Below are 70,943 nucleotides of genomic sequence, written 5' to 3'. Positions count from 1 at the left end.
AGGAAACTTCGGGGTGATTTTCCCCTCGCATCTATCGGGTGGGGGATTTCTCCTTTGTGCTAAGAGAGAGTAATAGAACCTGGAGCTAAAGCCAGGGTTAACAAAGCCAGGATCCAGGGCAAAACAGGGGCCAAAACAATTGCAGCAAGGCCCCAACATTGCTGCTCCTACACCTTTCCACTGGGACCAGTTACCCACCAGGACATCTCCATTTGGCAGGGCTGGAAATCTTTCAATCTCATCTCTTTTCCTGCCGACCCAGCACTAGCTGGAATCTTCTGTTAACAGCCAGCAGAGTAAACTGCTGAGCTTCAGATTTAGCATTTTACCACGATATATGAAAACCTCACACATCTGCAAAGTTCAAACCTTCTAGGAACAATTCCAATAAGATGCTTCATGTTTCCTGCTCCATGCAAAAACAGAAAAAAAAAAATAATCTCATCTATAATTGACCTTGACAGATATTGAGAGCATTTGGTACCTATTAAAACTCCTTTAAGATGAAACCCTCTAAACTATAATAGGAAACGTAAATCTGAACTTTACACCACATTTTGTTCACTGGAAACACTACCATGGTAGGTTCAGTCACTTATCTTCCATTGAAAAGCTATCTTGAAATATGTACAGAACTAACTTTTTAAACATTTATTGAGCAAATAGAACCCTTCTATTAGGGTCTGCTTTTTCATGCAGACTATTAAAATTAGCTTGGAGATCTGCATAACTTTGTTACTGTACTTCTGTCTGGTCCACATATACGCACAGGGAACAGTTGGAGAAATGCAAAAATCCACTGAATTGAATTTTCTACTGAGAATTATCCCTACTTGCAGCTTGGGAGACCATTAGAACCTCTATCTGACCACATCTAGGAAGCAGAGACAAAGCCAGGAACTATTAACAGTGAGCAGCTCTGTCTTGGTTGACACAAGGGCTGCTGTCATCAGAACCACAACCCACTGAAGTGTCAACAAACAAGTCCTTAATCAAAGGACAGGAGGAGAAAAAATTTTGGCAGTTTTAGAGTGTCCAGGGACACTACTCTCACTTGAGAAATAAGAAGGTCCAGCTTGGAAATAGGGCCAAGCCAGTCAAACCAAAGTGTTTGACTGTCCCCTGAGTTAATCCAAGGAAAAGTTGTCTCCCCCCCAACACTGTCCTCACTGCTGTGATCAGCTCCTGAGTGTGAGGGTCCCTCCCAGAACTCACTGTGCTGAGACACACTGTTTTCCATAAGCATCTGGGTCAGATGTGACACAATCCCTTTCTGGAGAAAATTTTGGGAAGCACTGGAAAATTGCTGCTTCCCAAGTCACAGAAGCAAAACTTTCTCTATGCATAGTAGGATGCAGGTGGAGGATTTAAAAAATTAAAAAATTAAAAAATTAAAATTAAAAAGATAAAATAGGAATCTCTTCTAATAATGCAGTATGGCACGCACTCTCCTTGTGACATCTTCACAGGAGAGCTCCACTGAACCAAACTGCCCCCACAGACCTCACAAATTCATGCCCTCCCAGCCCTGTTCCCATGGGGAGCTGGCAGGGATCTCTCCCACCCTCCAGCACAGCTTTAGCTCTTTGGCTGTACAAAAATCCCACTTTCCCTCCTCAAACACAAAAGCTCCAGCAGCATCTCCCAGGCGTCCGGCGTGAAGGGATGAGCCACTTCCGTGCTCCAGCACAAACCCTGCTCATCCCAAATGCACAAACACAAAGGGCTGCTCCTGCTCGCACCCAGGGCTTGCCCAGTGCCTTTTGCTGTCCCTTTTGCACCTCACCCAGTGCCAGGCTGTTCATGGAATGCTGCAAGGGCTGCCCACCCTCAAAAGCACAGAGGCTGCAGAGCGCCGGGGCAAGACCTGGAGGTGGTTCAGGGCCTCTCACTTGATGGAACTGTAAGAAAATTGGAACAGTCCGTGTGGTTTTGGCATGAAAAAAATCCTGCCTGGCACAAGGAATGATTGAGCGTGCTGGTGGCTCAAGAGAACCAGGAGGGGCAATGAGCTACAAAAAGAATATAGGACTGAACTACAACCTCCCCATCTCAAAAGCAACTACAGATCCCGTAATCTTAAAAGACTTAGAAGGAGCACAGTTTAAATTTAATCATTTACTATTGGCTATGCTAATAATATTACCTGAATAACCAACAAAAATATTAGAATTTCTCTGGAATAAATTCAACTACTTAGAAACTGATATTCTGAAAAGTATCTGTGATCCTAAGGCTTGTACTATGTCCTGGTGGATTTTCCACCATTTCCTGCATTTTCCATGTTTTCTGTGACACAGAAGAACTCAAGGAAATGCTCCCAAGAGTTCACTCATGTCCTGCTAGAGCAGCCACCACCAAGGATTTCACGAGCCCACATTACATTTTATTTGTGTAAAAATCCTCCACACCCCTCCACGGAAGTTTCAAGTGATCAGAAGCAAGTTGTTCACATTAAAATTGCAATCTCAGATGATTATTTTTAAATGACAGAAAATTAACCATTCTGAGGTGAAGCTTCACAAGTATCTCTGGAGGCAGAGAACTGAGCTTTTTGCTCTTGATACAAAGAAATATTCCAGTTGTTTCAAAATACATTTGCCATATTTTAACCCTTACATTTATAAGGTAGCATGGATGAAAATCCTGTTCTTTGAGAATAATACACCAGATAATATCCAGATTTTCCATCTCATTCTAAAGGCACAACGCTTACATGCAAGCACAACACCCTAGCAAACTCGTTACGACTGTACAAATACTTTTTTAAAAAAATTATTTCTGGAAGCCCAGCAAAAGCTGGGTTTGAAATCTCTCAGTGGAATTACATTTTCGTTCAAGCAACACCACACAGTTTGGAAGCCACGGAAAATATCTATTAAGGCAGCTGCTAATTTAGAGAAAAAATTACCCCATCTGGAACAGCGTCTGCAGCGCTGTTCATTGCACCACAAGAAAAATATTATTGTACTGCAGTGTGTGAAGCCTTGTAACAAAGATGACGCCAGGTCAAAAGAATCTAACTTAGAAAGAGAAGTTGAGGTTAAGGTCTTGCTTTTACTGTAAAAGATAAAGTCCAAAAGGAAGTTTAACACGAGGGAAGGGGTGGAAAAGGGATGAGCTGAACTGACAGCTAACAATTCTTTCCCCACCTTAATAAAGGTTTCCGGCTCCAAGAAGATGTCTTCCAAGAATGTAAATTAAGAAAAGTAACTTAGGAAGCATTTTTTTGAATGTAAAGAAATTTAAGCATAGCAAGAGTGTTATAGAGCAGATTGCTCAAGTAACACTTAAATAAATTAAGAGATCCCCTTTGGAATCTCTTGATTTATTGAAGTGTTACTTCAGCAATTATATCCCTGAGTCGGAAACTTTGGCGCCTTAAACAATGGTGAGGGTAAGTCAGGTATTTATTGACAACACCTAAAAGTCAGGGTGAGTAAGGGGGTACCAAAACTACCAAAATGTGTAACCCAGGGCTTTTTTTTACATGAGGTGCTTGCCCATGCAGCAGCACTGAGTCTGAGCAATCCCCTCCTCAACTGCAGCATCATTTGCCATAGAGATCTATCAAAAACTCATCTTCTCAAGAAACCCCAAATGAACCCTGCCCATGGAGCAGCAGTGGGCTGGTGCCACAGTGCCATCCTGGGTTGCCCAAGGAGATGCCTGCAGCTTCCCCAGCACTCCCTGGCCCTTGGCTAACTCCATCTGCTGGCACTGTCGTGAGCCATTTCCTTCATTCTCCAGCCCAATTTCACATTAGATCACTCCAGCAGTATTGCTAAGAAAGAGCTGATCTGTACAGGGTGAGATCAGTGGGAAATGAAGATAGTAAGCGTTCTAATACCATGCCAGGCTTGTTGTTGAGTAATCCAGACTTTGGACAAACAAAATAGCAAGCAGTTATATGGGACTACAAACATCTGTTTCCAAGAGGTGTTCAGATCATTAGCAGCTAATCTATCTCTCTGTTACATTCCCTGCCATATGCTGGGGGATAATCTCAGCAAGCAACAGGGATTTTCATCTCAAATCCTAACAAATCTGCTCTACAAGGCTTCATAGTTTTTCTTATGTCACTTACGAGATAATACCTCTAAGCTGCTCCTCTCTGCTCTTTCTATGCCTTGTGTATACTCCATCACAGCACCCAACAGCTCTTGCAACCTGCCCAGTAAAAAGTGACAATTTCTCTGTGCCATCCTGGAAGAAAATCCCCTCCCTTGTCAAGAGTGATTATAAAAGAGTTTATCTCTTTGATAAACTCACACTCGGGCTGCCCCCTCACCCTGAGTCCCATCCTCCAGAAGAATGATGGCAGTGGATTTGAAACAGTCTCAAATGAAGCGTGGCACACCAAGCTCAGGGGGTGAGGATTTGGTGGTCCTGCCTCCTGCCAGCCCCCACAGTGATGAGAAGTTCCTGCAAGCCCAGAGTTTCCACCAGAGCCACGAGCGGTGCTGCTGCTGGCGCGGAGGGACGTGCGGACGGGATATTTTTATCTCCCCTTCGTTCCCATCCCTGCCAATCCAAAACAAACTTGAACTAGTGGGAAAGATGGTTCATGATGAGAAAAGGATTCCCTGGCTCACTCTGCCTGTCACCACTGGATACATGGATCCCTGCCACTGCAGTGGCACAGCTGCATCAGCCCTGGCTTCCCAGCTCTCAGCAACCTTCCCAGACAAAACCAGCAAACCTACTGCTTGATTTTTAGCAGCTGAAAAGCAGCACTAAACCACATAAGTATTATGTAAAATGATCTTTTTCTAAGTATATGTTTATTGTGCACAGAAGAAGTGGATTTAATTACAAACAACTGGAAGTTTTTAAACAGGCTGGATTGCCCCCTACTCCCTTTCTAAAAACTAAGGTTTGGCAGCAACTTTTGGGTTTCATTGCAAGTCTTCTAAGTATTTCCTTGGAAAGACTTTACACTTGGTCCCAGGCAAGAAGTCAAAATCAACATTTAAAAAGCATGCCCTGCATAATTTCCAGGATTCAGCAGCATTAAGGTATACTTATGGAGGCCAGGAGGAGAACTGCTTTTTTATGCACAAAGTCAAAAAGCACAAAGCTGGTCTTCAGACAAGGAAGTTTATATTCCAAATAATATTTTTAACTACATGTGGTCAAGTACATAACTTATCAGGCCTTTCCTCAGCCCCCTCCCAAAATAATCCTGAAGACTAAATACATTTGCAGTATTTAGATTTTCCTTAGACCTCGACTAGAAGCAACAGATTCTCAAACCTCCTAATGCAGAATAATTCAACAGCAAACAAAGTGTCAAATAACATTTTCTTAAATTCCTTTGTACCATAAAACTCCCATTTGGGCTTGACAGTGATATTCAGCCTACATTGGCTGGTTCTGCACTCAAGTGGTTACACCCAGTTTCAAGGTGTGTCCCTGTGCCTTGCCCAGGGGATGGAGTGTCCAGGTGGGATGGCAGCACACAGTGACTCTGAGGGCACAGTGGACACTGCCCTGGCAGTGAATAATCCCACTGGAATCACAAGGATATAGACATGTTTGGGAACTATCCAGTCAAATTTCATGTTTATTTTTGTTTGGGGAAAACAGACGAGAAGGAGCATTTTCCTTGTGAATATCTGAAGTGCTGTTAAAAACAAATACATATTCTTCTGAAATATGAGCAAGTGAAGTCCTGCATCACTCACAACCTAAACCCACAAAATGCTGCAGATGAGGCTGAACTTCACAGAAGCTGGGAGAAAGGAGAGCACAGGTAGTGTTAAGGGATCAGGGGAGAAAATATCTTTCAGCTTTTACAGTCTAAAAGGAATTTGTTCCATGCTTTTCATCCGCAGAGAAAAATCAGTTGTATCAAATTGTGAATTTCCTGTGTGGAAGTAAGGCAGGGAAAGCATCAGGACAGTATTTCACAGAGTATTTTTCTTCCAAGCAGACAGTTTTAACGGGTATTTATAAAAAACCCAAAACATCTGAATGCAGATTTTCAGCTCACAATCATGCCCTTCTCCTCAGTGTCTACATTTCCTCCCTATGTTAAGTCCCAGTCACACAAATCCCCCCATGCTCCAGAAAACCTCCCAGCTAACCAATGATCCTGAGATTTCAGCATTAAAAACAACCAGGAAAAATGCAAACCCAAACAAATACAGCCCACAAACTAAAAATTGTGTTTGGTGGGGGGTGGGGTAGCAAAGAGGAAGAGGTGGTGTCCGTGCAATGAGGATGACACAGAGAAAGAGGAGGTCAAACTCTAAAAGGTGCCTTTTCCCCCTCATTTCTGCAGCAGCATCTCCCCATCAGAGCTGCCAAGCAGGCACAGCTGGACCAGAGCCCCCACACATCTGCTGGTTCCCACCCCAGGCTCTCTGCTCTCCAGGGCACGTGGCCCCAGATGTGTTTGGCACCTCCACCAAAAGCCAGCACAGCCCATCACCTGCAGCAAAGAGCCTGACAGGACTGCCCAGCTGCTGGTGCCCCACTGAAACTGCTGGGACCAAAACTGAAAAGCCAGAAAGGACCAAAGCCTGGAGAACCCCTTCCTCCAGCCTGCAGGGGCTGGCACACAACACACATTCACCAGCAGCAGGCCCATCATCCAAACTGTTCCAGGGCACCAGGAAATCTAAAGGGGCGTCAGTGAAATCAAAAATCTCTGCAATGTGACAGGAACAACTTACAGCCAAGGGAACAGCACACACCTCACAAGCTGCTCTGCAAGGCAGCCTCAGCAGGCAGAAACGGCATAAGGGCAAGATGTGACTGACTCCAAAGTCAAAGGAAAGCTCTCAAAATGCAAGCATTACATTATAAAAGCAACTTATTTGGGTTTAAGCCTCCTGTAACATAATGCAGAGGAAGCACAGCTGTGACAGCACCCGTTCCCTTTTCCAAAACACTGAGGCAGAAGTGGTTAACAGAGCAAGACTGTAGATTGTAAAACTGCATCTTACTCCATGCTAGGAACCAACCCATCCTCCTCAGCATCCCTTTCCTTCACTTGGCCAAATAAAAATATCAACTTTCTGACACCTGCTGCCATCCCTCTAGATCCCTCAATGCAGAGAATGCCCACCAACTTTTCTGCCCTTTAGTGACACACAGATCTTTTAAAATGCTGCCCAGACACAGACACTGTGGGTTTTCTTTGCAGAGGGAACACATTAGAGGAAGTAAAGAAAACTTTGGCTGAGCTATTTATAAAGCTTGCATGGCTTGGTTCTCAAACGCTTCACTGAGCAGGGGAACAATAAGAATAAGTCATGGAGTTCAACTTCTCTTCTCAAGACACATTCTTCAGGTCTGAATATTGAAACCATCATGGATTTATATGCCTGGTAACTGAGCTTTCTCATGAAAAGCATCTGAGTTGTCCTCACACTGGGGAATTGCCAAGCTTTTTTCCTGACATTTTAAAATTGTGGCAATTATAAGGAAATTCAATGAAATCATGCATATTTGTGAATAAGGACACTCCCAAATTTAAGGGAGCCAGGGAAGAACTACATGTAATTAACTGCATTCCTCGAGGCTTTTCCTCCAGGGAAGCCCTTGCACAGGAGACAGTTCAATTTAAGATGTCCCAGGGGAGAATACTGCCAACAGTTGCACAGAAGCAAGCAAGACATTTTGCCTGCTCTGGAAGCAGATGGTGCTGACCAAGCAACAGGATCAGAAGCTCAAAAAACTCAAAAAGAGAGCACTGTTGGGGTGGAGTTTGAGCTTTAAAAATAAAAATTCTCAGATAACTCTGAAACTGGATCCATGGCTACAGATGAATGCAGCCTCTCTAGAGTGATGGATGATGATCTTTATGCCACCAGGCATTTAATGAGTGAAAAAACCAGATTACCACTACACAGAGATGGCATCTCTGCTGGGGAAAGGGAGAAATTATGTACATTTATGCTGCTGTGGCTGGTCCTGGGGATCCTTCAGACTCCTCATCCCCTTCCCACAAAAATTCATGCTTACACATGCACAGAGCATCCCTTCAGCATTAGCTACAACTGTGAAAGTCATCAGTTTGCAGTTGAGATCCCTGTGGAGAACATTCACCTTGCCTCACACAGCATTGCCATCCATTAGCAGCCCTCCATCCTCACACACTCAGAGCAGTACAGCTCCAGCTTTTCAGACACCTTCCACTGCCAGACCCTGTTTGAAGCAGCTCAAGCTTTGCCAGACTTCAGATATGCTGGCTGGAGCTCTCCACACCATGTGTCTGCCTGAGGCTAATGAGCTTTTTGTTTATGAGGAGGAAAGTCACTATCAGGAGCTCTCAAAGAGAAAAAAAACAAATGAAAACAAAACCAACCAAAACAAAACAGAACAAAACAGGACATGAGAAGTAGCTTGCCTCTCCCCTTCCTATGAAATTTAAAATGGGAGCAGGAGAGAAATTACTTTACCAAGTGATCTAAAGCATAGAGGTGCCACTGCTGAGGACATTGCTGTTCTGAGATTCAGCAAACAGTCACAAATCACATCACAGCTGCAGCCAGCATTTCTTGCACACTGGGTAAACCTTTCTTAAAGTTTGCAAAGCTTCCCAGTTATTTTTGTTTGTGGTGAACATATTCCAAACCAGAAGGTCTCCATTTACTGACTGAAAAGGCATCACATTTTGGATACAGCAGTGGGAACTGATAGGACTCCTCGTGCAGAGGCTCCTCATTGCAAAGGAAGATCCATAATTAGCATTCCACCTCCTTGTTTTCCACAGCAGGATTGTCATGTCTGCACTGGGAAGTACTGGGCAGAGGGAAACCACAGATTCCCATGTCCAAGTGTTCTTGTAGTATCTGGTAATTATTTGGAGCCCTATTGGAAAATATTGTAATTCCTTCACCACTAAAGACAGTCCATTTGGGAAAGTGCACACTGCTGCCTCTCCAGCTGGTATCACAGTGTGCTGCAAGATACACACATCACAGGCATTCCCTAGGATTTTTTTGTCCCATTCCTGCTTTTCTTAAAGGGGAAGTTTGGTATAAGATGTTTAATGTGAAAAATCTTGTTCTTGAGAATTAGGAAGCACTAGGATAAAGATTCCCTCTACATTTTTAGCCTATTTTGTCCTGTACATCTTTTACATGATCTTCTGATAAGGATAACATGCTTTTCAGCTGGGTGTGTGCCCTCTCTTGCAGCTCATAATACATGGGGCACAAGAAACAAACTGGTTGCAAGCGAATGAAAATCTTGTAAAGATGGAATTTTCTCAAGTGCTCGAGCACATGTCTGTCTTTAAAATTGGGTGTCTTCCTCTCCCACACCATCCCAAGAGAAGCAATGCCAAGATAACCACCTCCCTGTGAGCTAGCTAGAGAGGGAATCACCACAAGGGAAGGGATATTTTGTGGGATTTGCCTTTACCTGCTGCCCTGGAGAACCAGGCCAGCTTCAGTCTGCTACAGAGCTTCCACCAGAGATAACCAGCTATGCTTCTCACTCCTGGGCTGCACTTAGAGCACCTAAAACTCCATTTGCAAAAGTGCTGAGTGCTCACAACAATGAGGTCCATGATCTAAATACAGAAAGTATTTACTTAAAAAAAAAAAAAACACAAAAAAAGTTGTGTAGTATGGATTAAAATGAGTGACATGGCTGATATAAAATCAGTGGTGCCTTTGGACAATTTCAGCTTTAGTCTTTGGTGGCATTTCCCTCTCCAGCATCCACAAAAGGAGGAGGATACCACCTCATTTCACAGCAGTGCCATGCACTGACATTTGTGGAGCATTCAGTCCCCACAGTGATCAGTGCTAGAGCATGAAGAGTTCAACAGTTCTTTATTCAGCACAGGGTATGGACTGAGATAGGGCACAGGGTGACACATTGTATGAGGAGGATAAGAATATTGAATAGCTGCTCATTCACTACACAACATCCATCTTGTGCCCTGAATGGACTACCAGCCCTGTGGAAGAAAATACAATGTAAACCATACAAAACAGTCCTTAATTATATGGCAGGCAGGGGCTCACCATGCAGCACACACACAGAGGGTGACTGTGGTCAGTCTTCACGCTGATATTTCCCAACTTTTTAAAGTGTGTTTTTCTTCTATATAATTTATTTTCCCATAAAAACTTCCCATTTGCATACCTTATATTCATATTTGCACCAGCATAAATATTTCTGTTAAAACCATTTTTACTTAAGCACTGATGTAGGGAAGATTCAGAATGGTTATTTTATAAACTGTAGTTTAGTATAAATTTTTAGGGTGACAAGTGTATACATCTCTATTCATATATTGGTATCTGCAGTTCCTTTTCAAGATGGGAATAATCTACAAGTACTTTTTACACAGGCAAGAGTTCAGCCTGAGTGAAAAAGCCAAGTACACAGAGATTGGCAAAGCGCTGAGAGGGGACCAGCTCAAGTTCACTTTCTTATAGCAAACCAGAGTCATACTTTCAAGACTTTAAAAGAAAAAAAAAATATATATATATAGAGGAAAACCCACATTACTGTCACAAGTAAGAAAGCACATGGGTAATAGAATTCTTTTATGACAAAGTTTAAAATCTTTTCCCCCATAACTACAGACTTTCACTTTTAGAGCCAGGATTGTTCTCCAACAAAAAAACAACCCCATGCAATGAAAAATCACCTCCTATTCCCAGTAGTACCCCTGAACTCACACTACGCTGCCAACAAAACAGTGATTGTAATCTTGAAGTTGTGACTTGTACAGTTCACTAAACAAAATCCAGTCAGATTACACCTGGTTGAACATTTCACAAAAACAAAGCAAAAAACCTCCCACTGCTCTGCTGCAAGTACAGAGTCAGATTATTGCCTCCAAAACAGTGCAGATGCAAGATCTTTGCTCTGCTGAAATTAAGAGAAGTTCCAGGGCTTGGGATTTTATCTTATACAGCAGCAGTGATGGAAAAGGACTGAAAAATTATTAAAGAAACCTAAATCAATTAATGGCATAAAGCTGTCCACTGAGTAACTACACTGCACACCCCTGAGCACCCTAATAAAATTATGAGCTTGTCCTTCCAAAAAAAAGGAACTACACCATGAGAACATAAGTATAAGGTGGGCTGAAGAGCACAACGTGAGTGATACTCTGAGTAACGGCTGTGTAAATTACACACACACTAGAACACCAAATCACAGTGCACAGTGACTTTGTGCACTCCTGCACAGCCTGGACATAGGAAGGAACACTCCACATTCCCAGCACAGCCCTTGGAAGTGCACAAGCTACTGCAGCCACATGATATAAATAATTTGACCCTGGGGACAGCACAGACCTGAAGGATCAGAGCAGTTTTCATCTAAGATCTGTTACTCTCAGAGAAAGAGCTGGCACCCCTGGTGCCCCTTGCTGTCCGTGTCAGCAATGCACTCCTACAGGAGCATGTCAGCCTAAAAATCTGGAACACAAGTGAGAAACTCCAAGTACCTACTGCAGCTTTTGCCATTGAGCTTCAGCCCAAGCGAGGAGACACTTCTGGCTCTGCACTTTTTCACCACCCTAACTCCATTCCTTAGAGGAAGATTCAGCTGCAGCTTTAAATCCCAGCTGGATGCTCCTGCCCCCATCATTCATCATCACCCTCTTGCTCAATTTGTGTGTGCACTCCCAGCACAGACACACTCAGCTGTGGCAGCAATACCTGCTGATGTACATGAAGGATCACCAAATGTACCCCAAACTTCGTATTCCAGTTTAGAAATAGAAAATCCTCAAAGCAACAGTGAGAGTGGGATGCAGGGGAGAAGCAGCAAGGGAAGGAAGCTAACTGGAAAACTGACAGTCCTCGTGCAAGGAGCAGGGAAATGGGTCTCTTAGGCATCCCAAGATTTACAAGAGGGCCAAAAAGTGACTTCCTGCTATTCAAGTCCAGGCTGAAATATAATAAACGACTGCCAGCATAACACTGACTCATATCCATCAGATTTATAAATCAGTATTTTGACAAAGAAAGCTCTGTTGGCTTCACCATAGTCAACTCTAAACCACTCAGATGTGTTGTTTAACCCACTCAGTGTTCAATGTCATTGCAGCAAAACCCAGCTCTTTATTAAAAACCAGGCAACTGAAATACTGCCGACAGAAGACTGTATCAGATAGCTTTTATGACTTAAAGGCTTGCAGATTAACATCAAAACTAGCCCTGCTGTTGGATATTTTTTCTGACTTATTTAATCTACAAAGAAAGAAAAGTTCTCACGGCTCCTCCTTCACGCACTTGTTCACTACAGAACAAACTGGAAATACATTAAAACACCAAATGGTAACACACCTACAGGTATGGGGTGCTTGAAAGGAATGCACGTTGGGTAGAGGTGTGATTCCTTACCAACACTCACAGCACATGATGCTTTACTCTTCCCACAAGTGTTGCTCAACCCCCTTCCCATGAGAAGGAGGGACACCTTTATGAACAGACTTGCATCAGTATAGCTGCAACCACATCAAAAGAAGCTCTGCTTCTGGAATAGAAACTTTTACCACCAAGATGCAGAAAACTAGGTCCAACATTGTTTTCTAAAGCTCCTTGAAATTCTGCTTCTCTATTACAAGCTGCAAACACCCGCCAGTAAGATGAAGGCCAAATTTTGCTGTTTATGCCCTGCGGAACCACACATGCTCCAAGCGTGAGAGGCGCTTAAGTTATCTGTGAACATTTGAAAATATTCTCTAGTATTCCAAGCTGCTCAGGGTGACCTGTATTCCACCTGCATTGCACTGAGGGGCGGAGGAGTGGACACATTTCCAGCCTCCTTCAACTTACCTGAAGGCCAATACATGACTTTCTAAGCCTGTTTGGGTTGGGGTCGTGCACTACACAAGCTCAGACATCACACAATTGCATAATTAAAGCGCCTTTCCATAGGGTACCCTCGGGAAGGCAATGCCGGTGCTGTCACCGTGTAGAGCATCCCTGCCCGTGCGCCCTGCGCAGTCCAGGGCAGGGACGAGCTGCCATGCAGGGAACAAGGGCTGGTGCACGGGGCAGCGCTGGATGGAACCGCACAGCCCGGGAGGCTGCATCTCCCCGCTGTGCATTCGGGGAGGCGGAGCGGACAACGGCAAATCACTCCCGCACACGGAAAACTCGGGCTTCCTCCTTACGGGAGAGCCGCCCCCGCTGCTGCTGCCGCGGTCCCGCTGCATGGCTCTGTGTGAGCAGCCAGCGTGGGGACAGCGTGGGGACAGGCAGCCGCGGCCCCCCGTCTGATGTTCTGGTGCCGAGCATCACCTGGGGTGCGGCTGCTCCTTCCCTCGGGCCGGCCATCGGCTCCTGCCGCACACGGCAGCGGGCGCGGCCGGGCACGGAACTCCCCAGCCCCGGTACCCCGGGCCGGGCACGGCAAATCGCGGCCCCGTTCCCCCCGCGCTGCCGCAGCCCCGCCGAGCCTCCGGAGCCCCCGCCCGGCGCCGCCGCCACGTGCGCGCCCGCCCCGCCCCGGTGCCCCCGCGGCCGCCGCCCCCTCCGCCCGCTCGGGCACCGGCAGCGGCCTCGGGCCCCGCACCTGCCGGGCCGGGCCGAACCGCGCCGCCCCGCTCACCCAGCAGCAGCAGCCGGTGCGTCTGCTTGTACTCGCGCTTCTCCGCCTTCAGCGTCTTGTCGATGCTCTTGCTCCGCTTCTTGTCCGCCCGCTCCTTGGCCACCAGGTCCTGCCGCAGCCGGTGCCGCACCTGCGGGTCCCCGTGCTCCGCCGCCGCGGGGGTGTCCGGCTCGCCGCGGCTGCCGTAGGGCGCGGAGGGGTGCGCGGCGGCCAGGCGGGAGCGCAGGCTGTAGCACAGCCCCATGGTGCCGGAGCCACCCGCCCTACGGCGCCGCGGGCATCGCTCTCCGCCGGGGCGGGCAGGGCGAGGCGGCGGCGCCCGGCGGCCTCTTAAAGCGGCCCCGCTCGGCCGGCGGAGCGCGGATCCCGTCCCGTCCCGCCCTCCCGGCCGGTCCCGCGCCGCGGCCGGCGGGAGCGGCCGCACGTGATGCGGACATGTTTACCGTATTCTCTGGAAAGCGGCCCCGCCGCAGCGCCGGCCCTGCGGGGGAGCGGCCCCCGCGCCCCCCGCCTGCCCCCCCCCAGCGGCGGGGGTCGCGTCCCGGGCCCGGCGCGGGCCTGCGGGCTCTCTGCGGGGAGAGCCGGGGGTCAGCGCTGCCCGCTCCCCGCGCCCCAAAGCAGCGGAGCCAGCGCTGGTTTGACGTTTCACCGTGGCTTTTGCCAGGTCGGGACCTGAGCCGACATCCCATCGTGAGGATGCTGCGGTGCCAGGGAGAGCCCTGGTCCGGTGAGAGCTCGCGTCTGGTTTGGACACTGCGCCTGAGCTCCTCCACACAACACCTGAGCCCACTGGAGAGAAGGACACTAAGACCTGTGCCATTTTCATGCCCCATTTTAAATTCACTTCCTGCCACACACATATTTGTCAGTGACTTCTTGTTATTTTCTACCAATGCCGTCATCCAGTGGAGAAGTAACTGATGAACTTCCTCTGGAGGCACCGCATCTGTCTTTTGACAGAAAACTTCACGTTCAGCTTCTCAGTTCTCTCAATTTACCTGGCCTGGGGTGGTGATGCTGATTGTGGCTGTACCCCCTTCCCTGGCGGCGCGGGCTGTGCACAGCACTGCCAGCTTTGTCATGCTGTATTTTGTACTCATCTCCGGCCAGCTCTGAGCATTTACTTATGAGATGACTAATGCTCTCTGGGGCCTGGCCACACATCCTGCGCTCTGGAATTGAAGCTTTCCAATCAGCTCTCTATGCTGTAGCCTGTCCTCTGCAAATAGCCCGTGTGGTTCTCACTGAAATCTCCATTTCCCCTCTCGGTGCTTGCTCACAAGTTAGGTGTCTTCTTGATGCAAATTTCTCTTTCAAAATCTCCTGCAAGTGGTACAGTAATTAGTATGTGTAAGAGTGAAATCACTACACAGCAGGGAAGTTCGCTTTGCACATCGCTGCTAGCCCAGGACTTGACAGCAGTTGCTGCCTGTTGCAGGAATAAATCCATCTCACATCAGGCTCAAGATGCCCACATGACTCATTCTGCCTCCACTGTTGTAATGCCTTTTCCTCTGGGACCCAGAGTTCGTTCTTCTGATGAACACACCCCTGAGAATGTAATATAACAAGAAAATGTAAAGGTCAGCCTAGAAGATTATTAATAGTTTTCTTTCTCTTCCTGTGCTTTTTGGAGAGACACTGAGACGAGACAAATCTTGTTCTTACAGACAGGACAGTTCTTTGAAGCAGGCTGGTTTGTGGGGATCTGTCCATGTGGCACCTGCCAAAAGGAAAGTCCTCTCTTGAGGACTGTGAAGAAAACAAACAAACCCAAAAACTAAAATGACAAACTAGTAGGAACATTCAGCCTATAAATTTGTTCTCCTGGCTCTGGGGGTAGGCAAGCAGAGTTTTCCTGCTGGTGCAATTCACAGCAAGACAAGTTTAAGGTCAGCCTGTCTTGGTTTGTTGCTATGAAAACTTTGCCAGTTCAGGTGACAAGTTCAGCAAAGCACACCAAGCCCACCTTGGCTGTAATGTCCATCCTCTGAAGTAGAAATCTGAAAATGAAGTAGGATTCCAAAGTGGAAAACAGACTTTCCCTCATTCTATTATTCCAAACCCCTAGAATAACTCATAAAACTTACAAATTGCTTGTTTCAGGAAATCAGAAATTTCACATCCTGCTGTAGCCCTAGCTGTGGCTCTGCCCATGGTTACAGCATGGATGTAGTTACTTGGATTCCAGCTGCTAACAGTGCCAGGCACAGTTCATCACTTCCCTGCTCACACCAGTATTAATTAGAGGCAAAAAGTGACAGCAAGGGTGAAGTCACATGTTTCACCTGGGTGAAGGCTGCATGACACAGACTGACAGCTTTTTGAAATCACACACAGTTTCAAAGACAGAAGAGGAAATTGCCTTCAAGATCTGCCTTTCCCTGACTCTCAGGAGGGAGGAAGGGAATAGAGAGTTGTCTTTTCCTGAGCACTGGGCTGCAGATCTCTGCATGTTTATTCTAATGTTTCTACCACCTGCAATGGTGGGAAAAAGATGGAGAGGTTAAAAAGCAGAATTGGCCATCTGATAATGCAAAATATATTAAGGAAGAAAAGAGTCAACAACTGTGAGACTGCAGTGTTAAAAGAAGAGGCATGGACACACAAGCAAAAAAACTTGGATCAACACTAGGAAACACGACAGCGAGAGAAATGTAGATGAGTAAAATTTGCATTTATTTGTACCTTGGGAGGGAAAATAACTGATTGAACTGAGACTCCCAGTGCTGTTAGAATGAGTGGTCCATATGTACAAGCCTCCTTTCTTGGTGCAAAGCAGCGTGTGTCAGCCCTGCTGCTGGCACTGCCCTGCCACAGGCAGCTGCTCCCTGGGGCCCAGGCTGCACTCAGCTTTTCCAGTGTAGGTGGCTGTAGCCTGGCACGGGGGTTAAAGACATCTGAGTAAAGGTTTAGCTCTTGGAATGGGCCCTGAGACTGCTGTGCACCATCTGGCTGGAGCAATAAAGGGGGCTGAGCACCCCTGAAAATAAATCCTGCCACCTAGTTTCATAACAAGGCTTTTAGGGCATAAGGAGAGGACTCTACATTTGTGGGATTTGCCCAGTGTTTATGTGACTGAACACCCACTACAGACTGTGAGAGTTTTCCATTAATTTTAGCTGAAGAATTAATTTTCCATTAATTTTATCTGGTCTTTGCTTTTAGTTCTTTCCTTCACTTAACTCTTCTTTTGCTGTCATTTCTCTGTTTCCTGCATTGTAGTTTAGGTCAAAAATGGTGACTAAGTGCCTAATTTCAATCATGGATTCCTAAATTCTTGTTAAAATATCAATCTAAAATGTTGATTTTTTGTCTTCTTTCTGAAGAAGTCTGAAAATCAAGATCTCCTGATACCTATAACCACAAAGCCACCATCACTGCCCTCACCACATCTCTTAACCTAAAAGGTGGCTCATCTGTAAAGTAAACATCATGATGCACAGATAAGGCATTTGAGGTAGAATTAGCTCCATTTGAAATGTATTTCAGATATAAAATGACAAGAGCTATTGGTGCTTCTGGCCATGGCAAAGTGACTGAAGACATGGTCAGCAAACGGTGTTGCTGTTACTGCTCAGCAGCTTTCAGCTTCCACCTGTGCTCATGGGGCGTGGGCTGGGCAAAGCCACCTCCATCTGGGACACTGAAGACTGTTCCAAGTACAAAAAAGGCAAAGTCTTTGTTTGGAGAGACTGGACTGTGTAGATACAGCTGGGGAGGGGACAATGTCCTGGTCTAAATGCCAGCTCTGACTGACACCCTTCAGTCCATCTTGGTTCCCATCAGCCACAGGGAGAAGTCCAGGGCTCCTGGAGCAAAGCTCTGCACTTCACTGTGTGTGGTGTGTAGCTGGGTAGATAAGCATAATAATATCCTGATTTTCTTTGTGCACACGTGAGATTTCCATGAAATCTTTCATCTCCTGATCCAGCATTTGTGTTCTCTCTGGTTCTGACACTGCAGTGAGGGATACAAGAGCAGGCACAGAACCAGCCACTGCCACCATCCAAACTCCAAAGTACAAGCTTTTCACTCTCAAATACAATAAAACTTGCTACCTTTCCCCTTGGCTATCTTAATGGTTGGTTTTCCCCTGACTATCTCGGTTTGTGGCTTCATGCCCCAGTTTACCTCAGGAATATCAAAATACTTTCACTTTTCCCCCCCCCCCCCCCAGTAACAGACCACGGGTGAGTTTCCCTAGAGAGGCCTTCTCTGTCCTAGAGCTGTCGCCTGAAAACATATTTATGGCAAAAAGATGAAACCCCTTTGTTAAATTCCCTCTATTCAGACATCACTTAACCAGATGATGGAACCCATGCCACTGATTTTACTGGGCTTTACACACAAATCTGGCATCAACTTGGCACAGAAGAGGTGCCCTGAGCTGGGCTAGAAAGCCACTGGGATTGCACTTGTGAAAACAGCAAAGCAATATTTTGATAAAGCAGCTTATTTCCATTTCTTAACTGCTTTTCCTACAGCCTGCAGATACTTCCTGCCTCCCCCCTGTCCCTCTCCAGCAGATAAAGGGACACATTTGTTGTTGAGATCATTGTGGCACCCTCGGCAAGCCGAGGTTGTCATGGGACTCCCTGCACAAACAGAGCAGGTTTTCAAGGATAATACACAGCATCAATGAGCAGTCTTGTTCTGTCAACAAAACTCTGTGTGTTTGTAAGGACCCTCGAACGTGTTTTTAAAAATACTTGGCCGGGTATTTTTAGCTGTGCGAGCCCGTGCACACACCGGAGCCGCTCTCCCCCTCGCCCCGGTGTCCCCGGGGCAGAACTCCCCCCGGGGATGTTTCTGCGGCAGCAGAGCCCCGAGCAGAGCACCAGCCGTGTTGTTCAGGCTGCACTGACATCTGTTGGCTCTTATCAAGCCGGGTAGGAAAAAACAAGCCCGTGTGGTTTCACGCACGGAGATAGCGCCCGCGGCAGGAGCGAGGGACGGGCGGGCGATAAGGGACGGACAGACAGCGCCGGCCGGCAGCAAGGGCGAGCGGCCGCAAAACTCCGCTGGCAATGACCGCGTTCCCTGCGAGCCCGGCAATTCCCAGCGCCGTCCTTCCAGCTCCTCGTGTCCTCACGGAGCACGAGTGCCCGGCTGGAGGATGAAGTCGAAGCCGGCCCGTGCTCCTTCGCTGCGAGCGCGATCCTCGGTGCGTGTGAGTAACTAAAGCAGTGGGACACGAACACTCATTTCTGAATCAGTGTCTGCAAACACCGCACAGCCTTTTGGAAAAAGCAAGTAAGCCCCGAGCGCAGCGTTTCGGTTGAAGTAGCAAACTCTTACTCAGATGTACGATTTGGATAACATAACTGCAGTGTTTAGTGTAATAAGCAGAGAACAACTGCATGTGCTGGAGTTCAGCCAGCATCCTGCTCTGGTTAGGAGCTCCGTGCTGCACACCCTGTGCCGTGTGTCAGCGCTCTTATTCACGGAATTAACACGAGGCTGAGCTGAAGTGGATGACAGGGCTACAGGCTGCTCTGCCGGCCTGAGGCATGGAGAGTTACAGAGCTCTGCTTGGAGTGACTAAAACCTGAAGTGTGGCAAGTCCCAGGCCTGACTCTGCAGCCCAAGGGGTTTTCTGAGAAATGCTCTGAAGACGTGGGGCCCAGCTGGTTTGGGCACTGATGGTCCCCACAGCCCTTTGTGAGCAAGAGAAAGGGCAAACAAGTAGCACGGAGGAATCGTGGCCATGGGAGGATGTCATGTGGAAGAAAACTTCTAGACTAGCATGGGTTGGAGGCTTGAGAGAAAAGGAGACTACCATCAATTTTCTCTTTGAGTGGAAACAATCCCAGAAATCCTTGTCCCTGCTATTCCTCACAAATACTTGTTATATGATTGGGTCAACAGCATTTAATTTTGGCCACAATGTATAATCTCATTTTTTAATGTCAAATTTGCCCTTTGATTTTAAAGACAGCTTGTGCTGTTCAGGTTCTGAAATAATTTAAAACAGAATTAGCTGATTTTACAGCTTTATAAATCTCTCCTGGTTGGCTCCAGTGTAAGTAGGTTGTTAAATTCTACCAGCAGAGATTTCATCATTTCTCTGAGTGCTGCAGTTTAATATTTGCCATTGAAGCACTGGGTCAGGCTGACTTTGCCTGCTAGTCTTCACTGTTCTCATGCAGCTTTAAAGGAGAAAATGTCAGAGAAACAAGGGATCTACTTTCTTGGTAAAAAAAAGCACAGGACATGAAAGCACCTCTGGCTGCGCAGGACAGGGGACGTGGGCAAGGCTGGTGTCCCCACTGCCAGCAAGGCCTGGAGCAGCCTGGCAGCTCTGCCACTGAGCCTCTGTGCCAACACACTCCTGAGCCAAGGGAGAGCGGGAGCTGCCAGCAGCACGGGGGCTGAGCAAACCCAGGCTCTCAGGAAGGCACTGCAGTGACATTCCCACAAGAACTGGGAAGCAGCAGCCCTGCAGAGCACTTGGAGCTCCCACTTACACTTTCTCTGTGTCGTTTCTCATGTTGTCTGACACCTGCCTGTCATTAGGACTGCAGGAAATAGAGGCATCCATGCACTGCAGCTGCAGTTGTAGTCATAATTCTGATTTTTCGTGCACTGCTCCCAGGGCAGGATACCATCAGTGACTGGGAGGAGAACGGGGGAGATTCTCCCAGGGCACAGCAGCTGCATCTGCTCAGTGCCACACGCTGTCACAGCCTGGGGACAGTGTCAGAGCCTCCCCAGGCTCCTGATAAGTCAGTGACAGCAGTGAAGCAGCAGGCTTTGCTCTGTTCCTTGCCTGCAGCAGTGCAGTTCGCACCCTGCAGCGGCTGCGGGGCGTTTCCTCGGGCAGTCGCACACGGAGCGATTTTCAGCGCTCTCCCCTGCCCCAGCCCGGGGGGATGAGCTCAGCCGGCAGCAGGAGATGCCCACGGCCGGGCAGCCCTTCCTTCCCCTGCTCGGAGCTGCTGCCGAGAGCCGCAGTCCTCTAGATGTCACCAGTGCCACGGGCTGTGCCTGCTCCCGGCCCCTCCGGTGTCCGCCCAGAACAAAGGCAGAGCTGCTGCCCGGGGATGGCGGCCCCGGGGCCGTCTGTCTGTCAGCTGCTCATGAGCCCCAGGCTGTTCGCACCAGCCTCCTTACAAGGTAAAAAAAAAGAACGACGCTGCTTCATTTCTTTCTCGGCGTTTTGGCTGTTTTGTTCCATGCTTGCACACCTCTGGTGTCTCATCAGTTCAGATCTCTGCCTTTTCTCCCTCCTTGCTGATGCTGCAGTGCTCAGGTGCAGGCACAAAAGGGAGTGATCAGGAATTTATTCACCTTTCCTCTTCTGGTGTGACAACAGAAAAAAACCCTTGGCAAATACAATGTTCCTTCTCATCCTCCTCCTTGTTTTGCTGTTACTTCACTGCCGTATTTTTCAACTTGCCAATGGTTTCTGTAGAGTAAGGATTAACTCTTTGCCTGGACAGAGCCAAAACACATCAGGTTGGAGTGTCCAAGGAAAAGACTTGTGGTTTTTAGGACAGACTGACAGCTGCCCTTCACCCAGGAGGGTCCTTCTGTGCTGACCTGGAGACCTGCAGCCTCCACTGAACCAAATGGAAAGGCTCCAGTGAAAGAACAGCAGTGTCAAGGAAAAACACCTTGAAACCTCTGATTTTATAAAGCCCTCCTGGCAGTGGAAAGCATGCATGATTCCCCTTGCTGTTATTACTACTGAAAAAATTGCAAGAGAATTGACCAATGAAGGCAATGAAGTCTTTTCATAGTAAGAACAGTTCCACGTGGCAAAAAAGACACCTTTGCTTACGTGATACAAGATACTTTGGTTTCTCTTCCATTTAAAAATGTGATTTTCTGTATCTCAAGGAGTGTTTTTCTCTGGGCAGCAAAGGAAATTTTTATGAGCTTTAATAATTTTTGCTGAGGACATCTGTGCTCCCATTATGAAATAGTTCTTCCTTACAGCCAGCACCAGCCAGTCTGCAGTCTCTCCAACAAGATTTTAGGTGTAGAATGCAAAATTGACCATCACTCAGCTTTCACATGGACTGAATTAAATTCCACTGAGAGCAGCAACTCCTGGAGTTGGAGCAGAGGAGCAGATGAGTGTGTGGAGCCTGCAGTTGTAGTCATAATTCTGATTATTTGTGCGCTGCTTCCAGTGTCGCTCCTTAACTCACGCTGGGGACTGGAGCAGGGCTCATTCCTCTGCAGCACTGACACTCCACAGACACCAACTCCCTCTGCCAACTGTAATTAAGGCACAGTCCCTGGAATAATTCCCTTTCCTGTGTGGGAGCAGCAGCAGTTCCAGGGCTGGGGAAGCCCTGGGAATTGGTGTGATGCAGGGCATGGCCTGACCACCTGCATTGCTTCAACTGAACATTTCCACCCATGTGCTGAGGGGTGCAAACATATTCCAGCATTCTGACTGAGCCCTGGGTGGGAGCTCTGCTTCACCCTCTGATTAATTCCCTTTAAAGCTAACAATAACATGGAAGGAGACTGCACACAAGTACCAGCCTGCAAACAGCTTGTAATTGCTTTTTTGGCAAATAATCATAAAGGGCTCTGTGTTTTCAGAGCTGCAAAGTTCATTCACAGATACATTTGGCAGAAGAAATCACAGACCCACCATACACTCTCTGCTGGATTATCTACTACAAAATCCTTAGCCAAAGATTAAAAGGAAAAAATCACAGATGCATTTCAGCTTTCACAGTTTAAGTAGCAAATGGCTTCAGCAAATAATTAATATGACAGAAAGAGGATTTGCTGAGTAAGGCAACATTACCAATATTACTAGATCAACTTAATTGTGTTCTGCCTTGCTAGTTAACCCTGCCCTGAGTATTTCTAAGGATGTAAATCAGAAGTCTTGTGCTGTTGAACCTCTGCTGTCCCAGCCTCCAGCCTAGTTTGCTCTGAGCTGGGTTGGTACAGGATGAATAGGTGGAAATATTTAACACAGCAGCCGTTCCTCAAAAGCATTTGAGTTATTTTAGGTGGATCATGCAGGCCTCTGTGATGCTTGGATTGCTACTAGAATGTTCTTTCAAGTCTCTTCACTTGGTCTGTTAAGCATTTAAGGATACATTGCATACAGACTGTGTGCATTCATCTTAACTCAAGGACTAGACTTTTGAGTATTAATAAAAAAAAATCAGGGTTTTGTTGCTTGTTTGTTTACAACTTGGAGAGCACTTCTGCTCTGACGAGTTGTTTGTATCAGGAAAGAAACCAAGCAGAGAAATTCTAATTTAGAAAGGATGATCCTACAGCCACATTTCAAAGCACTTGTTCAGCAATAAAGAGTCTGGATTAAAGTGAAACACAAGGGATCAATAGTTCCCATTTCAGAGAAAATGAGGATTATTGGACAGAAAGCAAATCCCAGCCTTTGGTTTGGTGATTGGAAATGTATACAGTGATGTACCTGCAAAGCAATCGATGGACACAGTTTGTGCTTTCCCTCTGAGAGCTGAAGGGCAAGGAAACAGGAGCAGCTCCCTGGGAGCTCGTGCCCCCTTTTTGGAGCAATGAGAACAATTGCTGCTGGCACAGGGACACTCCTTGCACTTCATCCTCATCAGCAGCTGGATTTCTGTTTTCATAAATGGTTTCTCCTTACTTATAAAATATGCATGGTTTAAATTGTAGTCTATCATGTATAACTTCATTTATCCTGCTGAAACTGTAGCATTCTTACAGGTCTTGTACATGAGTGCAATTTAGCATGGAAAGCTCTCCTGGAAAAGAAGGATAATTTTTTCCCCTCTTCTATTACAAAAAAAAAAAATTACTTTACTTTAAATTCTATTAGCTGAGTTTTAATAACTGATATGAACTTGCTTTCCTGTGTTTATTATTTTTGGAGACTTGTTTTGAAGAATAATCTGTACAATATACCTTTGGTTATTCTTTACCCTTAAAGAAATACTCAGTAAACTTGGTACATGAAACAATTGGACAACATGAATATATGACCTAATTTATGAGTGTTGCTGGTTTTGGCACAACTTACCCCTCATTGAAAGCAGCACCCTGTAACTGCATTATTAGCTTGGCAATACCCACTGCAATGAAGAGATAGCTGGAATCTGTGCTTCTCCATCCCATTAACAATCCAGATTTTACAGCCCCACACTTTGAGGGAATAAATTGGCAATAAACATGCCAGTTGTTCTTTTATTTTATTTTAAACTGGCTTTTGGTCAATTTTCTGTCTGAAGAAACAAAATCAACAATTTTGTTGGTTTTTCAACAAAATTGAAAATCAATTTTTCAAACAAATTGAAAACAATTTCAGGGTTTTTCCATGTGTTATTGATTAATTTAAAATAGACATTTTGTTCATCAAAGGTTATTAGCTCAATTCTACTTTCATTGGTTATGCAATAACTACTCTGATTTCAATAAAAGATGTTTTACATTTTGGGGTAGAAAAGAAATCAGGAAAACTTGCTTTAAAAAACAAACCAATCCCTTTCTCATTATCTAAAAGTCAAAGTTTACCCAAAACTTCTCGTTAATAGATTCCATTTGCATTCATATCAACCTCTTGCTACCTCCAAACCTTTCACCTCTTATCAGAGCATTTCCCCTTCAAAATGCACCAACAAACCACATTCCCAAACTGCAGGGGGAGGGTCTAGGACACTCTGATTACAACAATTTCCACAAAGAGATAAAATGCTGCAGTCACAATCAGAGCTGAGCCTGGAGAAGCCAAGTTCGTGCTCAAGGCTGTCCCAGAGCGCCCAGCAGGGTCCTGGGGTGCTGGGGGATGCTCTGGGCTGGGATGCCTCATCCCCACTGTCAGCACTATTGCCAAACAAACCCGGGGTGTCCTGCCATGCCATCCTGGTTCCCAGCTGGAGTCACTCCTGTTTCAGAGCTCCCCCAGCCCTCTCCCTGCCCTTGGTTTCCTCTCCCGGGTTCCCACTTGGTGGCTCGTGACCAGAGGCGCTCCCGCCTTGCGTAGTTCCCCATTCCTTCCTGCTTAGGGAACATCCTGCTTGTCCCAGGTTTCTTTGCAGGGCTAAAAGCCTTCCCTGAGGAATTCTTCCCTCCAATCACACAATCAGCTCTCGTCAGCTTTGGCTTCAAACCACAGGGACTGCCCAGCACTGGCACACAGAGAGGAATTCCACTTTCTCCCTCCCTGCTCAGGTGAGCCAGCCTCTCAGAGAAAAGTAAAACTGTGTTTTCATTGTGGTGCTGTATTGTGCTCTCCCTCAGCCTGAAACATGTGAGGAATGATGTGAGGGACAAACCAGAATGACTTGGCAAAGGCACTGATGAGGTCCCTGCAGTTTGGTGTGTTCACTGTCAGCCTCTCAGGGCAGCCACACGCAAAGTCCAGCTCCTGTTATTAAATCCTGGGAGCTTGTTCCAGCCCTGCCAGTTTATCATAGCCCAAGAATTTGGCTTTTTAGGAGAGCCTGGAGCAGGGAGTGGCCAGTGCTGGAGGCTGCACAGCAGAACGCTGGTGTTGGGAACACTTGTCATTTGGTTTGTCCACGGCACTTCAACACTGGACGTGGAATCCAGAGGGGAGGGTCCTTTATGGCCAAGTGAAACTTTCTTCTTCCCATGCTGACTTAATTTACTGTTGGAGAAAAGAGCCATTTGCTGATACTGAAGAAAAGTGCAGCAATTAGACTCCACCTGCATTTTGTGATAGTGCTCAGACCTCACAGTGTGCTGTGCAATGCCCCCAAAGCCTTTGCAACCTGGACTGCCTGATTTACACCTATGAAAGCTGTGGCCCCTGAGACAGACATCCTCTCCAAACCATGCTGCCTTTCTGACTTGTGTCATGTTCTAAATGTCTCCCAATACCACACCAGGGAAGGTGTTGCTTGTGTACCTCTACAATTTCTGTGGGAAAAATAAGGTGCAAGTGTGTTTAAATTGCAGCTCCTCTCTGCATTCACAGTCTGACTGTTGCTAAGGCAACTTGTGATTGAGAGACACAAGATAAACAAGAATCTCTCCAAAAAGTGACAGGGAATGGGCAGAGCAAGGAAACAACACAAGTTCCTCCTGGTGTGGTGCTCTGACCTTCTTTTTAGGGGCACATTTAAACATTGTGCTAAGCAAAGGCTGTAACCTGTTACCAAAATGTCCTTAGGACAGTTTTACAAAACGTCATTTGTGCCAACATGAGCATTTGATGTGTGCACACAGGTGCCCAGCTCGGCTGGGAAGCTCCACGTGTGCTCCTGCAACCCCTCAGCTGAGCTTTGCTTTGGGGCTGGGATGGGAGCAGGCTTTGGCACATGGAACAGAGAGGAGAGGCTTCCTGCTCACTGACCTGCCAGCCTAGCTGGGAGCAGCACAGAGGATTGCCAGGACCATGCCTGGCTCTGAAGCAGAAGTTTCTGCTGCCCAGAATGTTCCTTTGGTTTTACCAGTTCAGCTTTCACTGGTTGCTGTTTCAAGTCTTTGAGAAAGACAAGTGATGCCATGGAAGGTAGAAGAGAACACATTACACGTGTTCAGGAGCAGCACCTGCTGCTCAGGACACCAATCTCTGCATTTCTGACCTCAGTTGCTAAGTGACAATGTTTAAGGAGAGACAAGTCACCTGCTCCAGGGGCGTTTGCAGCCACACATGGGGATAATTATAGAAAAGGTGTCAAAAATCCGTATGCTGAGAGCATCACACCCAACAGATTTGTTTTCTTCTTCTTGCAGGAGGGGACAAACACATCATCTTCTTTTGGAAATCCTTGGCCTGCTGCTTAAGGGAACAGTAGTTAAATACTGGAGATATTTCTGTGCTGCCACACTGTCAGTTCTCAACGGCAGCGTGGGGGAATTTGGAATAAATATACTCTGCTCTTTTGGTCCTGTGAGGCTCAGCATCAGGGAAGCAGGGGAACCAAACCAAGAGTCCCCATTTGCACAGATTTTTCAGAGGGAGGAAAAACGATCACTTTTCTATTGAATTTTGTTGGGGAAAAGAAAAAAGAAAGGTTTTGTGAGCTGCAGTTTCCCTTACACCGCTGTGGCAGCCTGAACTCCTGCTGATCCCCAGGCTGGTGCTGAGGCTCCAGGAGCAGCAGGGCTGTTTGACCCTGCCCTGAGGTTGGAGCCTTATTTTAATCCCTGAGATGTTGCTGGAACAATGTCACAGGAGGGCCAAGCACTACCACGCTCTGCTGGGGTGTTTACCAGGAGCAGAAAAGCCTTTCAGTGTGAGCAGGGTTTGCACTGAGTGGTTTTGGGGTTTTTCCTTTGCACTAACCTTCACCCTTCTATTTTTGTTTGGCTTTCTCTGTTAAAGAGAGCTGCAATGTATTTGCCACTCAGCCAGAAATCATTTCAATGACTTCTGCTTCAGTCAGTAGGCGAAATAATCCATCAACCTGCATGGGCTAAACAGGGTGTAAAAGGTTCTTTAAAACAAAAATCCTGTGTAGATATTTGTGACAGCCAACAGAGATGAGATGAAGGAAATGGTGAGGAGACCTCAGCAAGGTGATGCAAACAGCCCTGCAAGCCTCAGGTCAGCCAGGCTGTCCCAGCACAGGGCACATTCTGACTCTGCAGTGGAGCCTTTCCCAGTGTCTCTCTAGGTAGGATTGATCAAACACTTTGTGTTATCTGCAGCAGAATCTCACAGATGTTTCCTGGCAGAAACCTTAAGCAGAACACCAAATGTTTCAACATCACACACAAAGCTGGTGCAGGGCCAGCCCTTTTCGTGGTGCTTTGTGTTTGCCTCCAGTGCTGCATGTGCCTGTCAGATCCTCTTCCTGTTTTGGAGATCAGATCTGGGCATGGAGAGCTTCCAAGGGCTGGCCAGCTCCAAAGTAAGCTGTGCTCCACAAAAATAAAAACAATCATATCAGAAGAAGTATTAATACTCGGATGAATAATTGTCTCTCTATTATTTCCTGACTTGCAAGCTCACATGTGTTCTAGGAGGGGGCAGTTTTAAAAGGCAAAGGCTCAATTCCTGCTGGCCAAAGGGATTAAAGCCTCCTGCTCTCACAGCCTTTACATCTCACATGCCAAAGTGAAATCCAACAAAATGCACATTAAGAACCGTCCTCATCCCTTCCAGCATTCATCCAGAGGGCTCTGGGTTAGGTCTGTGGGCTTGCCCATTGCTGAGCCTGCTGAAGACAAAGGGAATGCTGTTTTGCTGTCATGGAAGGATTTCAGACAGATGGCAGAAGTGGTGAAGTGCTGTGAAATTCCCTGTGAAGGATGATTCAGGAAGAAGAACGTTGGTGGGATACCCAGTCTTAGGAGGAAAATGCAACAGCCAGACGGAAAATAAAGTTGTGTGTGAGTGTGGATGGCCTAACAAACAAATGGCTGGTGTTTTAAACACCAGGCCTACAGCCAGGGTCTCCTTGGCTTTGGTTTAACCTTCCATCTTCAGGAAGAATATTTCCCAATTTGCAATCTGCATTTATTCATTAGGGCTGGTCTGACAGGAAATTAAAAAAAAAATACAATAGAATGAAAGAAAAGTATGTGACTAGTTGAAAAAAAGTTTAGACCTAAAAAAATTAACATTTCTCATTTCTTAAGTGCTTTCTGAATCAAATCTGAGCTTTCTGGTGACTTCTATATCACTGAAGTTACAGTTTTATGTCATGAGTACAGTGTTTGTAAGACACTGAGTTCAGGTAAAGTGCACACCTAATTTAGAGCAGCCATTGCCTTAACTTTATTTTCAACCAGCTGGATGAAACTAATCAAACTAAGACAGAAGAAATGTGAGGATTTGCAGCAAACCAAGAGCCCACTGGAGGAAGAGCAGCATCTCCAAGATGCAGGGGAAGCAGCAGCATCTCTTTGTGCCTGTGCAGAAAGGGACAGCAAAAGGAGAGGGTGGCAGCCACAGCCTGGGGAGGGAAAAGCCAAGGAGCCATTTCCAGCAGGAAAGGTGATGTGGGGAGGTGGAAACAGCCCTGCAGGATGGGGATGTGTCTCCACAGGCAGCCAGGACCTGCAGGAATGAAACTCTCTGTCCTCCAGGAGCTGCACCAAGAGCTGCCCTCACCAAAGGGACTGGGTGTATTTTAGCCAGACATTTTCCACTCTGTCCCTCCCAAACACTGCTGCTGCCCAGCACACTTCAATGTACATGGAAAATTATTTTCTTCCAGATGTTCCTACTTAGAGCTCAATAACTGCCTTCAACTATATGAGCATCACATTAAAAACACCAATAAAGGGACTAAAAATGTGGACTTGTGTTCCATTATGCTGTGATTAACTGGTGCTAGAAATCTAACCATGCACTGAGACCAGCACACACAGCATTTACTGGCACAATTCCCTCAGATTTTGTCTTTCTAAATCATCCACAAAACTCTGGACTGCACTGACTTTTAGATTGTTTCAGTGATTTGAACTGGTGGTGACCCCTCTGAGGCTGGGCAGGAGAGCACAGGGGGAATATTTGCCACTGGGCAAGAGCCTTCTGTTACCTGTGCCCAAAATGATCCCTGTCTATTCCTTTTTCTTTTCTGATAGGCTCAGAGATCTTCAAACCCACACATTTGCACCACAGGGCTGAAGAATTGAGTGGAGCTGAAGCAGCAGAAAAGGTGGGAGCCAAAGGCAGCCCCAAGGGTGAGATGCCAGGGGTGGATCCCTCACCTGCTCCCCTGCTCTGTTCTCAACCTGCAGAATCTTTCCTCAGAGGCAGATCTCATCCCTTCCCCAGCAGCCCAGCAGTGAAGGAGCAGGCAGACACTCCATCACCTTCTCATTGTGGTCACAGCCCTGGGAGCTGTTTCTGAACAGGCAATAAAAACCCAAAAGCCAACCTACCTGTCACAGTATGCACATGATCAGAGTGAAAAAAGCATCTAAAAAATTAAATATAAAAACACTTAATAGTTTTTAGGTCTTTAAGGATGTGTGGGCTGACAAGGTGGGGTCAGTTGTCCTCAGTGGGCACTGCTGCCCTGGCAGGGGGCTGCTCCAGGGGTGTGTGTGTGTCTGCCCCTGTGTCGTGCTCATTTTCACACTCTACATCCTCTCTGTGGCCTTTTGGGGAAAATTCAGCTTCTGACAAAGTAATGTAGCAGCAGTGTGGTGCCCTGAGTGATGGGTAAGTGCAAGCACACCCTGGAAATTCAGAGGGGTTGGGGTTGGGGAAGGGGTGCAATTTAGGTGATTTGACTCACATCATCCTTTTAGTGCCCAAAAATCAGCCCAAGTATCCCAGACTGGGATTATCATCAGTGACTGAGACTGCAAAAGTTTGCAGGAAAGACTTGGTTAATATTCTGCTACCACCTCACACCTGCAGTGGTTAAAAGTTCCATTATCCCCTGCTCTGATTTATTTATTCATCTGAGCTAAAATTTCTCTTTAGCAATCTCACCCTCTTGTTCCTAGAAAACAGAAATGATTCATTTGAACTCTTTTTTTTTTTCCTCCCTCCCCCATGTTTCAGGACATTTCATGACAATGAACTGGAGGAGTCAGAGGTGTTTTATCTGTCTGCCTTGTGCTCTGCTTTGTGGTGTCCAAGCCATAAAGAATTTCTATTTCGTGCTCATTCTGAATCACAGGAATTTCTGCTTCAATTCTCGCTTTGCCTCTGCCCTTTATTCTTTTTTTGTATGTCATTTTATGGGTTCCAAGGCCAACAAAATCCTTCTGGATGACAGATTATTTCTCCACAGGTAGGTTTTTCTTACTACTGATGAAGTTTTTCTTAGTATTGAAGTGAGGAACTTTACAAATGAGACATTTTTAAAGTACAATGAACGTCCTTCAGTCCAATGTTAGAGTGGATTAGCAAGGAGAGAAGACTTGAAACATTTTGTTCATGAACTGTAGACAATTCATGGAGTTGAAAATGAGAACTAAATTGAGTAAAAAGAAAAAAAAATATTTATTCATCCTAAAGTTTCACTGGCTTTCAAAGCAAGATTTGCTTCCAGACTTTCAAGCCATTAAGAATGTCTGTTGGAACCATCCCCTATACTTAAAAATCTGTAGATTCCTCTGAGAATAATTATAGACCAAAATTCCAGCTAATTTGGTTTCTAGAGAACAGTAGCTGTCAAATATTTTCACAGTCTGGATTTTTTCTCTGGGCCACTAAATTACATTGTGCCTTCAGTGCAGGAGAATCATTTGTTCTGCCAAATATTGTTGGGATTGAGGGTGGTTGGCTCTGTGCACTTTGATCTCATCCAGTTGCTGCTTCATTACTGCACAGGTCAATCCTGAAGGTAAATTTCCATTTATGCAGAGAGGAATGTTTTTCCCTCCAACCGTGATGCATGTTTGCAGTTAGAGTGATGCTGAATCTATTTTTGCCTTAATTTTTGTTATAAATCCAAAATTTACTTTTTTTTTTTTTTGCATTAAGGGATATGACCTCAGCATCTGATCTGTGATCTGAAGGTTTCTCTCAGCTTTGCAAAGGCTCAATCACACAGCTCAGGACCATTGTCCTGCTCTCCTGCCACACCACACAGAGACACTTCATCCCCTTCAGCTGAGGGCTTTGCTCCACCTCTGTAGACATGGAGGGAATTCCCTCTGATCCACAGACAGGGATGAGCTGGACCAAGTCCAGAGGAGGCCCTAAAGATGCTCAGAGATCTGGAGCTTCTCTCCAGCTCCTCAGGCTGAACGAGCTGGGGTTGTTCAGCCAGGAGAAGAAAAGGCTCCAGAGAGATCTCAGAGCCCCTTCCAGAGCCTAAAGGTTCCAAGAGAGCTGGAGAGGGACTGGGGACAAGGGGAAACGGCTTCAAGTTGAAAAAGGGCAGATTTGTTTAGATATTGGGAAGAAATTCTTCCCTGTGAGGGAACCACCTCCCACCTGGAGCTGGTTTTCCAATGAAGCTGTGGCTGCCTCTTCCCTGGAGTGTCCAAGGCCAGGTTGGACAGGGCTGGGAGCAGCCTGGGATAGTGGAAGCTGTTCCCTGCCCATGGCAGGAGGTTTGGAACCAGGCAGTCTTTAAAGTCCCTTCCAACCCAAACCATTCCATGATTCCTTCCTGGAGGACTGGTCCAATCCTAAATAATTGCTCCACGAGTATTTCAGACTCATGGTCTCAGTGCTGGCAACCTCCCCTACACTAAATTCTCTCTGGTGCCTGGAACAGCTGCTTATTCCTCCAACTTGGGCCTTTGAGATGTAAATAGTGTAATCCGACTTCAAGAGGCAAGGAAATATTAGCAGAATTTAATGTAAATATTGTATAAATCATCCCAAAATAGCACGGCCACGGGATCAGCCAAAGACACTAACTGAAAGTTAAACAGACTAAGTAAATATAGACTAAATATATTCCCCTCCTGGAATTGCCACTGGAATGGATCCAGACAGGAAATAGGTTAAAATACAGTCTTGTGGCAGTGATATTAAAAAGCCATTGGCCCGTTTGGTGACATTTATAATGAATTTTATGTACTCCATACATTTTTAATACATGCCGAGTTAAATATTATCAAATCTATAAAAAGATGATGGAAAAAAATGTCTGGTTTCATATGGGTGGACGCTGCCTGGAACTCTCTCTGTGGGTTTTGTGTAAGAGAAGTGTTTGAAAGAAAACATGAAAGGGAAAAATAAAAATCCCTGCACAGCAGTTTTGGAAAACTATTGCTTTCCCATCCAGAGCCCAGAAGACATCACATACCAAGGCAACAGAATTTCCAAGACACAAACCACAATGGGGACAGAGGAGGGAGATGTACTAATTCCAACCCTTATACATGCAAATGGAGAAAAATCAATTTAATCACCTGGTGTGCCCTTGTGCAGCTTCAGGGTGAGTGCAGTGCAATACAAAAGGGCCCCTTGCCTGTATGGATGCTTCTCCAGCTGCAGCAAAACTGGTCAGTAGCAGCTTTCTGCACAGATTACTAGAAAATAGAACACGCCCTGACATTCATGTGCACAGTAACTAGAAAAGAAAACATGCCCTGACCCACCTGGAACAGCCTGGGAACACAGGTGCTTGTCTAGATGTCCCAAAGACTGATTTCCAAACAACTGCTTTGTCCAGGAGTTTGTCCCCACCACGAACAGGGTGGGATTTCTGTGCCTGCCTCTCTCGCAGCCCCCAGGGAGAGCAGGGCGCTGATCCCTCCACACCCAGCTCCAATCCAGAGCTACAGGTAAGGTCCAACACACCCAAAGGGAACCCAAATCCCTACTGCACCTTCCCAGGGTCACAAGTGCCCAGCAGAAGTTAATTCCTAAATATTTTTATGCCCAAACCCATCTTTCTGGAGCAGCAGGTAAAACTCTGGGACGTGTCTGTTGCCAGTTCCCAGCTCAGAGAGCACAGTGCCAGAATGGGATAAAACACACTGCTGGCTGCATTTCCTCCAGGCACAACTCAACAGGGCAGAAAAGGCCCTTCCTGCAGTGAGGTTTACAAGCTGAGCACACCACAGACAGGTTTTTCCCTGCCTGAGCACCGACTTCACTTTAACAAGCAAACCAGCAGATCAGCCTTGTCCTCCCAAGTCTGCCACGCATTTCACAGCAAACTGCTGCCCACAGGGATGGTCTGCACCAAGGCAGAGACAATTCTCAACTCCCCTGCTGCCTGTGGCAGCTCCCACTGGGCCATCCTGGGAACAGCAGCACAGCCCCAAGGAGGAAATGGGAAGGGGAGCTCCTGGAGGGCTGCACGAGCTCATGGCTGCCAACCTCCTTTTACAAGTGCTGGGCTCCCAGCTGCGGAGATTTAAGCTCTAAGACCCACAAGATAACACCAGGAGACATCTTCCAGGCTTTGTGAGTCTGTGCTTGCTCAGGAGGCAGAGGAGGGGGAGGACATCTGGGAACCTGGAGTTTGGGGGTGCCCAGGGTGGCACTGAGGTGACCTGTGGAGGGTTTGGGGGTCCCCAGGGTGGCACTGAGGTGACCTGTGGAGGGTTTGGGGGTCCCCAGGGTGGCACTGAGGTGACCTGAGCTGCCCAGGGCTCCCCACAGCGAGGAGGGCCCAGGGTTTGCAAAGCTCCACAGGTGCTCCCTGCCCAGCGTGGGAGGGTTGCTGTTTAAAGTTGCCTTAAGTGGTGCCAGAACACACTTCAAGTGCAGACCTAAACCCAGAGGTCAAAGCCCTGGTGCCTGGAAGTGTTTCCTGTCAGTAATTGCTGCTCTGCCCCATGGAAGAGCTGGGGAATGTTCTGTGTCAGAGATGCTGACACACGGTCGGGGGGGCTGCTGGAACCAGGGCTGGCAGTGGTGGCAGCTGCAGGGACAAATTCCAGCTCTGCTGCTCAGCATGGGCTCGTTCTTGTTTTGGTAATGACCCCACACGTCAGTTTCTATGTATTTGTTACTTGTAAGGCAGTTTTGGGATCTCCCCTGTTGAAGACTGCTTCCAGGTCTAACACCAGGATATCTCCAGGAGTTAAAACTGCCCAGCACCCAGAAACAGGTGAGTAAAATAAAGGAACTGAAATTCCACTCATTAGGGGTCAAGAAACATTGTGAGCTTAATGGGAATGATCCCAGGGCAAGCTCTGTCAAACACAGAGGAAAGAGAATAATTTATTTGGCAAATACAGCTCACAAATCACTGTCTTGTGTAAGCCCAAAGCTTGCACTCTGGAGAATAGACCTTTTATCAAAACAGAAGGCAATAAAAATGTACATGAGGAACAGCAAGGGATTTTATTACAGATTTGAAAGAGCCTTGATTTTTATTTTGTATCTCTGATACAGAGGAAGCATCAGACTTTTTTATTATTAGGTGTTGGATTCATTTATTTTACTGTCCTTTGGCAAACTTCAGCTGGTTTTCAGGGTTTGATTTCCCAAACATTTAATTTGCTTTTCAGGTTTTTCTTAATAGATTTCTTTAATATGAGGTACTTAGTTTTAAAAACGGCTTCTATTAAGTGCCTTCCAAATTAAATCCAGCAGAATTATGTGCCTTGAGACACAGCAAAATTGAAGAATATGATAATCAGCCATGAAAATCAAACTTCTCTTATCATTCAGTGAATAACATCAGAATTGAGCCTTGTGCCACAAAACCACAGGCCATTTTTATGTAAAAACCTGGCAAAACATTTAATTTCAAAATGACAACTGATTAATTTGAAGAATGCTTCTATAAGATGGAGATTGAAGATGATCTGAGCACCGAAATTAGAACATGTTGCTATTTGCTTCAATGCTGAGGCTGCAATAAAACAAACTTCATCAAGGCATTTCCCACAGCAGTTTCTGGCACCAGGTAGTGCTCTACACCAAGTGTTAAGAATTACCAAGGCAGAACTCATTCTGATACAGCTTTCTTAAAACCCAGGTGGACCAGGGAGCCAGAACAGCAAGGGAAAAACAAATACAGGAAGTAAGGGAGTTCTGGGGTAGCAGGTTTTTTTTTTTAAGTTACATTTTGTCAATCAAATAGGGCCACACAATCAGAATAAACACGTCCTTCTTGCTTCTGCATTAAGCTTTCCAAGAAGTCTTTAATCAGAAAGGCTCTTGGTGTCCCCCAGTGTTGGATCCCCAGCTAAAGCCAACACCAGTTCTGCAGAGATCCCCTCAACAGGGAAAGGGACAATCCCTCACAGCTCAGCTTGGCTTGATCTGCAGGGCAGCCAAGGGGTGCTGGGGGGGATTTCTCACCACTGACGCTGCTGGAGCCAGGAAATGCTTCCAGAGGCTGATGTGGAGCCCCAGGACAGGGACTTGGTCTCTCTGTTCCCAGCCCTGTCACTGCCATGACATCAACTGGGACCAGTCACTTCCTGTGGGTGTCCCAGCCTAACCAGGGCCTGGAAGCTCCCTGTGGCTGGACAGAAACTCACACTGAGCACCCTGACTGCTGCTGAATAAAATGAAGTGAATCAGAAAGTTCTGCAGGACTGCCCCAAAGCACTTGCTGCAAGCTGAACCTCTCTCAGCTCTGTCTGAGTGCTGGGAAAAGGAATGTGAGCAGGGTGATGATGTTGTACACAAAGTTTTGGAGCACTCAATGTTCTCAGAAATGTAAATAACACCACAAAACACCACATGGGATATGTAAGCTTCTTTAATAATAATAAATTTATTAAGTGGCAAGAAGCCACTCTGCTTTGTAAACTGATTTTACTCAATCACAGTCCCTCTATTGTTTTCCTCATTTAATATGAATACATTCTGTAATTTGTATGTGAAACAATTACATAGGCATATGTTCTGAACCCTTTTTGCTGATTTTACTGGTCAGAAGAACATTAAAACATGCAGAAACAGCACCTATAGGCCTTTTCTCATTACATCTCCTTTGCTGCTAAGCTAAACTGTCTCTGAATAAGCCAAGTCTACAGAGGTTTTTTCCTTGTCCTGTGTTCTGAGATGTAGTGGGGCCTGCAGAAATGTTTGATAAAACCTCACATATAATAATTAATTCAGAAGGCTTTGTAAGCAATAGCTGCAGTTGCTTCTTCAGACTAGAGAGAGCTTCTCATGCATTAATGCACTTAGTTAGGTTTTGTGAGGAGCTCAGAGGAGGACATGGCCTCTTCCTGATATGGTTAGTTGAGCCTGGACTCTGCACCACTGATATTGTTCAGCAACTGTGTGCACCAATAATTTAAAAAAAAAACCAAACTAAACAATACATCAGGCTGTTTTCATCAGAAACAAGTAATAAATCTTATCATGATAATAATAAAAAAAAGGAAATTTCTGACATGTGACATTTCATTGCTTGAGAGCAGATCAGTGCAAAGTGAGGTAAGCCCAGAGCCCGGCAGGGCTGGGGCTGTGTCAAACCAGGCGCCGTCTCTTGGAGTCCCTCTCCATCTCCTCGGGGGGAGAGTCCCCATTGCAGCCCAGGGGGGACACCAGGTTCAGCAAAGGATCCTCAGAGGCCCCACCAAACAGGGACAGCAACAAAGCCACGCCATAGCCAGTAGCTCGTTCACCCTAGAACAGAACCAAAACCACAGAGTTCACACTTGGAGGAGTTGGATTAGTTTTAATTTGGCTACTGATCCAACGAGAGCTGTGGTGGTCAGCAGCCACTGCCAGCCCCTGCTCTGTGCTGCTGGATCCTCACCACCCCTGGAATCTGTCCCAGCTGGAGTAAACTAACACATGGGAACAGAACTCCCACTGACTTGTGGGTGGAGAGAGGCCAGCATTGTTCAGGGCAGGGGATCTCCCACCCAGCCTGAGCCTGGATTTGGAATATGAGCTGAATAAACTGGGTTTAAAAAAAAAGAAGCAAGTGGAGTGAATTGGCTTGGTTTTTAGGAAAAAAAAAGAATCCACACAAGTTCCACCAAAGGGAACATATTTTTGGAAGGATGATCAATTCTGGTCAATCATCTTAAAACAACATGGTTGAAAATGGAAGGCTGGGATTATTGCCATGAACAGAGACCAGGCAAGTTGTCAATGCTCACAATGATAAAGATGTCACTGATTAAAGTGGCTGTTAGAATATCTTAAAACCAAAACAAAAAATACGAACAGATGAAACTACCAAACCAAGAAACTCGCAACAGAGACGAGCCAGTGCTTTTCTAAAGGACCCTTCTCCACCTATTTCTGTCCCTCTGAACTGGATGGACCCAACACAGGCAGCAGCTATGTTCCCCAGGTGTGTTCCCCAGCTGTGTTGCCCAGCTGTGTTGCCCAGCTGTGTCCCAGGAGGGGCAGGACACTCACGGCGTGCACGGGAGCAGCGATGTCGATGTGCACCCACACCCCCGGCCAGTCGAAGCCGATGTGGGAGGCAATGAAGAGCCCAGCACAGGAGCTGGGGGTGTTGTCTCTGTCCTGTGGGAGCAATAAGAATAGAGCTGGTCTCAACAGCAGAGAAAATGTAAGTAGTTCATTCTGCCTAGAGAAAAGACAGTTACACAAATTTCATTAAAAGTTCAACGAATGGCCCCAGAACAGTCTTACAAACCAACTTTACTGTAAATCCTTGACTTAGTCCCTAGCAGGAGGGTGGCCCTGCTCAATTTGTCTCCTGCCCACACAGGGCACTGTCTGTCTACAAAACACACATTTTTATGTAATAGAGAAATTAAAAAAAAATAAAAAAAGAAATCTTACTGCTACAGAGTTCTTCATATCAGCTACAGCAGAGGTAAATTCACTGAAGTGGAGCTCGGGGCAGTACACCAGAGGATGGACCAAGTCTCCACAGTTCCTGCCAGCTTTAACACAAGCCTTTTCCCACTCTTCGTTATTGGTAAGGACAGCAGCATGGTATTTTCCTGTAGCAATTCCCTGGTGAGGTAAAGGACAAAATCAGGAAGAAGTCACCTTCCACCACTGCTCATCAATATCACACCACCTGTGTATGACTTGAAATGGAAGCCATTTCATGGACAAGAAAATCCTGATCACTATTAAGAAACCAGTTCTGGTAATTATAAATTGAACTGCAAACATAAAGTACCAGCGTGCTTACATCAGCTGCTGATGTCATCAGACCACCACTTTTAAGTATGCAAAAGCAAAAAAGTTGCATAAGAACAGAAGAGAAGCTGAGTTATGAATGTGAAGTGCTGTACCTGAGCTCCAGTGAGGGTGGCCATATCCAGAATGATATCAGCCCCAAGGTCTTTGCAGGCGTAAGCGACTCCATCAGCCAGGATCAGGCGCCCTTCTGCATCAGTGTTATTGATTTCCACAGTTCTGGGAGGAAGAGAGGGCATGTCACACTGCACTGCTGCAGGCTGGAGGCCAGGACTCACCTGTGTGGACTAGAATACTTCAGACAGCAGCCTCAGACCTCCTGTGCTTCTCTTATTTGACTCTGCAAGTCTGTAGGGCTGCTGTTCCCCAGCTCCAAGCATCCAGACGGAGCACACAAGGAAAAGGGAAATGACAGTGCTGCCCTCATGGCAGGCTCAACTTACTGGGCCTGTGTGATGCTGGGATTCTACAAATCCCTTCCAAAGAAGTAACATCTGTTCTTAAAACAGATTCTGATCCAATGGTGGCCTGTCTTTGCTGCTTTGCCACACAGTGCAGCTGCAGATGGACACAGAAAACTGGTTCTTCTACAAAAACCACCTAAATTCTGAGTGTGCTTTAAGGGAAGTGCAGCTCATGATATCCATGTATTTTGATGTATATTTACATACCCCACAGGAATATCTAAGCACACTTAAAACTCACTACTATGGATGCCTGTAATGCAATTACCAATATTTAGGGAAGCTGATTTATAGACAGCTTCACAATCTGCATGGCTCTCAGTTTAACAGAAAAATGATTTTTGTTCTGTTTATGGGAAAGGGATAGACACAATCTTACTTTCCAGAGTAAAGAACATGGATGTCATCAGGTCTCGTTGCACGTGGTCCCACTGCGTTCTCAGCCAGACAAAAAACAGCATGAAGATTGTCCTTAAACCCCTGTAACAACCAGAGGGGAGAAAAGGCTTTTGATTCACATCAAGCTGATCTATTGGGACTGAAATCAGTGAGGGATGCTACAATTTTCAAAGGAAATCTGGTGAGGTTTTTGGACAGGCGGGTGAGTGTTGGGTTTTTTAAAACGTGTCATTCTTGATGGGAGGCACAGGGTATTTTTAACCTGTTTTGTTCTGGGTTTTTTTTTTCCTTAGCCTCCTCTCTTCTAGTTTATCTCATAATGTTTTAATTTTGGTTTAAAGTCAAGTGCTTATGTGGTTATGGATGATATTTTAAAATGGATGATGATTCTGTTATTTATACAGCAGTTGTATTGTGTGGAGGGATTCTAGGAACAGACAGGGAGTCAGCAGCATTTAACAAATGAAAACATTGTTTCTCCTTAACTGGGATAGTTAACAACATCAAATTCTGGGGGAAAACCTGGTTCTTAATCTCTTGATAAAAGTCTGTGGCTAAAGAAATCTGGGCTTGCTGAATCAGCTCATGTTCTGAAGTCTAAAGGGCAAAGGCATCAATCAAAACCTTTCAAAATAATGGGCAGCATTTAGAAGCCAGAAAGTAATTCCAGTTTCTAGCCCAGCTGGTGGGCAAACAGCATTGCTGGAGGTGGACCTTCCCTCCATGACACAACTAGTCACAGCCTCACTGCACTGCACTGCATTTTTCTACTCCAAGAGAGACATGTTGTTAATCTACTGTCAAAAAGTGAAAATCTATTTGCAGTATCAGTTGCCTTTTGCTGAAGCTCATTCTGCCTGCAGCTCCTCAAAAGCAGGATTGACTATGCTAACGTGCAGGATCATGTTAACAATAAAGAAATCAAAAATTTAAGTCAATCTTTTTCTCTTCTCCTTTGTGTTGGAAAGCTCACAATAGAGGAAATGCATCTTTCTAAGAAAAATCACTTGTTTAATTTTGACATCCAAAGCCTTTTAAAATCATGTTGTAGAACTGCTGAACAGCATGCAGGCAGATATTTTATGAAGATGGAAAATAACCTCTGCCCCTCTTCCCACTGAGCTTTCTATCCAACACACATTTCCCACTTCAGTCTCTGTGACAAAACATAGCTCAGTGAAACCTCTTCCCCCTTTCTTTTAGTCTTAAAAGCATTTAATAAAAAAAAAGACTTGAAATAGTAACAACAAATTCTTCCCCCTGCCTCTCTGAACATATTTTCTGCAGGGATGTCATTTACAGGTCTTCTCACACGAGACTGTAAAATGAGGCACTGAGTTCATTCTTTTGTTTTTACATATAAAGATTTCTCCAGGCTCAGTTAGTCCAAACACATCACTGGCAGTTTATTCCCTGCTGCAGTATTGTGTATGAACTGACAGATCACTGGTGCTCACATCTACTGTGCCTGTGAATGGAACTTCTCTCAGGGCAGGCAATCACACACAAAACTACTCTGGAAACAAGGACTGAACCACTGAAACAATGTCCCGTCCATGACTATCCCAAAGTCTCCCAAAGCTCTACATTCCAGCTCTTATCCCTTGCAGACCTCTGGCATAACTTTCTGAAGGATTTAGTTATGCAAGGTAGTTATTCTGCCTGAGATGCAGCTCACAAATCTGTTTTCAGTTTTAATTCTCAGAAGATAACTGCGAAGTTTACAATCTTTCCACATCAAACATGCTGTTAGGGCCAAGGCACAGAACTGGACTATTGAGAAATGGGAATCTGGCACTGATCAGCCCCTGGACAAAGCATCCATCAGATCTATGCATTAATCTGCAGCAGTAAATATTTTTTGAACTTTGGATACTCCTTGGAGGCAATAGCTGCTCTGTCAGCAAGATGCAGTCACTGGATTTGTGGTGAGGGCAGAGTTTTATTGGCAGCAGCCACTTTTCCCCAGCTTGCATTGTTAAAGTGCAATAGGAATATTTGTAATTTCTTCATATTTCAATACCTGGCTTCTTCTCAGCTCCCCCACTACTTTCTGACCACAGAAGCAAACCAACAAGCAGCTCCTGATGACACTAGAGCTGCTATTTACCCACTAGGTTAATATTAGACCTGGCACAGGATTTGGAATGTAGAAAGACTTCATATCCCAGAGTCACTCATCCCCTTTGCTAAGGTGACAACAGCTGCCCAAATCCCACAGCTTAAACAAAATCAGCACTGGATAACTCAAGTATAGACCTGATTCAAGGAACCAGAAACCACTCAGTCCACAGAACAAACTCTGAAATGCAAGGAAGACTCTTAAAAAAAAATCAGCACTCAAGGAATTTCTCACAATTCTCAATATCCAGTAAAGATGTGAAATATTTTCCTGGAATAGCAGAAAGAGCAGAGTGGCTCAAGCTCACTAAGAGCAGTGGCAGGTCAGAACTTCAGGATTAGACAGGCCTCTGTCTCTGGGAATATATCCAAGCTCCTTGGCAGTGCTGGGATACATGATATCAATTAACACATTTTACTTACTTGCTTTACAGTGGCTTTGAAGGCACCCAAAATAGCAGCTGCTCCACCACAGTCTCGCTTCATTCCAGGCATAGTAGTCTGTTTAAACAGAACCACAGAATTTAATTTTTTTTTATCTTTGAAAGAGAATTTCACAGCAATGCCTGCTACAACCAGTGTTTCTGATGATTCTGAGACTCTGGTTTTGACAGTGCTCAGCTGTCATCAACACAAACAAGGAACATGTGCCTCTGCTTATTGGTGGTCTTGGAACTGAAAAACACTAAACCTGGGCTGCTAAACTGTTAGGAAAATAAAAAGAAAACATCGTTTACAAGTTCCACACTGAGGCCAACTCCAATGGGTTTTGCTTCTATCTTTGAAACCAGAAATGAAACATCTTTGTTCCTACTTTCTGCCTTTCAGCAGGCAATATTTAAAGGGCAAAATATGACGTTGCTATTGAATTGTTCTGCAGTGGTCCTTGAATCCCATTTGGTCTTCTCCCCTGATAGTCTATGTCCATATGGATGACAACAGAGCAAGCATTTAACTCAATAAAAAGGTACTTTTGTTTCCTACAGGCATTATCTGAACTGCTTCCATCAGAAAACAGCAGTGTAAGCAAAGGCAGCAGCAGAACAAGGGTTTCTGTACCTTTCCCTTGATGCTGAGTCCTCCAGTGTCATACACAATGCCTTTGCCCACCCAGGCAATGGTCTGTGTGGCACCATCTGGAGTGTGGCTGAGAACTGCCAGGGCTGGAGGATGCAGAGCTGCCTTTCCAACTCCATAGATACCTGAAAACAGAGAATTAAACCTGTGGGGAAGAAAGACTGCAGGGAGCCCCTGTGGGTATTTTCTTGGAATACTATGGGCAATAAAACAGTTTCAAGAATGTGCAAATGAAACATCACAATGGCATAACATTCCAGTCATCTGCTAAGAAAAAAGTGTAATACTCAACATGATGTACCTCCAAAGCCTCTCTCTTTCAGCTCCTCATCTCGGATAATGGTAGGAGTAATCCCAAGATCTTTGCCAACTTTTTTGATTTCCTTAGTAATTCAGAAAAAAGGACATTGTCAGTCAATCATCAGGACACAATTTTGCCTTTCCACACAAATGGGTACCCAGTTAGGGGTTTTTTGTGATTTTGCATGTATACACATACAAACATTCACAATTTTATGAGGGGTGCTCCTTTTCCGATGGCCCAATTCCACTGACACATCCTTGACTTACTATGGCATAAAATATAAATTTGACCTTTAGATTTTGCCAGTAAAAGAAATCTTCTGAGGTAAAGGACAACTGTTCACTCTATTGGATCATGATGTAATAGGACAGGAATAATTTCATTCTTAACAGCTTTCCAGATCTTTATGATACAACTCATTTGGAAATCTGTCAGCTGTCCCATGATTTCAGTAACTCTGGTCACCATCAGGTTTAAGACAAGAATCCAGTGCCATGACCAAATGAGGAACTCATTTTTTTCAGCTTCCCAGTGCCTTACTCCAAGCTGTAAACTCTGCCTCCTTCCTACTCTGTACAGTTCTATGAAACATGAAAGGCCAAAGGAAGAGCCTGAGCACCCCTGGTTGGATTTCCTTCCCCCTGCTGACACACAGCAACACCAGGGCTTGATTACAGCAGTCTAGAGCTCCAATTAGCAATTGTCACTCATCAGGGGCACGACCAACCTCCAGGAAGTTGTCGGTGTTCATCTCGCTGCACGGGGTGTCCACGATGCGCGCGGCCAGCCGCACCCCCTCGGTGGCACTGGCCAGGCACTGCGAACACAAGGGAGGACACTGAGAGGGGCTGGGCTTTGGCACAGCTTGGCATTCATCCCCCTGCAGCCAACACCAGATGTGTAGCTCCTCTGGAGCATGTTAATGCTTAACTGCCACCACCACAGGCACAGTTAAACAATGTCAGCCAAGCTAAGCATTATTTTTTGTACGTGTCCAGCTTATTTTATTATGTGCTTTAATTTCTAAGCAACTGTATTATTTTGCTGAGCAAACTGGTGTTGAAAATGAGTGTCTGTCTCCATTACCAAAGGGAGACCAAGAAGGCAATGTGAAATGGAGGAAATAAAGATAAGAGGCAGCTATTTCAGGAAGTCACAATGAGCTTATGGGCTGCTGGGGTTGGAAACCTGCAGAAATTGTGTAATCTGCAACATGGGAAACTGCAGAGTTTGTAGAAGGCAGGCAGAGTGGCTGAGGGAAATCAAGATTACTGCTGGGAGACATTCTACATGGCAGCCCTATGGGGAAACTGGAACATTCCATGTTTGTGTAAAACATGCACGGTTCCCTGATTTCTGTGGCAAAATGGAATGACCCTCACCTGGACTGAGCAAAAACTTATCTAAGCAAGAGTGGACAGAATCAAAATGGTCAAGCAGCTAAGGCTGTTTCCTTACAGAAGGATCCTCCTGGCAAAAGAAGGACCATGAAGACACCAGACACCAAGCTTCGAAGCTTCGAACTTTTAACTCCCATAAACTAACAACTTGAAGCCCTAAGACCTGGGGGAAGGAAAATTTGTGCAAGCTTTGCAGTAGCCACACTACACTGAGGACCACACACAGCACAAGGGTGAGTCAAGATGGGTTTCACAGGAATCTGAGGTGTTGGACACTCACTCACTCATGCTGAGGTATCTGAAGTTTGGCTTGGCCAGACCAGCCTAAGGACTCCATACGTTTGTATCCCAGCACACTCCTAAACCTTGGCTTGCTTTGGAATGGTGCCCAATTCCCTGCAATTACTTCTGATTGCTTTACTGTCCCTAAAGGGGTAAGCACCTCCTCAGGAGCCAAGCTCTGTCTGGAGTGATTCCCTCCAGTTAGGGCCATGCAGGTAAAAGGAGGTGCTCTAACCCCAAGGCCAAGCCCCATGGGAGCAGCACGACTTCCAGAAATAAGCTGTGCCTATGTTTGTGTTTCCAGAGTGCTCCAGAGAACCTGGATAATGGCAGCCTTTAATCTTGCAAAGCTCTGACAATCCCTGCTAGTCCTCACCATAAAATACCCTGCACAATGCACTAGGTGTAAAATACAACATGCCAAGGGAGAGGTTTAGATAAAAATGTCTTACCACATGCTTCTTCCAAGCTCTGCATTAGCTGTCTGGTGCTGGTTGAATTTAAGGGGTGCAAACTCAGCTAAGAGGAAGCCAGTAATATTTTTGGCATTGACATCAAGGGGAAAAACCAGAGGTAGAAATAATTGCAGCTTTGTTTTTAAGTTAAAAATAACCCAAGTGGTTTGGAATCTACCTATCTGAAGGAACTATTTTTGACACCAGCTATGCTTTTTCTGATTTGGGGCATGGAAAAATGGAGTGATCAAGAGTTGTACTCTCAGCACGCCTGTCTTTGCCACCTTGCTGAAAACTGGGCTGGCACCATTTTCTGGGGCCAAATCAGTTCACAGAGTAAAGACCAAGCACAGAGGAAAAGATACTGAAAAAAACCCAAAATCCTAAAGCTGTAATTCTGTGAATTTCAAATGCAGCAACACCATACCCTTTGTCAAATCCATTGCCAAAACTTTTAAGGGATTTCTGTAACCTGACTTGACTGATCAGCTAAGGAAGTATCCATCTGTACTAAAGCACAGAACCTGGAGCACTGAACAGGGAGTTCCCTAACAGATTAACTGCAAATCTTGGAATAGCTTTTAAGTTTATGGATATTGAGGAGGAATGACCTGGCATGCCAACAGTTACCTGATGTGGAATTTCCTCTCTGCAACAGTCAAACAACAGAAACAGTCTTTGATTTTTTGCCACTGAAAGATGACTTGGACATACTTCACTGTCATGTACAGCTCATCTCCAAGTTGTTTTGTTTCTTAGGGTCTTGTTTCTGGCCACAGTTCTGCCAGAAAAACTCAGCCAAAGAGGTACATCAGACAGAAATAGCAGAGACCATGTGTGATCCCTGCTAAGCGACTTTTAGTGACTTCACTGTGATATTCACCCGCACAGTCACACACAGCTTTTGCCTGGGTAGAAAAAAGTGAGAGCCCACACAGCAAAAGCAGTGTTGTATTAAAGGCTAAAAACAGAGTTTGTAGCTGTGATACATGTGAGAGAGGAGACATTTTCTCTGTGCTGTTTGTTTGGTATTTTCCACCCCTGAAATGTAAATTCTGAGTAACATCCTCAGCATCTGCTGCAATAATCTGTTCAGTATTTCTACTCACAGATGCTGTGAACTGATCAGCTCCAAGGAACCCTGAGCTAAGATAATTTTACAACACCTATTCCAGACGCAGCTCGAGACACGTGTTTGCACATGCAACAAACTGAAGGAAAAGGTGACAGAAAACCCCCAGAATCTTACTTTAAGTGTTGCCACTTCCATTGGTCCGTTGTTTTGGCCAACCAGGAAGAATTCCACTGTCACAGTTTTCTTCTCTGTGCGTCTGGAGGCGCTGGAGCGATGTGTGAACAGGGGGAAGGCCCTGGCCAGGGCACAGGCGGAGGCGAAGACCTCGGAGCGCTCACACACCATCTGCAAGAGCACCCAAACACGTCACACTGCACCCGTGTGCCAGGCTGCACTTAAAGGATCTGGGGTGGGACTGGGGAAGAGGGGAACAAGGAGCTGGGTGGGAAATAACACTGCCCAAGACAAGCTCATTCGTGGTGTTCTGCATGGACAGAGAGGCAGTGGGAAAGCGCCCCAGTGAACTGGTCCAGTTCATTTCCCGTATGGAAATGAATTACACTGCTGCAATTAATTCATCCTTATAAGGGAGCTGGACTGCTGTAATTATACCAGTGCAATTAACACAGGTTAGCCTACAGATCAAGAACAAAAAAGGCACAGGAATCACCAAAATGTGCTCAAACCAAAAGTAACAAAGACTGAAATTATATGAGAATGTGAAGGCAGAAATTGTATGAGAATGTGGCTCGTATTAACTCAAAAGCTCATTAACAGGTAGATTATTTTTTGGAAGTTCATTATAGAAATTACCAATGGAAAGGAGCTTCAGTTAAACATTTTCAAAGGGTAAAAATTAAGAAAAGTTATTACTCTTGCAAAAGAAGTTTTCCAAGCGAAGAGTACTACTAAATTTTGTCACTGCCATTGACTGTATGAGTCTTCTCCAACAACCCACAAATCTGATATTAATTAGAGAATCCACAGAAAAAAATAAATTCATCAGGCTTGTATAGAAGATGACCAAAGAAGTCCAAGAGTTAGTGATGCAAAAGACTCACACTAGAGCATTATTTGCATCAAGACTTTTAAAACTCACTGAACAACACAATCAAGGCACCTCTCATGGGTTCTGTGATACAGACATAACACCCTTCACTCAAGCTACATCAACCTCCTGAAGCATGTGCTGACATCCCAAACCCTAGTTTGGAAAAAGCCACTAATAGTTCATTTTGCATGGGCATTCCTGGCTGAAGATGTTCCATACAAATCCAGCCTTAATTTCCTCCTCCTAATGTGCTTGAGCATGCACAAGCCTTTACAGTCAGGTCTTGCCTACATGCCAGTGCAAAACCACTCATGTCAGTGTAATTATATCAGTCAAACTTGTCCACCTCCAGTCTCCTTGGAGACAGCTACAACCCGGAAAAGTCGACAGACATTTCACCAGCAGCATTTCAAGAGCCACTTACAACAATGCATCTGTGGACCCCCCCGGGCAGGCAGTTCCTGACCAGGCGGGTGACGAACTGCGCCGCGGACGGGCTGTTGTGCCGGCTGACCCTGGACGGCAGCGCGGCCACCGTGGCATAGTTCAGGTACAGGGGACAGCTGTCCGTGGGGTTGGGGTTCAGCGTGCTCAGAGCAGACTGCCAGATCTGGGGAGAAAAGGAGGATTTAAAGACAAAGAACTAAGCCAGACTTTCCTTCCCACCTCACTCCTGCTGTATTTAGGCACTTTTTAATGACAGGGGTTTAGGTGTTGGAAACAAAGAAATTGTGCACAACAACCTCTGACTGAAGAGAAACAGGAAATTTGACAAACCTGTTCATTAACCAGAAAATATAAACGTACTTTCCATTACAAGCATCTGCTTTAAGCCATATGAATTACAATCTAAAACCACACTGTTTAGTGCACAGGCTGGTTCAGAGCTTTCTTAACTTGAGACAGTTTTCCTAGTGATAAATACGAGGAATGATTTACTAGCTCCGAATTATTATTTCACATAGCAATTTAATTAAAAACAAATAAAACCAAGAAGGGTAAATATTGTCTTAAGACACTGGGGAGCCCTGTATAAAAACCCCTGCCAAACATCTAGCGACCTAAAAGCCGCAATGCAAAACGTTTATCATTCTACCACAAGCCATCACCACCACTAAACAAACAGGTCCGCAGCTCCCACCGCAGTGGCTGCGGGCGGGGAGGGGGCTCTCAGCGCTCACTGCAGCCGCTCCCGATCCCTCAGAGAGGGCAAAGCGCCTTTCCCCCGCCGGGGTGGGCACAGGGGCTGCGGGAGCGGCTGCCCGGGCGGCCCCGCCGCAGCAACAGGCTCGGCCCGGCCCGGCCCGGCCCGGGGGGTCCCGGGGCACAGCGGCGCTCAGGGCCGGGCCCAGGGCCGGGGCTCCCGCGCAGCCCCCGCGAGGCCGCTGGGCCGGGCGGACACGCGGCGCGGGAGCCCCGCGGGCGCTGCCGCGCTCTGAGGGGGCGCGGACCCGCGGCGCGGCCTCACCTCCTCGGTGACCCGCGGCTGCAGCTTCCCCCGCAGCTGCGCCCAGGGCAAGCGGTGCAGGTTGTGCAGCTGCCCCAGCACGAGCAGCGGGCGGCTCTGCGGGTCCGCCTCGCCCGCGCTGGCCTGGAACTCCAGCTGCACGTTCGCCATCTTCCTGCCGGGCCCGGCCGCGCCGCCCCGCCCCGGGCCCGGCCCCGGCTCCGCGGGGCGGGGACGCGCCGGTGTCGCGGCAGCGCCGGGCACGGCCCGGGCAGGCTCCGGGCACGGCGCCGGGCGATCAGGGCTTTCCGAGTGCCTTTTCGTAGTGCACTTACATGGTGGGTTCGAGTAGAATAAGGTGTTTATTCTGATCTTTTGGTAGTTGCCAAGCGCCTCCTGTTAATGTTTGGTCAGCGGACAATTATCAGAATATGCTGATTTGGAAGGACAGAGATCATTGAGTCCAACTCCTGCCCTGCACAGACACCCCGACAATCCCAGCCTGTCCCTGGGAGCGTGTTCCGAACGCTCCTGGGGCTCAGACAGGTTTGATGCTCTGACCGTTCCATGGGGAAGCTGATGCTCATTGATCTGCAGCCGGGAAAGCCAGGAAGGTCTGTGCAATCTTCCACCTACGCGGGAGAAGTGAATTCTGATGCATATAATGGAAATACACCTAAAAGAAAAACAAACACCCCAAAACCCAGGCTGAATGCCAGAAAAAAAACAAACTTCCCTAAAGTAAGGTCTTTGAAGGGACATCACAGAAACTTTATTGAAAATAAAAGTTGTAGGAACATCTGTTGCAGAGGTCGGTCGTGCATCCTCACAGATGGGAGAGTAAATACACAGGCTCCAACTTTAACGAGTCTCTTCCCTGAGCCACAGAAAATACACTGGTCAGGGTCCACTGTTATGCCAACACATAAGATCAGCATGGGAGTGAGAGGACACACAGCCACTACTTCAGGATTGAAACATTCCAGAGATTCCTCCAGGCAGTAAGCTCCCAATCAGTGAGTTCAAAATCTGCTGTTCTGCTGCTCTGAGAGTCCAAACCCAGCACATTCCCTGAATCTACAGCATTTGAAAAGCAAGTAAATGGTAGGAAACACTCACCTAACCTACGATCTACAGAAACTCCCTGGGAAACTCCACCACCAGCAGCTGCAAACATTTCTTTTTGTCTGAGCTTCAGCAGAAGCTGCAGCAAGGACCTGTCTTCCAGTTATTGATCCTCTATAAGTATTCATGGAATTAAGCCAGTAAAATAGGATCTTACACAATCCATCATAATTAATATGCAAAATTATAATGAATTCCCTGTTTTAATGAGTTTTGTTTAAGGTGGCTGTTTGGTTTGGGTTTTTTTAAATAGTAAGCATATTTTTTTCCAACAAAATCAGTTTCACTGTAACCTATCCAAAAACTTAAGTTTTGCAAGGCTGTACCAAAAGCAGTTTCCAAACAGTTAAGCAAGAGTTAAGACTCCTTTCTGTTGTGGTTCATAAGAGCAAACCTTAAATCAATGCAATCTAGGCAGTGAACACAGCATTAAGGATAGATATCCAATTTTTAGCACATTCCAAACATCAGCAAGAGAAAAGCCAGTTCTTCCACATTATTTTCAGTTTCTAGAGAAAACTTGCAGTAAAAATAAATTTGCTATTACAGTGCTTTTAATACTGTCCTTTTGGCATGTAAATTATTTCTGTTAACAAGTTGCAGCTCATTTTTTGCACACTCACATGCATTTTAATTGAGAAACTGTGTACTAGCAACAGCTTTACAGGCCATTCCCACCAGGTGAGGAGACACAAATCCTTGGGAGTTGCTTTGGGAATGCTGTTCTGTTCTTTTGTAAGGAATCTGAGCTTCCATACAGGCTGAGAAGAATCCAGCACCCATGAAGAAGCCCCAGGCTGAGAGAGGGTCCCAGCTTTAGCTGCAGCAGCACACAGAGTTTTCCAGGGCTGGGCAGAAGCAAAGGCAGGAGGCCCAGGCAGCTCCTGGAACACCTGAGGAGGCAGCAGCTGCTGTGGCTTTTCTGGGCTTTCATTGCCCAAAGGCACGGACAGATCCCCTTTTGTGGGGATACTCCCACAAAGCACAGCATCAGGTTTGCTTGAACTGCTGACAGTTATTCAGACTGACTCAGAATAAGCCACACACCAGCAATTATGTAGAATCCAGCCTGTCCTGAGTTTTCTTCCTCAATAGATTCAAGCTTCAATAAATTCCACCCCAAGTTACATAGGACACTTGACATCTGAGTTTAACCTCATTAAAAATGCATTTCTTCATACAGAATTTGGGTAGAAAATAGGTAGACAGCGGGCATAACTCATGGGAAATAGCTCTTGACAATGCAAATGATATTGTGCTACAGAAAGTTACTTTTTAAAAAAAGATATTTCACATCACTGCCACTTTCATTTATTATGAAGAACAGAAACATGTTAACATCACAAAAGTATGTTTCAGTTTATAATTTAAATTAAAAAAAAAAGAATAATTGCCCAATTAGGTTGGAAGTGTTTTATTACTTCTTTGAAACCATCTGCCATGATAAAATGTCAAAAGCACCGGTCAAGACAGAAATAAATAACACGATCTCATGTTAGAGAGAAAGTTGCAAATACAGTATATTAAATTATAGCCATTTGCTGCTTCACACCAAGTGATGCAGCCAGCACGAGGGAGACAGTAGTTTTACTCACGATCATTGAAAGATCTATCACCAGAACAGGGGAGCTGCACACCCAACACAAGCCTCATTCTTCCTTTCACCAATTTACTTCATGAATTCCATGAAGAGCTTGAACTGGCAGTTTTGGTGGTTCAACATCCCCTTTCTCTAGAGGTAACAAGAGTGGTACAAAGCTTTTCATAAGCCCCACAAAAAGCCAAGGCTTTCATGTTTTTGCAGTCTTTGCTTTCAGGTCAATCCCTGAAAATGGTCAGTGTAAAGCTGCGTCTCAAGTCCTCTTTAGCACAGAGTAAAGAAACTCAGGGCAGGCAACAGTTGCAACTTGAGTATCATAGTGTTGTGAACCTGCACTTCTGGGGCTTGGAGCAGAGCAGCTCTGCAGGCCTATGGGGAGCACGTGTATCAGTCAGAAAATGAAGGAAGTTACAGTCCCTTTGGGGAAATAAAAAAACAACCAAACATATAAAAAGCAATATTAAAAATATTAAGACAAGGCCTCTATAATTGCACATCACTTCAGGCCTGAATTAAATTAAGAGTATTCTATTACTTATATGGTGCCTTAATTTCTGTTGTACGGCCTGCAGCAAAGTTCTCCACTGAAAAAAGCAGTGAAAACCCCAAATTCTCCACTGAAGGCCTTGTAACATGTCACTTGAATGACACCTCTCATGGTCAGTAAAAGACCACAAACATGTCCTCTCCCAGGAAGACATTTAAATGAGAATTTTCTGTCAGGGAAAATGGATGTAATATCTACCGTAGTGAAGCCACTCCTTATACAAACCCATATGGACAAATGCATTGTAAAATAAACAACTTATACAGCAGCTACAGCTTGAAACATCCAAGACTCACTGCATCAGGCCAGAGGGATTCTCTTTTTGGGTTTCTACTCCATTTTTTCAGCTTAACTTCACTGCTTTAATGTAATGTCTGTACTTTAACTAAAAAAATAATGCATGAAAAAAATATATGATCATCCCAATGAAGGAAAATCATTCCCATGATTACTCAAGCTCAGAAAATTTTTTAATTAACTAAACATGTTAAATTATGCCAGTGATTACATCTTGTTATTTACAAGATCAAGTACCACTGATTCTTAGTAATGGTGCAGTATCTAAATTAAGATCACAGGGGTTGGATTATGTTCTGATTGCTAAAAGCCTTCCTTTTTAGCTGCCTATCCAGTTCTTTGGAGTTTTTGAGTCTGGAAGAATGGGCATTCAATCAAACAATTTTGTGTCTCAACAAATTTTACATTAAGATCAATTTTTGACATCCAGTCCCATTGAACCAGTAACATGGTTTAAATTTGAAACCTGTAACAATTATGACATAAGAATATAGAAGACAACACATTTTTGTTCACAGTAACACACTAATTACTGTAGTCACTGGTTAACTTCAATTTTTAATTATTCTTAAGTACTGTGTTTCAAAATACCTCTGCATAGAGCACCAAATTTTTTTGTGTGGGAGCATCAAATTTCCTGACATTTTCCATATAATCCTTACAAACACCTCACAGACCACCAAACTTGTACTTTGAAGAATTCTACAGAAACATTGCACAGACGTTGCACCACAAGGGCTCGTACATTCAAAGGCAGCTTTCTGGAGTGCAGGTCCATCCATTCACATTGGGAAAAAAGTTCACAGAAACTCCAAAAATGAGAAAATGAAGCGAAACCTAGTGTGACTTTACACCAATAAGAACAACGATAAGGACAATTACTATAACAAACAAAATTAAAATAACGAGCATCTTCCGATTCTTCTTTTGATATTGCTCTGCCTGTAAAACAGAGAGGAAAGAGTTAATAATTAGATTTCTGCAAGGCTGAAGTACAGACTCTTGTTTAGTGGAAGTGAAGTCCATGTGTTTCAAATTGTTCTTTGGTAACCTGACATCTCATACAATGTAGATTGCAGGCAATTCCCACACAGTGACTCTGATCTGCACCAGAAGCTTCAGGGAAGGTAAATGAACACTGAAGTCACATCCACCCATGTTAATTTAAAGACTCCATTTGCTGAGATAAGATTCCTGTATCATGTTTGAAGGACATTAAAATTCACAGCAAAATTTCTTTTTTAATAGGCACATTTGTTGCGCCTGGTCAGCTGTGCATTTTCATTTCATTTCAATTAGAACGGAAAGCTTTATTTTTGAGTTGGTGCTCAAGTTTTCTATTCATTCCTTCCTTCTTCTTACCGTAACTCATCCCTCTCCTCCTTTTTGCAGGGGAATTAATAGGACATAACATAGAGGAAACTCTCCAAAAGCCAAATTAAAGTCTATTAATAGAAGCTAAACAAAACAAAGCTTGTATTTTGTTTTTAATTAATAAGCCTTCAAAATGAAACCAAAACAAAATAACCACAAAACTCTGATCTGCTGAGATAAATGTTTTTAAAACTTTTCAGGTGTTCATAGCAAAACTGCACATTAGAGCAAAAGGTTGGACCTAACATCTAACAAGTGTTAGATGGTATGAGAAAACATTAATAATTATTCTTTCTGCTCACATGATTGAGATAATGTTTTCAAACTAAAATCTGCAGTGAGATACCCAATAACCAGCCCTATTCCCAAGTGCCTGGCTTTTCAAAGCAGACAGGTCCCACCAGGTCAGCAATATAAATATCAAAGCACATTGGTTGGATGCCCAGAAAGTCTTTGAAGAAATCAACTCGAGGCATCAAGCATGACATTACCAGAAGTTACATGGGAAGCTCCTCTTACAGTACAGCTGGACATTTCGTACTGTACAGAAGGAATTTCTAAAAGGGACAATGTCCAACTGAAAATTGACTGATAACTTAATAGCTATTTAATTAGAAAAGCTTGTTAGATATGCAAAATGGCTTAAGTACTCAATCAGCTTACCTTATGCAGTTGTTTTAGACCCTCTTCAGTTTTCATACATGACTGTTCAATATTATAGTCAATTCTATCTAGAACTGTTCCCTAAATAAAATGGAGAAAACAAGCACCAAATTGAACCTAAATGACCTTCATAAAGCAAATGTTATCATAAGCAGCAGAGTAATTAACAACACTCACAGCAAACAGCTCATGAGCTATGTAAACAATGAACTTTTACAGAACTAGTTGGGACTTCATTAAGCAAATTTCTTGCTCAGTTCCTAATAGCAGCTCTGTCACCATCTCACATCACATCCCTTACAAACATCTTAATTCCAGACCAGGTGCTTTTGGCTGACAAATTCAACATAAACTGATCTCTGGGAGAAATAACCAAGTAAACTTTGGCTTTCTATGTTTTTTGGTTTTTAAGTCTAACCCACATTATGAGTTGAATCTCTATTAATTTATTTTCATTAACTCAACTTGTGGCAGATTTCAAACAGAGGAAACCGGAGCATGAAGAAGCAAATTAGGAAAAGTGAGTCTGGAAGCCTTCACACTACATGGAATGTCCCATTTCTCACTAACACTGTGCTGTCCATGTACCTGTTCTACTATCATTGCTCCCAGGTCCCTAAATATCTCGTTGAGATCAGAGATTGACTGCACAATCTGACGGATTTCTCGTTCCCTCTCTTCCACCATTAGCGTGTTTTGCTCCACCAATGCCAATTGGTCATCTGTAAAACCCTGTTGAAACAGAAGATTTACATGTTGAACTAATATTAATGGCATGGAAATAATTAAAAGCATAAAAAGATTTCATTACTCAGATATTTACAATCTGAGAAGAGAAAATGCAATTAATATTGAATTTGTGTAATAACATCTTAACTTACTCTATCATAAAGTGTATCATCCTCCCCATCATCCATCAGTGGGACTGAGGTGTCAAAGAAGTGTTTGGACCTTTCTTCTCTATTCTTCATACCTGTAAATGACAAACCATGTTTGAGAATAATATTTAAGCACACTATAATCAGGGTAAGGTCTGAAGCACCGGACAGAAAAGCACAAAAAAGAAAATCTGTGTAGTAAATTACATAAATCACAATATTTAAATTTTAACTGTCAGGCTTACTATTTAAGAAAAGCATAACAAATTCAACCAGACTTGTAAGACTAATTAAATTAGTGATTTTTAAGTTGATATGTTCCATGAAGTTAAAAAATTTAGGAAGGTTAAGAGCCTTAAAGTGTGATCACTCCAGGGTATTTTGTAACAAATTCTCTTGGGAACAATCCTTGTCTGAACTGTGATCATCAGTTCCACCTGTGCCATTTATACCATAGGAGGAGGAAATATCAATGTTAAATTTAAAAATACAGTTTTTGTGTGTTTCTTTCAAGATTTAAAAAATCTGTTTCAGCTTAAAACAGAATAGAACAAAATTTTACTTTTAAACAGAAATTATTCCACTTCCAGTCTGTTTATGGATACAGAATTTTAAATTATCACAGACTAGCTCTTAAGCTTTATCTATCACAGCCTGCCACCTGCAGTAGGTATCATGGCTGAAGACCAGTGGCTGCTTCACCAGCAGTGAAGCAGTGTAACAGATGCAGCTCTGCAAACCCCAATTTGAGAAGCAAAATGCATTAAGATTGTGGATGGATGAAATATGGTTTTGTTGATATGCTCAACTATGACATTTCTTCTTTAGCAACAAGAAAAAGAAGTAGAACAAAGCTGTTTGAACATGGGCTGTGAATCACAAGCTCTCCAATTCCAGCCTGTAGTTAGTCCTCTGTGCATCACTTAACCCTTCTGTGCTTCAGTTTCCCCAACCAAGAGAACAAGCACAGCTCAGTGAGTGCTTTCCACAGAAGGAGCCCCTGCATTACTGTTCCCCTCTTATGCTTACGTTTGAGATAGTCAGACTGTGCATGCCTAAAGTTGGTGGAGAGGTCCTGAAGGGCCTGTGCTAAGGAAGACACCACATTCCTGAGAACACGTGCTTCTTGCTCTGTGCAAGTACGTGACCTGCTCTGCAACACCTGCACTGCTCTCTGACACCTGTGGAATAACTGAGAGAACAATTCCATCAGTGTAAAATCATACAGCAGCACACACTGTAAACAGCACATTGCAAAAGTGCCACATTGAAGACTAATATTTTGATTTCTACATTTTTTAAAGTAATTTTTTAATTTGCCCCGTGCAATGTTTGAAAAGACATGGAAACAGAACATAAATGAACAAATAACTTTGAGCTAACAAAGCAGCAGAGTAACACAACTCCCTCTGACCAAAGACATTTGCTTCGTTATAATTAGCTGGACTGCAAGCCTCAGAATAGGCATCTGCAGATACAGATTTCTCTGAGATAACTCTAAATTTGATTTGATAATCTCCCAATGCTGTTCCAAGTAGAAAATTAAACAGGTAAGGAAAAGATCAGGGAGGCTTAAGTGATTTGTTGGGAAGTTCAGAGTGGAGCCCAGGACTTCTGTCTCACTCCAACACTGATCACAAAATAAATCCTTTGCTCAGAGCAAACCACTGCCTCATCCTAATGCATTAAAGATGTGCCAAACTGGAGGTTTAGGACCCAAAGCCCTCTGTACCTGTGTGATCTCCTGGGTTGTTATTTCTATTGCCCGCTCCTCTTCACTGCTGTCATCCAGTGTGGGTCTGTTTAGATGTTTATCATGAAGACTGGCTAATTCTTTCATCTTCTGTTTAACCCTGGCAATATCATACTGAATCTAAAACAGAAAGCCCAACAGGAAGAAAGGGAATTAATTCATGCTTCAGGGGAAAAAGGTTCTGACAAATGTTAGACAAAAATCACTGAGAGCAATCTGTAACATAAAAGGCAGGCCAAATATTATTAAAAGCCACATAAAAAGCTGACTATGAAACTGATAGTCTTAATAGACATTGAGTTTGCTACTCTTTTAAATCTATTCATTAATCTTAGACAAGACTGCTGCTTTCAAATGTGCTTCATTAAGTTAGAATAATATTTTTATAATTATACAGCATCCCAGCTAGAAGATTTAGCCAACTTCCAAAAAAATAAATTCAGGTCACACCTTTAACTCTGTCAGAAATTGAATAGCCTCAACTCAACAGTAGAAGTTAAATGCCATATTTTCAACCAAGTAATTAAAGATAAATCTGTAAGGATGATTATACTGTAAAAGGAAACTAAGCACCTTTCTGCACAATGGGTTCTGTCCATACAAACTGATGAGCCAACATGTGTTCTGAGTGTACATTGAAAAAAAAGGATTTTCTGAAAGTCAAGAATAGCTTCACATTCCAAATACTGGAAAAGGTTTTTAATTAGATGCTTCCAGAATCATTCCCTTTCATTTGTCCAAATATTTCCAAAATTTGCAAGGTATCTAGACTGAAGAGACAGAAAAATTCTCCTGCTAGAAAACAATAATATTTCCTGTTTTCAAACACTGAACTGCTCATCTCCACCATTTTAGGGTCTATTCAACTGGACCCCTCAGCAGCTTCAAACAAAAATTCCAACTAAAATTCTTACTTGAATCTTTTTTCTGCTACGAAACTGACAGAATGGGAGTGACAACAGTAACAAATCCCCCCATGGGGAGTCACTGGATGTGCCAGGGCACAGTACCCACCTCGTCTGCCCCATCCACCCATTTGGGAGGGAGGCGCTTGGTGACGCCGATGGCAGCCTCGGGATCCAGGCTGATCCCCGACACCAGGGCCATGCGGTCATCAGCCAGCTGCACAGGGAAAAGAGACAGCCAATTAGCTGGTGCTAATTACAGCCCAACCCTTGAGCACCAGAAAAAGTGCATCTATGCCATCCCATAGAAATTAACCTCAGAGATGTGTTTGCTCATGGTCAAACATCTGGTCTCCTGGTTTGGCTCTCTCTGCTAATGACCCACACCCTCCCTCTTCTGCAGCATCTGAAAGCTTAGAGTTACTCTTAGAATAAATTCTTAGCAAATTTCCCAGGAGGAAAGGTGGTATTACAGTGAGAATTCAAGTAATTCTCATGTTGGTGCATTTCTATCAGACAACAATTCACAGCCAATGTTGCAGCACAGTTTATATTTGGCTTGGCAAGTTTGAAAACTGCATTTGGGAAAATCTCATAAAAAACATTTATTATAACTGCTTGTTCTCAAACAATGTTATTCTGAAGAACAAACACTCTTGCAAACTGACATGCAACTCAAATGGTTAAATTACTTACTTAGTGATAATTAAATTGTGCTAAACACAATAAGCCAAGGGAGTACTGCAGATGATCATCAATAATACCAATTACAACATTAACTAATTGCTTGGGAAAGCTTTCATACAAACACTTCCCCTCCTAGTTTCTCCCAAATTTGTAGTTTTCCTTTATCAGGCCTGGAAAGTTTTGTGGCTCCCTACCTCATCCCTTTTTAAAAAACAATCCCCCTTCCTTCCTGAGCAACTCTTTCTTGAAAGCAATTTCTTTATTCCTTATTTCCTGATCAATAAAGTTTGCATAATTTATGCACAGCATGAAGAATAGTTAATGGCTTCACTGTGCAAAGTCACTCTACCTCACATGCACACAATAAGTCAGACTGGTTCATACATTTATCTATTTATAATATAACATCACAAAATGCTTGATTTCCCTATGCAGCCTGTCCTTCTACTGTGCAAAGACATTTCATCCTATACAATGAAATTCTATAAACTAGCAGAATAAAAAAGGGCTATTTTAGCTCAGTGATGTAGGCTTGGTGCACCATGGCAGAATAAAATGTGAAAAACAATACCTCATCCAGCTCCTGAAGTGATTTGTGGATCCCATCAGCCCCATCCAGTTAGAGACAGCAAAAGATAAAAGGGAAAAAAGAGACATAGGACAGATATAGGGCATGGTCAGTTGAGAAAATACTGATTTATTTTTAAAGCATGATGGTTTACCAAGAACAAACAAACTGGCTTTTAAGACATGGTTAATCAATAAATACATCATGATATTGCATTTTAAGTCAGCATTTTGCTTAATACACCAACTTTAAAAAAAAACATTTCAGTTCCTTGGTAAACAGCAAGAACACAAGAGATCAAGTGCAGAGCTTGGTTTGTTTTACAAAGTAATTGCACAGTGAAGTTTCTAAATGCTGAAGTGTCAGGCAGAAAACCTGCAATAGAATCCAGTGAAGAATGACAGCAAGGGCAGTCTGACTGCAGCACTCAGCATCCACTGGGTTTGGTTATGATTGAGGGGGCACAGAGGAGCTTTTGTAGGACATTTATTGACAAGCTCCCCAGTTCTCACAGGATCAAAGACAGCAAAGGACAAAATGCAGAAGCAAATGTTCAGTCACTTCTGTACACACTTGAGCTGTGCTCTGCTTTCAGGGAACATCAACCCTGCAGGGATCTGAAAAAATACACAAGGACACGAATCTGCACCTTCTGTTCATCAGTCCTTGCACTGGGGAGGGGATGTGTGACCAAAAGGATATTTCACTCCAAGATTAACAAAGTCAGACCTAAAACTGGACAGAATCCTTGTGGTTTGACAAAGCAGCAGCAGCAGCAGCTGATGATCTCTTAGGAGATTCCCCAAGCTTTTGGAACAGGACTCCACTGTTAAAGGTGCTGCTTTGATTGTCTGCGTTTAGGAATGCAATTCTTGACAGAATTCTCACAGCACAGGATTTCTCAAGGGGAAAGCTAGAGATGAACTCAGGGAAGCTGAAGTGCTGTGGGCTGGAATTTACCACCCTGGCCTGGTGGCACTCAGCAGCTCTGCCTGGGGGCACCACCCCAGGGAAACCTACCACTGTGACAGCAGCAGGCAGCTAAGCCATGAGAGACAACCAGCTCACAGAGACCGCCACACTTCTGGCTGAAACTGATCACCTGTGGGACTCTGAAATGCTCACAGGGCCAGAAATGGCTCCTTTCACCCCCTGCACACATGGACAGCTCCCAGTCTTTGAGAGCCTCCTCTGCACTTGAGTGAGCAGCCCAGCAAAAACCTTCAATTAATGTTAACAAACACTGCAAATAAATATTTGATGCAGGTGCTCAATGTTATTGCACTGGCTGCTGAGTAAAGTGCAGTTTCATTGCTCAGGAGCAGTGAGTTCAAAATATTTTGGAATATTTTTCTAGGTGATATTTTTAAAATATAAAACTTTTTTTTTTTAATATTCACTTTTTCTAGGTGATATTTTAAAAAACCCAAGGATCTACAGAAGTGACATTAAAAAAATGAACAAGGACTAAATGCAGAGGCAAAGTACACATGTAAAATACAAATTACTGTTGACATTTCCTGTTCTGCAAATGCAATTTAATACACAGCTTATTAGACATAGGTGTAATAAAGTTAGCAATGAACAAAGACCATTGCCAGCAACAGGAAGCACTGCTTTTCCCAACAAAAATCATTAATGTAAGGCTATTTAGAGTGATGAGACTGCCAGCAGATATTTACTGGTGGTTGTGACAAATAAATGATGAGTTTAAACAAGAAGTGTGAAAACCTGAGCAGAGCTGAGCTGCCAAGCAGCCCATCACAGCCTGACTAGCTCAAAACCTAGAACAATTACAGAAACTCCTCTGAACCAGTCACTTTTGGTAGTTTCTGTAAAGAGGAGTTACACTAGAATCTAGAATCCCCTTTCTCACAGATGTGATTGAGTACTATTTGTATTTAGGGATAAATAAAAAGGGCAATGAACATCAGAGCAACTCATGGAGAAATTTAAGCAATGGGACTAAACTACACCAGTGTATTTAACAGTGCCCACAGGGAGGTGAATAGAAGAGTTCTGCTGTATGAATTTACTTCTTTTTGGAGGTAAGGAGGCATCAAACCCCTCCTGCCAATGCCACCACGAAGCTGTCACAACAGTCACTGATTTATTATGCACGGACCGAGCAGCACACACAGACCTCTTCTATTCCTTTAACGTGAAGGAGTGGGAAATCAGGAACCACCGGGGTGGGGAGGAAGGTCGGGGAGGGGGGGGGTTTGAGGAGAGGGTTCGGAGGAAGGGGGAACCGGGGCAGGGCGGGGCACGGCCCGGCCCGGCAGCCCGGGGCGCGGCGAGTACAGAAGGATGAAGGGAGGAGACTCACCGCAGCAGCCATGCTACGTGAATTCAGAGGGCTGGAGGAGCCGAAACTACTCACTTGCTCGGCCAGCAGCTGCCGGCTCTGCACCGCGTTGTTCCGCAACAACAAGAACGCGTCCGTGAGACGCCGGGTGGCCATGGCCCCCCGCCCCGCCGGGCCCGAGCCCGGCCCGGGGCCCGCGGCAGACGCGGCGGCCGCCCCTCAGAGGGTCGGGGCGGAGACCCGTCAGAGGGCCGTGAGCGGGAGCGCTCAGAGGGCCGGGGCCGGGACGCCCCTGGGCGGGACCGGGACCCCCCAGCCCGGGTCCCCGCGGCCGCCGGGCGCCGCCATCGCCCCGGCCCGCACCGGCACTTCCGCGTTGTGCAGCGCCCGCCGCCTTCCGGCCGCCCTCCCGCCCGCGCCGCTCCGCCCGGCGCTGCCGCCGCGACAACACGGTTCCGGCGCTCCGGGGGCCGGGACAGCTACACCCGTGTCCGTGTGCATGTCCGTGTGCGTGTCCATCCCCGTGTGCGTGTCCGTGTCCGTGTCCGTGTTCATCCCCATGCCCGTGTTCATCCCCATGTGCGTGTTCATCCCCGTGTCCGTGTCCGTGTCCGTGTCCATCCCCATGTCCGTGTTCATCCCCATGTGCGTGTTCATCCCCGGGTCCGTGTTCATCCCCGTGTCCGTGTCCGTGTTCATCCCCGTGTCCGTGTTCATGTCCATCCCCACGGCCATCTTCATATTCTTCTCCAGTCCATCCCCTTTCCACCCCCATGTCCATCCCCACGTCCTTCCCCCTGTCCACGTCCCATCCATCCCCAGGTCCATCTCCAGTCCAGCCCTTCATCCATCCCCATGTCCATGCCCAAATCCCATTTGGGTTTTTCCTTCTGAGTCCCTCCCACCCCGTCCTTGCCATTCCCTTCACTTCCAGTCAATTTTCTGTTTTTCAAACAATGACAAGTGGCTTTTTTTCCCCCCCTCGATTCCCAACAATCCACGATGTTCCCTGAAAGCGAACAAGCCATTTAAAACGACAGTTTGGTGTTTGACTTTTCAGAAGAGACTTTTCAGCCTGGTGACTAAAAGGACTTTTCCCAGCTGCTCTGTCAGTCCCGGTGTGGGGCAGATGTGCCAGGAGGCTTGGCTCCCTCCAGTGCATCCCAAGCCTTTATTCCAGGGGACAGCTGACACATCCCCATGGGGACAGCAGTGGCCCCTGCCCAGCACTGCCCACGGACCAGGAGGAGACTCCAGGCTCAAACCCTCCCGAGAGGCTCCCAGAGCAGGCAGCATTTCCACAGTGCTGGAACAGGGACTGTAATCACAACCATGGTTGCTGGAAATGTTATCTCGTTTTATTGAACAGCGTGGGCAAACTTGTACCGTGAAAAACAGGGGGGGAAAATTCCCTCTGCTAATTTAAGATATTTGGGGAGTTTTCTTGAGCAGCCCTTCTGCCTCAGCGGGAGAGACCTGAAACTTGGAATTTAGCGAGGAAATAAGCTCCAGCCACGCAAGGCCTAACGCACACAGCTCATTCTTCGTGGTCTGCTGAAATCTGCTTTCGCTTTGGCTGCCTGACAGAGCCTTTAAAAATATATGTATGTGCTTCATTTCTTCATGCTAATTTTTAATCTACTGTAACAATTTTTATACTATGAGAACAGCTAATGACCTTCCTGCCTTCTCTTGGCGCTGCTGCTGTGGCTGGAGGTCAAGAGAAATTTCTCCTGCCATTAGTGGTCTCACCATGATCTTCTAGAAAAAACCTTTTGGAATATCTCATTTGGATGGAGAACATGAACCCAGTAAGAACCCCAGTGTGCTGGAAGTTGGTACACAGCAGCAATTAGCATATTTTGCTTTCTGATTTTTGCCAAATTAAAAGAAGTTTTGGATGTTGGGCAGGCTTGGAATTTGTGCAGGGGCTATAAAAGTATTTGGGACTTGTACACAGAGGGATAAAACTCTGCAAGGAATGGGTCCAGACTTGGTGAATAACCACTTCAAAGTGGATATTAGGAATAAGCAGAGGGAGTGGAAGGAATGGAAAAAAGGATTAATCAAAGAAAACTACGTCTTAGGAAGTGTGGGCATAAAGGGAAAGGTGCCAGAAGGAAAGCTAAGGTAGATCTAGCAAAGGAAATTAAAACAAATAGCAAAATGTTCTTCAGGCATACATAGCAGGGGAGGAAGGAGGGGGAGAGGTGGTGAAAGGGGGGGAGGCAGGACACAAATGAATGTATAATATGTAGTGGAAATGTACACAGAGGAAATGAATGCATGGAGACAAAAATTACCTCATGCAAGTGGAACAAATCATCAAGATCATAATGCGACAATGATTTGGGCTAAATGATCGTTACAGGCACCTTTCAGCTGGAATATTCTAATTTCTGACTCAGACAACCAAGAGCACTTTCTATCTGGCTCTGTAACAGCATCCCTGCATGAGCAACACAACACAGTTTGAGAACAGGAAAAATTCTTCCAGCTTTTAAAAAGAGGGAAAATGATTGAAGTCTGATCCAAATAAAATACAAGACTTTGGGATAAATTTAGCAAGAAAGAATAATAGCAGATATGATGGCAGAGAGAACTGGCCCAAAAGGCAACATGGTTTATTTACTGAAGGTGGACAGTGCTGGGCTAACCTGATGACTTTGGAAGGTTTTCATAACAGATAAGAGCTGGTAGTTCTGTTCTGCCTGGTAATGAATAAATATAGGCTGGAAATGAGAGAATATGTTCAACCATCAGAGGAATTGGGTGCTGCTGTGTCCTCCCTACAGGCATGGCAAAGGCAAACAACCACATTAGAATGTTGGACTTGATCTGATCATAAAAAACCCAGATCATATTTTCCCCTCTAAGACAGCACACACCCCTAAATACATCTCAGTGTGTCCTGGCAATGTTCAGGGCTGTTCCCTGCCTGTGCCTAAGCCCACTGCTCCAGGTTTGAAGCCCCTGTCTTCCTTTGCCCTTTTCTCTCTTTTTTTGATGCCTGTTCTCTGCTGCTGCTCCCAGTGAGGCAGGAGACAGCAATGCTGCCTGCACTGGCACATTCCTGCACCCACCTCCTCCCACAGCCAGGCCCTGGTGGGGAACTTTCCAGTTACTACTGTGGCATTTGGATCTGGCTTCTGGTGGAAAAACCCACTCCATATTCAGAAGAACATTCTATTTTGAGGTGAATAGATAAGCATCCTTTTTTTTTTTTTTTTTTTTTTTTTTTGAATGGTAAGTTTATCAGGGACATATTTCAAACTCCAGCTTTTAAACTGCAAACTCCTTTGCTTGTGCTTAGAAACTCCTTCACTGTGGTCCTGTCCTTGTATCACTGTTTGGGTGTCCATGTGAAGGGCAAGCAGACCTCATGCTCCAGTGATCAGATGAAGGTCAATCCCCACTATGTTTTATCTTGTGTAATTGAGTAGATACGTGGAGGAGGTGAAATATTGCACTCTTTTGAAGCCTGAGCAATCAGCTTGTGCCAAATTCAGCATTAATGGACCATGAAGTGCATTTTGCCCTGAAAAATCCCACCATCCTTTTGCAGATGGAACACTTCTCTGCCAGAGAAGTTCTTCTGCAGGAAAGTTTCTGGAGAAAAAAAAAGCAAAGTGTCTGGGTTACCTCTGTCATTGCTGGAGGTGCATTCTCTGCACAGGGATTGAGGAGCTCCTGGAAAATTGATCAGATTCTTGCCTTTATTTTGCTGCAGAAGGATTTCAGGTTCTAGGGCTGCCAAACTCTCACTTTCCTGAGCAGGTTAATCACTGAGCCAGGTTTGTTTGTCCAGGGAACTGGAGCTTCCCGAGGTTTGCAGTGGGTGTGATTCTGACAGCATCTCTGTAGATGGTGCTGCAGGGCAGGGAGATGGGAAGAACTGCCTGTGCTGCTTTTAAATTCAGTCCCTTGGTTTCTCAACCAGCTCTTGGTATTCCACCTTCCTCACAAGAAAATGAGACATAGTTGCCCATAATATCTTCATTTTGATGAGCTATAATCTGAATGCACCCATTGGAAGCATAAACAGAGGAGAGCTGTTATTTTCTCTGGGTTCAAACAGCTGACATTCTGTAACTCTGCCTGGAAAACTGCTGTTGAACAAGCTGGCTTTTCAAATTGATCTAACTGTACCAGCATTTTAACAGCAGATTGTGGAATCTAGGGAATTCCAGAAAAACATCTGAAAAAGTAATAATTTGGTCATGCAGACACACTAAATAATGGATGTTTAATAAAGAGAAAGAAATTCACATCTCTAAAGGGGTTCTGTTCTTTTTTGCTCAATGTCAAGTGTTGCCTTGAGTTCAGCTGCTCTTCTGCACACTGAAAAATGGTAGAATGGATCCTGGAAATGTGTCTGTACTCCTCCCCTGCTACTGAAATGCAATCAATCCAGGTGGAATCAGGTCTTACTTTCAGCTGGGTAGGCAGTGAAGACTGATGTGTCTGCTTGGAGGGTTGGGAGGAATTTTTTAATCAAAATTCAGCTGCATGAATTTGGTGTTTACAGGCAGACATACTTCACATACATAATTACACAGGCAACCTTGTTCAAAGGCAGATGTGAGAGGCACAGCCTGTGAGTTTGTACCCCAGTCTCGTGACAGACTAATAACGCCTGTGGTACTTAAACAATGGAACAACTCTGTCATCTAATATTGTGCAAAATTCCTTCCCTCAGCTGGGCACTATATTAAATCTTCTGTGTCACCATGGTGTAGGTCACCTCTGCAGCAAAGATAAAAGGTTGCTCATTGTAGACATTTATATCTCTGCTTACCCTCATTTTCTCTCCAGTAGTCACGTGAGGATATTCTGGTTTTAAATTGAGCTATCAAATATAAAAATGTGTTAGTGTTCTCTTCCTTGTAAGGTGTATATAATTTTAGATCCAGGTGGGACTCCTAGCATCATGGATGTGGTTTTTAGTAGAGCAAAAGTTGTGGGGCTGGAGGTATGACAGTAATTAGATGTTGATGTGCAGACATAGTGTGAATTCAAGATGTTCTGTCCCCTAAATGTTTGCTGCTGACCATAGTGAGGAAGTTACCCTGCAATTTATCTACCACAGTGCACTCTGTGAGTGCCTCCCTCGTGCTTCAGTGCAAGTCAGTCAGTTCAGTCACTGACAGAGCAGCTTTCCCTGAGAGGTCAAACCACCACAGACAACACAGCAGACATTCAAGGGTCAAACAGTTCCCTGCCTGCAGTAAGAGAGAAGAGAAATGTGCTGTTTGCATCCTGGGGCAAACTCCCACAGTACTTCCAGTACATCCAAACATGAACAAAATGTAGTCAAAATAAGTAGACAAGAGAAATATTATTATTCCCCTTTTAGGGATGAGGCGCCAAGGCATGAGGAGATTCAGTGAGCAGTTCTCTGCAGATATGTGTAATGCAGGAGCTGGCAATAAAACACAGGATTCATCCTCACTGCCATTTTACAGATGGAAAAACGAAGTCACAGGTCAGCAGTGCTTGCTCAAGGTCAGACAGGGTATTTGTAGCAAACCCAGAACTGAATCTGGAGCTGCTGAATCCTGGTCAGCATTTTTCCTAAGGGAATCATGGATAAAGAGATTAATGTCAATAATTTCCCTCAAAGCAGCAGAATTTCAGTAGGAGAAGAAAGACTGCTCCAGAAAAATACTCCTGTTCTTGTGTTAGAAAAAGAAGCTTAGACTCCAGTATCCCCAGCAACACATACCTATGTTCTTGTTATCCTAATTAGTGGCAATGTTCCACTTCCAGAAAGTTTTATCTCTTTAAATTAGGTAGGGTTTTTTTTTTTCCAACTAATAAAATTAGAGAAGGCAATTCAGAAAGATGTATTACAGCAGATCATGGTCTGACATTCATTCCAGTAATAACAACTGTTATCAAAGAAAGATCTTTTCCATAAACGTAGGAAACAAGTCAGGCTAATAAAGACATGAATAGGTTTTTGCACATTACAATGTAAAAATAATCAATGAAACAGTGAAAAGAATCAAGTCAGAAAGCCTGCCTAATGAGTGTTATCTTGCACAGAAGTAGTCTGGTTCTGCTTTATAATGATAGCATTTAGCCATAAATCATCCTGAAAAGAGGGAATTTCAATGCCAGTTGGGAGCAGCAGAGGGCACGTAAGAGTGGGGTCCTGCTTAACAAATCTTCACTTTTTTTGGCCTAGATCTTCCTGTAGGGTGAGGAACTGTACATACTGATTTTCTTAATGAACTGGTGCCCAGTTATTACCAAGTGGGTGTCCTGTGATGAAGAAATGTTAGATTTCCAGGCTGGTTTTCTGTCACTTAGAACCACTGCCTGCAGTTGCTGTGTTATGCCAAGACTCTGCTGTTCATGGTGTTTATTGCTATTCTCAGAGGTGCTTGGAAATAGGAAATGATAGAACCTGAGATAAGTACAGAGGTGATGTAAGAGATGATGTGCAAGGAAGGAAACTGGACCATGCAAAAAAAGTTTATTAGACCAAGGGGAGCAGGGCAGGGAGGAGGGCAAGAGCAGCTGCTGTGAATGGCCATGGGGAGATGATGAAATCCCCTTTCAGCCATAAATATCATCACAGTGGGGAAAAAGACCAAAAACCCAGAGTAGACCATACATCTGAAATCAAAACAGAGGGATTGCAAGGAACATCAGAACAGCAGCTCCAAGAAATGAACTGTTTTTATCCCTTTCTCTCTTCTTCCTGTTGCCCAGATAAAAGAATTACAGTGTCTCCACTATCTGAGAACTTCCACTCCCCAGAGCCTCATGGGGACACATCCCATTGTCCCTAGTTTGAAGAAACTGAGGCAAGGGATTGTGATGCTGATTTGACAATGTCCTGGTTTCAGCTGGAGGAAGGTTATTTTTTTCCTGCCTAGTAGGTGGTACACTGCTGTGTTTTAGATTTGGGATGAGAATAGTGTTGATGCTTTAGTTGCTGAGCAGTGGCCAAGGACTTTTCATCCCCTCATGCTGCCCTGCCAGCAAGGAGGCTGGAGGGGCCACAAGAAACTGGGAGGGGACACAGCCAGGACAGCTGATCCCACAGACCTAAGGGACATTCCAGACCATGTGGCAGCATGCTGGACAAAAAAAATGGGAGGAGTTAGCCAGGGGGTGGTGAGTGCTGCTTGGGGACTGACTGGACATTGCTCAGTGAGTGGTAAGCAATTGCTCTGTGCATCACTTGTTTTGTGTATTCTTTTATCATCATCATCATCATCATCATTATTATTATTATTATTATTATTATTATTATTATTATTATTATTATTATTATTATTTCCCTTCCTTTTCTGTCCTAGTAAACTGTCTTTGTTTCAGCCCATGAGTCTGCCTGTTCTCCAATCATCTTCCCCATCCCACTGTGGGGGATTGAGTGAGGGCTTGGTGGTGCTTTGCTGCCTGCTGGATTGAAACACAGCAATTGTTTTTTTCTCCAAGCTACCCTCATTTCTTCCCTCTGGAGTCATGGATGCCTGATCTTGGATGGCTCACGCAGCCCAGACTCCTCTGCTCACCTCCCACTGATGTCCCCATGCCTGGCTTTGGGCCAGGACCCCTCAGCTGTTGTCTGTGGCTCCAGCTGCTCTGCAGTGACAGTGAATTCCTCCTTCAGTGACCCTGCCCTGAACTCCCCAGCCATCCCCACTGCTGGGAGAGGACCAGGAGGTGAATGATGTCAGGATGTCAGGATGTGGGTGATGTCAGCGGTGGGCAGAGTGGGCAGAGGGTTATTTTGACCCCACTCCTCCTTGCTGCTTTGTGTAGGCTGATCTGGGAGCTGTGCTCTGCAGGGTGTGTGCCCCCAACTCTGTGCTGTGCTGCCCTTGTTGTATCCCTGCTGGGAAAGGTAGTCCAGGGCCTGTTGGCTGTGCTTTTCAGGGGTGGCCACATCTTCCCATGCTTGGAGTACATCCACCATTGACCACAGAGGGCTCAGGGCTCTTGAAACCCTGAGCTGAGTTGCAGGAAAAAAAAACACCAGTGGCTGAATTGTTGCTCCCGAGGGAGGGCTGGATCCAGCCTGTGCCAGTTACTCTGACACAGCCACCTCATTTTCCTTGCATGGGAATGTTCACCCTGGCTTCTCTCCACTGTGTCCCTCTTAAAATCCATAGAAGAGGCTGTCAGAATCACTCAGCAGCAGGAAACACTGGGCACAAGGACCATGGAATCTGGAATCTGCCTGAATCTGCTGTTCTTGGTGCTTCAGTGTCCCAGCTCCCAGCAGCAGCTTTCCCCACCATTGAGAGCATGTGAGAACCCAGGAGCTGTTCCATAGCAGGGCCAAGGAAGAGGTCCCAGTGCTGCCCTCACTTTCCTGCAGCAGAACTGTGGAAGGTGTTGGGCTGGGAGAAGTTAGCGAGACATAATTTGGCTCTGCATATTTTCTTGAGGTATTCTGTCTAAGTAGGCTCAGCAGCTTTGCCTATCCCCATCTCAGTTTCCTGACCAAAGATGAGGTGCGAGGAACTGAACCACATTCCCTGGGAAGAGCTGATAGAGCCTCCCCCGCTTCTCCCCCTCCTCTGGTGCTTCAAACCAAAACAGCTGGAAACTTCTTGTGGCTGGAGATGTGCTGAGTGGCCTGGCTGGAGTTCAGGGAGAGGTAAAGCAATCCCACCCACCAGTAGCAAGGGCTCTGTGCCACCACCAGCCCTTGCGTGCCCTAAACCCTGGCTTCCTGCTAATGGCTATCTCCATAAATACCAGCAGTCCTGCAAGAGAAGGGACTCCCATCACCGGGCTGTGTTTTATCCTGTGAAATATGAGGTGTGACACAACACACTGGCATGAGGCGAAGCAGTTGTGTGCTGATGTGGTGACACACTTGAGGCAAAACTGGAAAATTTGATCCCTTCCTGCCCACGGTCTCCCAGGCTCTGTGGTGAAGCCTGACTGGATTTGCTCGGGATGTCGAGGGAAAATGGGACCCGGGGCCAGCACCAGCTGCAGTTCACGAACTCAGACGTGTCAGGCTGGCAAGTGCCCGCCAGGCTGAGGGGTTTGCTGGGCTTGGGCCCTGCCACAGCTGGGTCAGCCAGGCTGAGCACAGCCCAGCCTGGTTTGTCCCTGCCGAAGCTCAGGGGAGCTGAAGAACGCTGAGCTGGTCTTGGCACTGTTCTATCAGAGACGACTTTGGCCAGTTGTTAGTCTGGCTCCAGATGCAGCCCAGAAGGTCTCCCTGCTGCACCAGTTACCCTGTTCTCCCTGCTGTGGGACCAGAATTCATTCCTATTGAACTGAAAACAACAGAGCTGCTGAAGAATAGAGCAACAGTTGTGTTTGATTTTCCTGAGCATGCAGTCTGAGAGTGACAGGGACCTGTGAACACATTTCTGTGCTCCCTGCATTTGCTTCTACACCTTTCTCTTCCTCATTTCTGTTTCTGGATAACTTTTCTCCCATTTTAAGCATGATGGCAGCTGTGTTACAGAGATCAAACCCCTGGACAAGGAGAATTTGCCCTCTCCTGCAGCACAGTTGTTAGTCTCTTTTTGTTTCTGTGGCCCAAGGATAGAATGATGCTGTCCATGAATGATCATGAAGCTGTATCACTGTGGTCAGTGCAGTTGTAGAGCCAGAATTGAATATGTAATCTTCATGAGGTCTGACAGCAGAGCAAACACAGGGGGGTGACAGCAGGCACAAAATGCTGGCGGATAACAGGAGGAATCTCCTCAGTGAGATGGCTCCTGTAGCTCCAAGCAGTCCTGGAGATCCATCGCCCTCCAAGTGCCACTCTTGAGAATGTTCCAGGCAATTATCTTGGGGTTCCCATGTGGATTTTGTAAAACCCATGTCAAAACCAGCCCAACAAAGCCACACAACAGATGCTAATTTCTGTCAGCTCTAGCACAGCACTTGCACAGGGAAATGAGGACCAGCAGTGCTCCTTTGGGTGAATGTGTACAGCAGGGTTTCTGGCTTTTTATGTAATACAAGTGTCTTGAAACAGATCTGTTTGCTCAGAAGAGCAAAGGATTAATGAATAATGTGCAATTAAAGCCTGTGCAGGAGGAAGCAAGTAAGAACAGCTCCAGCTTTGCTCCCTTCCCAGGATTTGTTTTGTGTGCACATTGAGGAGTTCTTGTTTAGACTAATACCTCTCTTTCTGTTCTTTGGGACAGATTTCTAGTGTTGACTGCACGGAGGAGCAAACCCCAGGATGTTTGGAGCCTGATTTTCCAGGCTGGTTATTGCCCAAATGGTGAGCACATGCATGTGGACTTTGTT

The 70,943-nt window shown here is 45.2% G+C and overlaps 3 protein-coding genes across 4 annotated transcripts in view; all 3 read right to left on the bottom strand.

Annotated features, from left to right (window-relative positions):
* Positions 1-13,893, bottom strand: part of GNAS (GNAS complex locus) — a 124,637-nt gene extending 110,744 nt beyond the window's left edge. Inside the window, exon 1 of the mRNA XM_084217624.1 lies at positions 13,543-13,893. Within this exon, the coding sequence (XP_084073750.1) occupies positions 13,543-13,786 (244 nt within the window). The 5' untranslated portion in view covers positions 13,787-13,893. The remainder of the gene's footprint in view (positions 1-13,542) is intronic.
* Positions 13,894-35,512: 21,619 nt separating this feature from the next.
* Positions 35,513-48,182, bottom strand: NPEPL1 (aminopeptidase like 1). Its single transcript, XM_084218007.1, has 12 exons — positions 48,012-48,182; positions 46,968-47,153; positions 45,667-45,837; positions 43,008-43,097; positions 42,278-42,359; positions 41,959-42,101; positions 41,323-41,400; positions 38,759-38,859; positions 38,011-38,134; positions 37,547-37,723; positions 37,154-37,264; positions 35,513-36,406 (listed from the first exon to the last, which is right to left on the bottom strand). Exons 1-12 carry the CDS (start codon positions 48,159-48,161, stop codon positions 36,248-36,250), a joined length of 1,572 nt encoding a protein of 523 aa, XP_084074133.1. The 5' UTR covers positions 48,162-48,182; the 3' UTR covers positions 35,513-36,247.
* Positions 48,183-50,513: 2,331 nt separating this feature from the next.
* Positions 50,514-61,058, bottom strand: STX16 (syntaxin 16). Of its 2 annotated transcripts, XM_084217739.1 has the most exons (9): positions 60,717-61,058; positions 58,391-58,402; positions 57,242-57,349; positions 56,207-56,347; positions 55,504-55,666; positions 54,478-54,569; positions 54,185-54,328; positions 53,597-53,677; positions 50,514-52,501 (listed from the first exon to the last, which is right to left on the bottom strand). In XM_084217739.1, the coding sequence occupies exons 1-9, from the start codon at positions 60,849-60,851 to the stop codon at positions 52,397-52,399; spliced, it is 981 nt and encodes a 326-aa protein (XP_084073865.1). In that variant the 5' UTR covers positions 60,852-61,058; the 3' UTR covers positions 50,514-52,396. The 2 variants fall into 2 exon arrangements, with proteins under 2 accessions (XP_084073865.1, XP_084073864.1); XM_084217738.1 differs by lacking the exon at positions 58,391-58,402 and having other exon boundaries at positions 60,771-61,058.
* Between the last annotated feature and the right edge of the window lie 9,885 nt (positions 61,059-70,943).

Source organism: Fringilla coelebs, assembly GCF_963513975.1.
Source record: "Fringilla coelebs genome assembly, chromosome: 18".
NCBI classification, from domain to species: domain Eukaryota; kingdom Metazoa; phylum Chordata; class Aves; order Passeriformes; family Fringillidae; genus Fringilla; species Fringilla coelebs.
This window is presented reverse-complemented; position numbering and strand designations above follow the sequence as displayed.

Excerpts from the sequence above, each read along its gene's own strand:
- NPEPL1 (XM_084218007.1), bottom strand. The coding sequence starts at position 48,161 with ATGGCGAACGTGCAGCTGGAGTTCCAGGCCAGCGCGGGCGAGGCGGAC. Across the intron at positions 42,360-43,007 it reads ACACCGACAACTTCCTGGAG|GAAATCAAAAAAGTTGGCAA; the intron begins GTTGGTCGTGCC and ends TGAATTACTAAG. Across the intron at positions 37,724-38,010 it reads CCACCCTCACTGGAGCTCAG|GGAATTGCTACAGGAAAATA; the intron begins GTACAGCACTTC and ends TTACCTCACCAG.
- STX16 (XM_084217739.1), bottom strand. The coding sequence starts at position 60,851 with ATGGCCACCCGGCGTCTCACGGACGCGTTCTTGTTGTTGCGGAACAAC. Across the intron at positions 56,348-57,241 it reads GGGTGGATGGGGCAGACGAG|ATTCAGTATGATATTGCCAG; the intron begins GTGGGTACTGTG and ends TTTCTGTTTTAG. Across the intron at positions 55,667-56,206 it reads CAACCCAGGAGATCACACAG|TTATTCCACAGGTGTCAGAG; the intron begins GTACAGAGGGCT and ends TTGTTCTCTCAG.